Consider the following 72,089-nt stretch of genomic DNA (forward strand, 5'->3'; position numbering starts at 1 on the left):
CTGATAGAATGGGGGAACAAGCTGAAAGGGATGAATTGCCTCCTCCTGCTCCGATTCCCTGAGGCTCCGTTTCATGATTTCCTTGTCTCCAAAGAAGAGCGTAATACAATGTGCTAAAGATCTCAGATGTTGTGAAAATGGGGTGTTTATGTACAGATTCAGATGGCATTGATTCATCAGTCACAGCTATACAGTCATGAGGAGGAAGGCAATGCCCTCCATGAATAAAGGAAATCTACTGCAGAGCTCATTGTTACCCGCAGGAACATGACCCAACATATTGGCAAAAGCAGGATACACTGCGCATGCTCCAGCCAACAAAGGGACTCCGGGTGATTGATGTCAGCATCGGACCAATGAAAGGACAGTGGGCAGAGCTGGATGTCGGTCCTCCAACCAATCAAAGTGAATGAAGGGCGGAGCTATTGTGAACCATGTGATCACCCTCGCGCGCGGCGCAGAGTCGCTGTAATAAATGCTCGGGAAGTTATGGAGAGGAAGAATACGGTAAGGAAAGAAATAAACAGGGAAACTGGAGAAAAAACTGTGTTGTTATGAGTGGAGAGGTTTTACAAACAAGCTGTGCACGTCGGAAAACACAAGTTTGAATGTTCCAGCCCCGTGTTTGCTGAAAATGAGGAATGGCCTCAGCGTCAGGCCTGAGTGAGCGCCGCCATCTTTATTCGGGACGATTCACTGGACACGTGCGCGGCCGCCATCTTTGTAGGGGGCAAGGTGCAGCCAGGCGCATGTGCAGCCTGTCTCTGGTACAGAGACATTGTGATGACAGCAGCCAATCCTGCTCTGATTCACCTCTGGGCTCCCTCAGGACCACTTTGTCAATGTCCAGCTTCCTCAGTCTCCAACCATGGGGGTATGTTTGGTCTGTTTAATACTGTATTATTACTTTTATAGACCATTTGTAAATGAGTTTTTCACTGTGGCCCAGCCCCTGACCATGTGTTGCTCTATCATTAGATTACTTTTTTCTTGAATATTTTTGACAAGAATTCCTTTTTCCAATAAGCAAATGTATTTTCCTTCCATTTCTGACTATCAAATTCTGCACCATTTTCATTCCCTGTAACCCGTTTTGCATTCCCTGAAACATCATGTGTATTTCTCCTTCCACAGATCCCAGTGATTAATGCCAAAGCCCTGTTGCCTGGGGAGAGGGTGATGTTTGACTTTCTTGTACAGCTGCAGTTTGTGTGGTGAAGGTGCTCCCACAATGTGGTTGGGTAAGAGACATTACAGATTATTCATTACAGCAACAGTGATGATTTGAAGATAATGTCCAAATCAAGAATAGTTTGTAGTTTTATCATCATGCTTATAATTTCACAAAAATACGATTGAGAACTTTAGATATAAGGCCATATATAGAGATATTTGGTCAGGTGTCCAAAACAATTGCCAAAAAGCAGATTTTGAGGGATGTCTTAACGGTGGGAAGCAGACCTGTGAGGTTTTGTCTGCAAATTCCAGGTCATGGTGCTTTGGCAACTGTAGAATCAGCCACACAGTTGAAGTAATGAGTTAACAAGTTGTTGGGAGTCTCAAAGAAAATGAGTTGTCGAGGTCTCAAAGGATGTGTGGTGCAGGGAGCTAGGGATAATCACAGCCAGGAATCAAATCAAGAATGAGAATTTTAAATTGTTGCTGCTTATGAATAGGATCCTTTTGACAGATGAACATGTTTGGGAAGAAGTGAGCACATGGGCAATAGAGTTTGCAATTTTTCCTTGAGATTACAGGAAGGTTGAATTTGGGAGGCTGGCCAGGAGTGTGTTTGGATAATTAAGTCTGGAGATAACACACAATGGATGAGAGTTTGAGTATATGAGCTGAGGTGAGGGTGGAATCAGCTAGAAATAGTGGTGTTGGAGTGGAACTGAGCTGTCACTCTCACCTCGCCTCTGGGATTCAGCTGGTTGTCAGGTTGTGAATCAGGCGGTAACATATCGGGAACTGAGTTTCCCTGGTGGAGCCTAAAATGAGAGTCACTCAGCCAGCTGTTGCTGAGCAGCTGCTGCTTGGTAGCCCTGTTGATAACATCTTCCATCACTTTACTGCTGATCGAGTGTGGACTGACAGAGGGAAATTTCCTGAGTTGGATTTGCCCTGTGTTTTTGTGTTGTACATGCCTGGGCAATGTTCCACATTGTCAGTAGATGCCAGTACTGGAGCGGTACGTTGTTTGGTGGGTGGCAAGTTCTGGAGCACAAGCTATCAGTATTATTGCCAGAATATTGGCAGGACCCACAGCCTTTACACTACTTAACCATTTCTCGGTATTATTCAAACTAAATTGAACTGGCTTAAAGCTCACATCTGTGATGTTAGGAAACACTGGAGAAGGCCGAGATGAATCATCCCACTTTGCAACTGGCTGAAAATTGCTGCAAATGCTGTCATCTTATCTTTTGCATGGATGTGTGAGACCTTTCTATCAGTAAGGGTGGGGATATCTGTGGTGCTTCCTGCAATGAGTTGTTTAATTGTCCATTACCATTCACAACTGGGTGTGGCAGAACTGCAGAGCTCTGATCTGATCCATTAGTTGTGGGATCATTTAGCTCTGTTGCTTGCTGCTGATGCTGTTTGAAATGCAGATGGTCCTGTTTGGTAGCTTCACCAGTTTGGCCCTTCATTTTTAGGTATGCCTGGTGTTGCTCATGGCATGCCCTCCTTTACTGTCTATTGTGATGGGTGATAGCCGGACTTACAAACTCACGAGATTACAAATTGTGCTGGAGTACAGTTTTGCTGCTGTTGATATCCCACAGTGCCTCAGAGAGATCCAGTTTGAGATCCTACATCTCTTCAAAGTCTGTCCCATTTAGAACGGTGATAGTGCCACTCAACACAATGGAGGTTTTTCTCAACTTTAAGGCAAGACTTTGTCTGCAAAAGGAATGTGTGATGGTCGCTCTCGCAGATACTGTCATGGACAGATGTATCTGCAGTTGATCAATTCATAACAATGAGATCTAGTATGTTTTTCCCTCTTGTTGGTTCCCTCACCACCCACTGCAGACTCAGTTGAGCAGCTATATCCTTTAGGACCTGACCAGCTCAGTCAGTAATTCTGTTGCAGAGCTAGTCTCGATTGTGGACATTGAAATCCTGTACCCAGAGTACGTTTGACACCATTTCATTGCCTCAGTGCTTCCTCCAAATGTTGTTCAACATGAAGGAGAAGTGATTCATCAGCCAAGGGAGGACGGTACGTGGTAATCAGCAGGAGCCATGAGATTTCCTGGTGTCCGGAGTCAATGCTGAGCACTCCCAGGGCAAATCCTCCCTGTCTGTGCCACCACCTCTGCCTGGTCTGTCCTGCTGGTGGGACAGGACATATCCAGAGATTTCAGGAGAAAGTGAAGACTGCAGATGCTGGAGATCAGAGTCGAGAGTGTGGTGCTGGAAAAGCACAGCAGGTCAGGCTGATGAAGGGCTTAGGCTCGAAACATCGATTCTCCTTCTCCTCGGATGCTGCCTGACTGTTGTGCTTTTCCAGCAACACACTCTCGATATCTAGGGATGGTGATGGTGGTATCTGGTCATTGTCTGTAAGATTTGATTCCGTGAGTATGAGTATGTCAGGCTGTTCCTTGATTGGTCTGTGAGACAGCTCTGCATATTTTGGCACCAAATTCCAGATGTTAGTCTGGAGGACATTGCACCATCGAGCGGGCTGATTCTGTGGTTGTATTTTCTGGTGCCTTGTTAGATACCGAGTGGGCCACCCAGTTCCATTCCTTTGTTGAGACTTTGCAGTGATTAATACAGTGAGTAGCTGGCTGGGCAACTGTCAGGTTGGCAGGAGTTTTTTTTCACCATTGACAATGGTTCCATGGAGATCAGGAGATTCCTAATTCCAGTTATTTTTTCTTGAATTCAGATTCCAACATCTGCCAAGATGGGATTCGAACCAGGACTTCAGTCGTTTGTTTTAATATTTTGGATAAAAGTTAAATACATTAGGTTTGTTCACTCATTTTAAATATCACTAACCCTGGTTTTGTTACTTTGTAAAACACTGTCCATCATCCTGTCTCCTCCATCCTTCCCTCCAACAACAAGAGCAAGGAGCACATGGAGTTTCTCTGTCACTAAGGCTGAGATAATCCGATCAGCTGCCTCTGCTGCTTCCCTCCCTCCCACTAGCCCGCCGAGCCAAACTGCCTCACATGGTGTTCCTGATTTTTGTCCTAAACTTACTTCTTTCTCCAGTCTCGGGTCAAGCCTTATCAGAGCTCAACTTGACCCTTTATCCTCATCTCGCTAAACTCACTTGCCAACTCTCTTTCCTCCGCTGCCTCCTCATCACTCCCCCTCGCCAATTCATAGATACTGTTCCTTGTTCTGTTTGTTGGACATTTTTCGTTATGTCCTTCTCTCCCATTCTGTGAAAAACTAATATTTGACCTCACCGTTATTGGAAAGTCCTGCTCCATCTCCACTCTCCCTATCCTTTCTGAATTCCTTGCATTTGGTGTCCCTCAACGATTTATCCTTGGTCTCTCCTGTATCTCACCTACATAGTACCAGGAGGTGATTTCATCCAAAAACACTGTGTTAGGTTTGACATGTACACTGACAATGCCCAGCTCTCCCTCCCCATCATCCCTCTCCATTACTCCACTGTTACTCAGTTATCAAACTGCTTACCACCCTCCCACTACTCGATTAGGTGCAATTTCCTCCAATGAAACATTGACACGGTTAAACCCATTGCCTTACCTTTACCTTTCTGCTGAGCCCCTCCCTCCTACTGGGAACTCTGAGGCAGGATGACTCTCTTCACAATATTGCTGTTATATCTGACCCCAAGGTGACCTTCTGGTCAGACATCCACGCAATCACAAACACCAGGAATTCCAATCTCTTAAACGTTGCTTTTCTCCACCTCACCCCAGCTCCATTGCTACTGAAACCCCTTACCCGTGTCTGTGTCGCCTTAAACTTGAATCCAAAACAGAACCCTTGATTCCGTGACTCAGAATCTGGTTTCAGACTCCCCTCCCAGTATTTACCCTCCGACACATCCTCTCTGTATTTATCCTGTCAAACCCCTTAAGAATCCCATCTGTCTCAGTGCGATCACCTCTTTCTCCAAAATCCAGTGAGTAGAGTCCCAACCTTTTCAGCCTTTATTTAAAAGATAATCCCTCCAAACCAGGGATCATCTCATTGATTCTTCCCTGAAATGCCTCCAATAAAGTGACACATTTCCTTATCTAAAGGGACCAAAACTGCTCTCCATACTGCAGATACGGTGGTCTCACCAGCACTTCCACACGTTACTCTCAGGAATATACTCCAAACTCTAATACTGAAAACCTTTGAAACAAAACATTCCATTCCCCTTCCTGATTCCCTGTTGTAACTGTGGTAGCTTTCTGTGTTTCCTGAACAATTACCCCTGGTCCCTTTGTGGTGCAGCGTTCTACCATTTAAATAGTACTTTGTTCTTTTATTATCTCTTACAAAATGAGCAACTTCCCATTTTCACAAGTTAATCCCCATCTGGCAACTTGTTGCCCCCTTCTCCTGTGCATCTCTCTCTTTTCATAATCCTCTTCGACCTTAACAGTTATGCCTTTTCTAGGAGATATCCCCCCTTCCCATTCTTCCAAATATTTACTGGGAGCACTGCGCAGTGGGAAGCAGACAGAGTTTCTATCTTTTTCGGGATACACTTTGGAGTGATTGAGAGGATCTTCCTACCCATTGGTCAGGATGGAGACAACTTGCCCATCGTTGCCTTTCACACCCATGTCATTGATGAGGCAGAGCAGCAGCACGGAATGAAAGAAAAGAAAGAAATTCCTGTTTCCCATATCTCACTGACGCTTGGATCATTTTCTCCAATGTGCCAAAGAACTGCTGTGTTCAGTCACATGAGATCCCAGGGCGGAATCTCCTAGAAACCCACAGATTTCCCCTTGAATTGACTGCTGATGTCCTCAAGGGGTAATATGTACAGTAATCCTGGGCCACGAGGAGGGAATGGTGTGAGTTTCTCACTTGAACTGATAGTGACAGATTTTATAAACTTGTATTGCAGGGTATTACAGGTGGACATTCAGATGGTAATCTCAGTAAATATTCTGCCAAACTCTGAATTACTCAATACATCAGGATCTGGATATTTGCATTGTGTGTGTGTGTGTGAGTATTGTGTTCCAGATCAATCCCATTTGCTGCTTAAAAATTCTCCTTTGAATCATCGCATTCTCTCAAAAGGTCTCCCCAAACCCTCAATGTGTCATGTAATCCTTTTATGATGACCTGATGAGTGTAAGGTTTATTATTCGAATGTGTAATTTTTGTATAAGGATGTCTCAGAGACGGAGCAGAATATTCTTAAAGGGGAGAATAACCATTTTGAGGGGAGGCTGTTGCTGATTGGTATCAATGACATAGGGATAGAAGAGTTCACTTTATTGGATCATTGGAATCTCTTGTGGTGTAGAATTGACCTCCATCAGAAGGATGGATTGTACTGGCACTGGAAGGGAACAGTTGCTAGTGCTATTCAGGAGGCATTAAGCCAGTGAAGGAATGTGGGTAAACCCAGAGAGAGAGAGTGAGGGAAGAGCTAAGTCAGACGTCAAACAGTCAAGGTAGACCAGGGCGAGGCACAGAATGAGCAGTTACACTGCATTTATTTCAATGCAGGAGGCCCGATAGGCCGGGCAGAGGAGCTCAGGGTATGGTTTTGAACATGGCACTGGGATATTACAGCAATTACAGAGGCATGACTTAATGATGGATAGGACCAGCAGCTTCATGTTCCAGGGTATAGATGCTATAGCAAAGATAGAAAGGGGGCAACAGAGCAGGAGCAGAGGTATTTTTGATTAGGGATAACTTTACAGCTGGGCTTCAAGAGAGTATTCCTGGGAATACATCCAGGCAGGTTATACAGGTGGAACTGAGGAATAAGAAAGGGATGATCTCCTTATTGGGATGGTACTATTGCCCCCCCCCCCCCTTCCCCAATAGTCAGCAGGGAGTTGAGAAGTAAATTTGCTAAGAGATCACTTATCTGTAAGAATAGTATGGTTGTGTACAAGACTTGACCTTCTTTGTTATTCATTCACAGGATGAGGGTGTCACTGACTGGGCCCAAAGGGCAGTAAAGAGTCAACCACATTGCTGTGGGTCTGGAGTCACATGTAGGCCAGACCAGGTAAGGATGGAAGATTCCTTCCCTGAAGGATATTAGCAAATCTGATGAGGCTTTTTTTACAATAATCAACAATGGATTCATGGTCTTTAATAGAATCTTAATTCCAAATTTTTATTGAATTCACATTCAACTGCCTGCTGTGACTGGATCCAAACCCTGGACCCCAGAACGTTATCTGGATCATCCATCTAGTGATAATCTCACTAGGCCATTTGGCAGGGGTGAGTGACTGAGGTATCTGTGGGGCATCACATCAGCACCAAAGATCCCATGGTCTCTGCGGCATATAGAAAGCGCTGGGGAGGGAAATACATCCCTGGTGGTGGGGTCTGACTGTAGGTAGCAGACATAGCAGAGGTTAATGGAGATTATTGGGTGGCCGGTGAGGACCGGGGGATTATATTCTTATTCAAAGTTTGGGAGAAGATTTGTAGCTTGGGTGCTCGTTGTTGTGGTTCTGTTCGCCGAGCTGGGAGTTTTTGTTGCAAACGTTTCGTCCCCTTTCTAGGTGACATCCTCAGTGCTTGGGAGCCTCCTGTGAAGCGCTTCTGTCGTGTTTCCTTCGGCATTTATAGTGGCTTGTCTCTGCCGCTTCCGGTTGTCAGTTGCTGTCCGCTGCAGTGGCTGGTATATTGGGTCCTAAAGACAATTCCTCCAGGGAATTCCTAGAGGCATGGCACTCATCCACTGATTCTATCAACAAACACATCGACCTGGACCCAATATACCGGCCATTGCAGCAGACAGCAACTGACATCCAGAAGCAGCAGAGACACGCCACTATAAATGCCGAAGGAAACATGACAGAAGCGCTTCACAGGAGGCTCCCAAGCACTGAGGATGTCACCTAGAAAGGGGACGAAACGTTTGCAACAAAAACTCCCAGCTCGGCGAACAGAACCACAGCAACATTATATTCTTATTATGGTTGGAGGGGTGGGGGGAGGGCAGAGATACAGGAAGTGGAGGATATGCGTTGGAGTGCATTGTTGATCAAGTGGGAGGGAAATGTGGTCCTTGAAAGAGTAAACCTTTCTGGGATGTCCTGGAGTGGAATTGCTTCTCCTGGAAGCAGATATGGCAGAGGCGGAGGAATTGGGAGTACAGGATCACGTTTTTACAGGAATGTACTCGAGGGTAATCAGGAGAGCAAAGAGAGGACTTGAAATATCTCGAGGAAATAGTTGAAGGAGAATCCAAAGAGATTCTACAAATACATTAACGATAAAATAAAAACCAGACAGAGAATAGGACCCCTTAAAGTTCAACAAGGCCATCTATGGAACAACAGGAGGTGGGAGAGATACTATGCTATTCTATTCTAGAGAATTTGGAGAAATAAATAGTGATAACATGAAAAGTGTCTATATTATAGAGGAGGAAGTACTGGATGTCTTAAAAAGTAGCAAGGTGGATAAATCCCTGAGACCTGATCAGGTGTATCCCAGAAATTTGTGGAAAGCTAGGAAGGTGATGGCAGTGCCCCTCCCTGAGGTACTTATATCATTGTTTGTGACGGATGAGATGCTGGAAGATGGGTGCCACTATTTAAAAAAGGTGGTAAGGAAAGGCTAGGGAACAAGAGAACAGTCAACCTAACGTCAGTGGTAGGTAAGTTGTTGGAAGGGATTCTGAGGGACAGGATTTACATGTATTTGGAAAGACAAGGATTGATTAGGGATAGTTAACATAGCTTTGTGTGTGGGAAATTCTCTCTTTCTCTCTAACTTGATTGAGTTTTTTTGAAGATGTGACAAAGATGATTGATGAAGACAGACTGTGGACGTTGTCTATATGGACACTGAATGATGTCCACAAAGCAGACTGGTTAGCAAGGTTAGATAACATGAAATGTTGGGAGAACTAGCCATTTAGATACAAAACTAGCTTGAAGGTAGGAGGCATAGGGTGGTGATGGAGGGTTTCTTTGCGGACTGGAGGCCTGTGAGCAGCAGTTTGCTACAGGAATGGATATTGGGTCCTTAAATAATTGACTTGGATGTGAATATATGAGGTATGGTCAGTGGGTTTACAGAAGACACCAAAATTGGAGGTGTAGTGGACAGTGAAAAAGGTTAGTTCAGAATGTAACAGGATCTTGACCAGATGGGCCATTAGGGTGAAATGGCAGACTGGATTCAATTTAGACAAATGTAAGCTGTTGTATTTTGGAAAGGCAAAAGAGAGCAGGACTTGTACGCTTAATGGTAAAGTCCTTGGGAATGTTGCTGTACATAGAGACCATAGAGTGCAGGTTCATTGTTCCTTGAAAGTAGATTCGCAGATAGGCAGACTAGTGAAGGTGATGCTTGGTATGCTTATATTTATTGTTCAATGCATTGAGTACAGAAGCTGGGACATCAAATTGTGGTTGGACAGGACATTGATTACGCCATTTCAGGAACTCTGTTTTAAGTTTGAATTACCCTGTTCTGGAAAGGATGTTATGAATCCTGAAAGAGTCCCGACAAGATTTACAAAGACTTTGCTAGGGTTGGAGGATTTGGGCTACAGGGAGAGGCTGAATAGGCCAGGGTTAATTTCCCTGGAGAGTCAAAGACTGAGAGGTGACTTCATGGAGATTTATAAAATCATGAAGAACATGAACAAAGTGAACAGCCAGGGTCTTTTCCTCCCAGTTAAGTGGGTTCAAAATAAGATCAAATGGGCTTAAGTTGAGAGGGCAAAGATTTAAAACGGATCTCAGGTGCAAAGTTTTCAAGCTGTGTGTGGTGTGTGTGTGGACTGAGCTGCCAGATGATGTAGTGGAGGCTGATACAATTACAACATTTGAAAGGCATCCGATTGGGTACATGAATACGGAGAGTTTCCAATGAAACAGACCAATTGCTGGCAAATGGGGCTCCATTTGTTAAGGATTCCTAGTTGGCATGGACAAATTGGACCAAAGGTCTGTTTCTGTGCTGTACATCTCTATGACACTAATAAATGAACATAAAATGTGTTCCTCTTTTGTGGAGAGCTAGCAGAAGCACAGGTAATTGTCCTTGGAGCTGAGAAGGTTAAGCAGTGATTTTGACCAGGTGCACATTTGTTTCTAGAATATTAAATTTGCAGAGAGAGGGGAATTGTTAACAATGTCACAATTTTAGTAACTATTTTCAGGTAATTGTTTGCCAATGTGAATATGTGAACATTATTTTATTCAGTGAGTTCTGAGCATCTGGAACAGTCTGAATAGCAGCTGGACACCGACTCAGCAGTTATTCATAAACAGATTTGGAATTTTACTTTTTAAGGAAAGATTTGGGGGGCAACGGGCAAATGGGAAGGGAATTGGAGCATCTCCAGAGGGAGAGAGTACAGCCCCAATGGGCTGAATAGCCCCCAGCCCCTGTGCTCTGTGATACTGCCCCATTGACTGTGAATGATGAAGCTCATCCCATGGCAGAGAGAGGGAGGATCCCACCACTTGCCTCACCGTGTGGCCCCGGATGGTTGATGTCAGCGCAGGCCAATAGGGGGCAGAGGGCAGTACTGGAGGACCAGATCGTACCAGTTTGTCCTCCAACCAATCGGAGTGAATAAGGACATCCTCAAGGCTGGAACTAAAGAAAGGCACATATCGCAGAGATTTGAGAAACTGGAGGACATGAGATAGGGAGCGTTCTGTGGCTGGTGAGGAATTATATAAATAAGGAAGAGTTGTGAGGCTGGATGAGGTGACAGTGATCGGGAGAGTTGTGAATGGCGGAATTTGGAGTTTGTGAGAATTGGAGTCATAATGTTATCCAGCAAGGAAACAGGCCCTGTGGGCCAACCAGTCCATGCCGACCATAATTCCAAACTGAACTAATTGTACCTGCCTCCGCTTGGTCCACATCCATCCAACTATTTCCTATTTATGTACTTATCTGAATGTCTTTTCAATATTGTAACTGTATTCACAGCTACCACTTCCTCTGGAAGTTCATTCCACACGTTTTTTTTTTAAAACCTTAATGTCTTTTCTCAAATCTTTCTTATTTCTTCTCAAAATGAATGCACCCGAGTTTTGAATCCCCCTCTCCCCCGGCTATTCACCCTGTCTACACTCTTTCTAATTTTATAAACCTCTAATAAGGTCACCCCTCAGCCTCGTGCACGCCAGTGAAAAAATTCCCAGCCTATCCAGCCTCTCCTTAGAACACAATCCCTCCATTCATGGCAACATGCTGGTAAATCTCTTCTGAACCTGCTCCAATTTAATAATATCCTTCTTATAACAGCACAACCAGAACTGGACAGAGTATTCCAGAAGTGGCCTCCCCAACGTCCTGCACATCCTCAACATAACGTCCCAACTCCTGTACTCCAAGGTCTGAGCAATGAAGGTCAGTGTGCTGAGCACCTTCTTAACCACCCTGTCTACATGTAACACAAACTTCAAAGATGTGAAGCCCTTGGTCTCTTTGTTCCCATATCACTACTCAAGGCCCTATTTTTATTGAATGTAAGTCTGCCCTCATTTGTTTCGTCAGGTTGTTATATTTTGCATTTATTCCAATCCAAAAAAATTGAGTATAAAGGCAGTAGGAGTATAATTAAGAGGGAAATCAGGAGGCAAAAAAGGGACGTGAGATAGCTCTGGTGAATAGGGTTAAAGATAATCCGAAGGGCATTTGTAAATACATGAAGAGCAAAACGCTAACTAGCAAGAAAATAGAGACCCTCAAAGATCAGCAAGGCAGCCATTGTGTGGAGCTGCAGGCAATGGGCGGGATAGGCGAACAAGTATTTTGCATCAGTGTTTACTGTGAAGAAGTACATGGGAGATATAGAATGTGGGGAAATAAATGGTGACATCTTGAAAAATGTCCATATTACAGAGGAGGAGGAGATGGATGAGTGGCTAAGGAGCTGGTGCAGGGGAAAAGGATTCACATTTTTGGATCATTGTGATCTCCTCTGGAGTAGAGTTGACCTGCATAAGAAGGATGGATTGTACCTGAATTGGAAGGTATCTAATATTCAGACATGGAGATTTGCTAGTGATACTCGGGAGGCATTAAACCAGTGAGGGAGTGGGTGTGAACCCAAGAAGATGGTGAGAAAAGAGGTAAGTCTGAGGCTGGTACAGTTCAGAAGTCAAATAGTCAAGGCAGGCAAGGGCAAGGCACAGAAGGAGGTAGAACCGAGCAGTTGCCCTGCATTTAATTCAATGCAATAGGCCTGACAGGGAAGGCAGATGAACTGAGGGTATGGTTTCGAACATGATACTGGGATATTATAGCAATTACAAAGGCATCACTCAGGGATGGATATGACTGGGACCTTAATGTTCCAGGGTATAGATGCTATAGGAAGAATAGAAAGCGGGACAGGAGAGGAGGGGGACTGGCATTTTTGATTCGGGATAGCATTATGTTTTTGCTTAGGGAGGATATTCCTCGGAGTATGCCCAGTGAGGTTATTTAGGTGGAACTGGGAAATAAGAAAGGGATGATCACCTTATTGGGGTTTTCTGCATGGGTTTCATCTGGGTCCTCTGGTTTCCTCCCACAGTCCAAAGATGTGCAGGTTTGGTGAATAATCCAGAATGAATTGTCCATAATGTTCTGGGATGTGCAGGTTGGGTGGCCCTGGGAAATGCAATGTTACAGGGGGAGGTTAGGAGGCTCTCAGGGTCAGTATCAATGTGATGGGCTGAATGACCTGCTTCCAACTGTTGGGATTCTCTGATAATTCTACTAGTTTTAAAATAGTTACAGAAAATATTAGACCAGATCTACAAGTTAAGGTTCTGAATTGGACAAAGGCCAATTTTGATGGCACAAGGCAAGAACTTTCATCTGGCCCCTCCAGCCTGCTCTGCCATTCAATAAGATCAGGGCTGATCTTTTCATGGCCTCAGCTCCACATTCCTGCTCTCCCACCATAACCCTTCATTCCTTTCCTGTTCACAAATCTACATTTTGCCTTAAAGGAATTCAAGTTGATAAAGTCAAATGCTGCACTCGGCAGGGAATTCCACAGATTCACAACCCTTTAGCTGAAGAAACTCCTCCTGATCTCAGTCCTAAATCTGTTCCTCCTTATTTTGAGGTAATCCTCTGTAGTTTGACCTGCTCCCAGTGGAAATAGCCTCCCTGCTTCTGTCTTAACTACTCCCTTCATAATTTTATTTGTTTCCTCTCCAACCTCCCATTCTTCTAAATTACAATGACTGTAGAACCAGTTTTCTCAATCTCTCCACATACGCCAACCCTCTCAACTCCCAACTCCAACTAGTGACCCTCCTCTGCACTCCCTCTCGTGCCAGTCCATCCTTGCTAATGTAAGGGGATCAAACCTGTACACAGTACTCCAGGTGTGGCCTCCCCAACACCCTGTACAGCTGCAGCATAACCATCCCTCTAGCAATGAAGGACAATGTTCCCTTCACTGCCTTAATTACCTGCTGTACCTGCAAACCAGCTTCCTGTGATTCATGCACAAGGACACCCAGCTCCCTCTGTACAGCAGCCTGCTGCATGTTTTCACCATTTCATCATCCAGTTTCCTGTTAGTCCGACCAAAATGGATGACCTCACGTATCCCAACATTGAACTCCATCTGCCAGACCCTTAGCCACTCAGGTAACCTCTCTGTATCCCTGTGCAGACTTAGTGGCCTCCGCACACATTGCTCTACCTCATCTTCGTATCAAATGTGAACTCTGACACAGTACACTTGGTCCTCAACTCCAAAACATCTGTGTAAATTGCGAACAGTTGTAGTGCCAACACTAATCCAAACACCCCTTTGTCCCCAGTCTTTATTATGTTGGTGAACCGATCCTGTATCAATGATAATTACCCATAATGCTGTGCATCTTTACCTTATACAGCAGCCTTTTGTGTGGCAACTTATCGAATACCTTCTGGAAATCCAGGTACACCACATCCACCGGTTCCCCCTTGTCCAACGCGCTCATTGTATCCTCAAATAATTCCAGTAAATCCATTAAACGTGACCTGCCTTTCATGAATCCATGCTGTGTCTGCGACATGAGACAATTTCTACCCAGATACCTCACCACTACTTCCTTGAGAGATTCAAGCATTTTCTCCACGACAGAAGTTAAGCTAACGGGTCCTTTTTGAAAAATAGTGGCACCACATTAACAGCTTCCAGTCTGTCCAAACCATCCCAGAATCCAACAAATTTTAGTGAATTATCACGAGTCTATTTGTTATCACCCCCCCCCCCCCCCCCCCCCCCGCCATCTTCTTTAGTCCCTGGGATGCATTCCATCAGGGCCAGGAGACCCAGCTACCTTGAGGCTGTTATCTTTCCCAACATTGCCTCTTTACTGGGAGTGATTGTTTCTCTGTCCTCATTTGCCATTGCCTCCACAGGCCTGCCAGAATGAGAGTATATAGACAGTATGTTCCTGTTAAGGCCAAGGCTGGGAGGTGTAGGGAATGCTGCCTGTCGAATGAAATTGAGGACCTGGTCAAGAAAAGGAAGGAGGCATATGGCAGGTACAGAGAGCTGGGTTTGTGTGAATCCCGAGAGGAGTATAGGGGCAGTAGGAGTATACTCGAGGTAAACCAGGAGGAGCAAAAAGGGGACATGAGATAGCTTTAGGAAATGGGTTTAAGGAGAATCCAAAGTGATTGTACAAATACACTAAGGACAAATGAGTAACCAGGCAGAGACTAGGTACCCGCAAACATCAAGGCTGTCTGTGGAACAGCAGGAGGTGAGAGAGGTTCTGTGTGAGTGGAGAGGTTTTACAAACACAATGTGCACATCGGCAAACACAAATATGAACATCCCAGTCTCGTGTTTTCAGGTAAACGGGGAATTGCCTCAGTGTGGCTGCAGGCATGGGTGCACGCCGCCATCTTTATTCGGGGCAAGAATTCACTGGCCACGTGTGGAGCCGCCAACTTTGTAGGGGGTAAGGTGCAGCCAGGCGCATGTGCAGCCTTTCTCTGGTACAGAGTCATTGGGCAGGATTTGCACAGAGCACATTCAAACTCAGAGAAATGGATGTTTATTTCTGGATTTGTTTCACTATTCATTTAAATGATTTGATATCATAAATGAGTTTGCAGGTCATACAAAATTGGAGGTATTGTGGATAATGAAGAAGGTTACCTCAGATTACAATGAGATATTGATCAGATGGGGTATAATTTAGATAAATGTGAGGTGCTGCATTTTGGAAAAGCAAATCAGGGCAGGACTTATACACTGGCAAGGCCCTGGAGATGTTTGTGGAACAAAGAGACCTTGGACTGCGGGTTCATAGTCCTTGCAAGTCAAGTTACAGGTAGATAGGATGATGAAGGTGTTCAGTACATTTTCCTTTATTGGTTCGAGCATTGAGTATAGGATGTGGGAGGTCATGTTGCTGTACAGGGCATGCGTTAGGCCACTTTTGGAATATTGTGTGCAGTTCTGGCCTGCCTCCGACCAGAAGGGTGCTGTGAAACTTGAAAGGTTTCAAAAAAGACTTACAAGGATGTTGTTAGGGTTGAAGGATTTGAGCTGTAGTGTGAGGCATAAAAGGCTGGGGCTGTTTTCCCTGGAGTACCATAGGCTGAGCGGTGATGTTATGGGGGTTTATACAATCATGAGGGGCATGAATAGAGTAAATGAACAAGGTGTTTTCCTGGAGTGGTGGTGTCCAGAAGTAGAGGGCGTTGCTTTAGGGTGAACGGATAAAATTTCAAAGAGGCCTAAAGGACAACTCTTTCATGCAGTGGGTGGAATGAGCTGCCAGAGGAAGTGGTGGAGACTCGTACAACTAAAACATGTCAAAGGCATCTAAATAGACACATGATATGATTAGGAAGCATTTACAGGGATATGGGCCAAGTGCTGGCAAATGGGAATAGATTAGGTTCAGATACCTGGTTGGCATGGGTGAGTTAGACCGAAGGGTCTGTGTCGGTGCTATACATCTCTATGACTGTGGGATCATAACAACTTATACTGTTCTGCTTCATCTCTGGGCTCCCTCATGACCACTTTGTTAATATCTAGCTGCCTCAGTCTCGAACAATGGGTGTATTTTTGGTCTGTTTAGTATTTTACTATTATTTTTACAGACATTTTAGTAAGTTAACTTTTCACTGCCGCCCAGCCCCTGACCATATGCTGCTTATTAATATTTTACTGGAGAATCTTTGACAGTCAAGAATTCTTTTTTTCCAATAAGCAAGTGTATTTTCCTTCTATTTCTGACTATCAAATTCTGCACCATTGTCATTCCCTGAAACACCGACTGCGTTTCTCCTTCCACAGACCCCAGTGATTAATGCCAAAGCCCTGTTGCCTGGGGAGAGGGTGATGTTTGACTTTCTTGTACAGCTGCAGTTTGTGTGGTGAAGGTGCTCCCACAATGTGGTTGGGTAAGAGACATTCATTACAGCAACAGTGATGATTTGAAGATAATGTCCAAATCAAGAACAGTTTGTAGTTTCATTATCCTGCTTATAATTTCACAGAAATATTATTGGGAACTTTAGACATAAGGGCAGAGACTGATGCTCTTAGGTCAGGTGACCAAAAGCATTGCCAAATCAGCAGGTTTTGAGGAATGTCTTAAAGGAGGAAAGCAGACCTGTGAGGCTTTGGCTGCGAATTTCTGACCTTGTTGCTTTGGCAACTGTAAAAGCAGCCACACAGGTGAGGTAATGAATTAACAGATCATTGGGAGTCTCGAACAGAATGGGTTGTCAAGGTCTCAAAGGGTGTGAGATACAGCGAGCTAGGGATGGTCACACCCAGGAATTACATCAAGGGTGGGAATTTTAAATTGAGGGATGTGGGCCGGATGCTGGCAGAAGAGACTAGATTGGGTTGGGATATCTGGTCGGCATGGACGGGTTGGATTGAAGGGTCTGTTTCCATGCTGTACATCTCTGTGCCTCTATGTTGTTGATTATGAATAGGAGCTTTTTGAAGGTTCAACAAGTTTTGGTACAAAGGAGTACTAGGGTAGCAGACATTTAGTTTTTCTTGAGATGACAGGGAGGTCGAATGTGGGAAGCTGGCCAGGAGTGTGTTTAGCTACTGAAGCCTGGAGATAACACAAGGTGGATGAGAGTATATGAGCTGAGATGAGGGTAGAATCAGCTAGAAATAGTGGTGTTGGAGTGGGACTGGGCTGTCCCCCTCACCTCCCCTCTGGCATTCAGCTGGTTGTCAGTTTGTGAATCAGGCGGTAACACAATCGGGAGCTGAGTGGCCCTGGTGGAGCCTAAAATGAGTGTCGCTGAGCAGCTGCTGCTTGGTAGCCCTGTTGATAACATCTTCAATCACTTTACTGCTGATCGAGTGTGGACTCATAGAGGGAAATTTCCTGGATTGGATTGCCCTGAGTTTTTGTGTTGAACATGCCTGTTCTACATTGTTGTTCGATGCCAGTGCTGGAGCGGTACTTGGCTTGGTGTGTGGCAAGTTCTGGAGCAAATGCTGTTGTCGTATCTGGTGCTTGTATATGTGAGGCCCGTCCATCAGTAAGGGTGGGGATATCTGTGATGCTTCCTCCAGTGAGTTGTTTAATTGTCCATCACCGTTCACAACTGGGTGTGGCAGAACTGCAGAGCTCTGATCTGATCCATTGGATGTAGAATCACTTAACTCTATTGCTTGCTGCTGATGCTGTTTGATATGCAGATGGTCCTGTTTGGTAGCTTCACCAGGTTGGCACTTCATTTTTAGGTATGCCTGGTGCTGCTCTTGGCATGCCGTCCTTTCCTGTCCATTGTGATGGGTGAGAGCGGGATGTACAAACCCATGAGATTACAGATTGTGCTGGAGTACAGTTCTGCTGCTGTTGATGTCCCACAGTGCCTCAGAGGTACCCGGTTTAAGATCTAACATCTCTTCAAATTCTATCCCATTTAGAATAGTGATGGTGCCACTCAACACAATGGAGATTTTTCTTAACTTTAAGGCAAGACTTTGTCTCCAAAAGGAGTGTGTGATGGCCGCTCTTACCGATACTGTCATGGACAGATGTATCTGCAGCTGGTCAATTCATAACAATGAGATCAAGTATGTTTTTCCCTGTTGTTGGTTCCCTCACCACCTGATGCAGACTCAGTTGAGCAGCTATATCCTTTAGGACCAGACCAGCTCAGTCAGTAATTGTTGCAGAGCTCTCCCTCCCCATCATCCCTCTCCATTACTCCACTGTTACTCAGTTATCAAACTGCTTACCACATTCCCACTACTCAATTAGCTGCAGTTTCCTCCAATGAAACATTATAATGGTTAAACCCGTTGCCTTACAAATTCCTTTCCCTTACTGCTGAGCCTCTCCCTCTCCCTGGGAACTCTGAGGCAGAATTACACTCTTCGTAATATTGCTCTCATATCTGTAACCGCAAGGTGACCTTCTGATCAGGCATCTACACAATCACTAACACCAGGAATTCCAATCTCTGAAACGTTGTTTGTCTCCTCCTCACCCCAGCTCCATTGCTACTGAAGCCCCTTACCCGCGTCTGTGTCACCTTTAAACTTGATGAATCTGAAGCGGAACTCTTGATTCCGTGACTGACCCAGAATCTGGTTTCAGACTCCCCCATGATGGGAAACATCCTCTCACAATTTATCCTGTCAAACTCCTTAAAATTCTGGTGGTGGGGTCCGATTGTAAGTGGTGGAAATGGCAGAGGATGATGTGTTGTATCTGGGTGGAAGGTAAGGACTTAGGGAGGGTTCTATCCTTGCAGTTGGATGTGTGGGTTTCAAAGGCAAAGATGCCGGAAGTGGAGGAGACACTTTCAATGATATTGACAACGTGGGAGAGAAAATTGCAGTCCTTGAAATACGGGGCCATTTGTTATGTTCAGGCTTTACTGGAACACTGCAGTAAGCACGAGACAGGGATGTTGGCCAGGGAACAGGCTCGTGTGTTAAAGTGACAGGCAGCTGGAAGCTCGGGGTCTGTTTTTGCAGCAGAACGTAGATCATCGATCGCCATTTCCGCCACCTCCACTGAGACGCTGCCAGACACAGGTTCCTGTCCCCTCCATTAACAGCTATGCACCCTCCCAGCCAGATCGTAATCCACTCCTTTCTTTCCAAATGTTCCGGTCTCTCTTTGGGTTCTGTCCTTGCCTATTATTTACTCTTTAACCCCTATCTCCTGCAGTACAAAGATCTGCAGGTTAGTTGAATTGGCCAAGCTAAATTTCCCATAATGCTCAGGGATGTGTAGGTGAGGTGCATTAGTCAGGAGAAATATACAGTAATAGGGTAGGGGAATGGGTCTGGGTGGGATACCATTCGGAGGGACGCTGTGGACTTTTTGGGCCGAATGGCCTGTTTCCACACTGTCAGGATTCTAATGTTCCCAGCTCCCATCGGTCCTGAGGAAGGGCCACTGGACAGATTCCTGTTCCCAGATGCTGCCAGACCTGCTGAGCTTTCCCAGCACCTCCTTCTTGTTGTTCCTGATTGACACCATCCATCCACCTTCCGGGTTTGATTCAGGCAGGGGGAGGATCCCACCACTGACCTCACAATGGGGTCCAGCTGATTGGTGGCAGCTTCGGACCAATAGGAAAAGGGGGTGGGACTGGTGGACGAAGTGGAACCAGCTGGTCATCCAAACAATGGGAGTGAATGAGGGGCGTGGCCAGTGGGATGACACGTCACCAGTAACTCCGCCTGTGCAGTGTCATGTGACTCGGCCGTTAGTGAATGTGGGGGATGCAAACAGGGAAGGGGAGAGTGGCCTCGGAGACAGGGAGATAATGAGTCACTTTAGACTGGGAAGTTTTAATTACACTCTGTGCGGTTCATAGGTCTGAATTAGAAACTCTTAATCCCGCGTTTGCATCAGATGGGAAAATGGCTGCGGCTCTCAGGTAGTGATAGGTCCTGGGATATGGCCGCCATCTTTATTGGGGGTAAGGTACAGTGAGGCACATGGACATGTCCCCTTCCTAGTATTGGGGGGGGGTGTGAATGGTGTGCAACTTGAAGAGAGGCATTTACACATCAAGCACATACCAAGAAAAAAGTATGCCTTTATATTCTTCCTGCACTGGCTCTGTGTTTTGTTTTGTGAATTCATTTTATAGGATATTAAATCAGAATAATTGAAGTTGAGATCTCAAAAGCAAGTTTTTACAGTCAATGGAGTCATCAGGATCTGAATATCATTGGCAATTAACTGTGGAAGGAGAAAGGTTTGTTCTGTTTGTGGGAAAATATCTCCAATGCTTTTGTAAAGCGGAAAGATGTACAAAATCGTGGTTGGATCACCCTTTGGGTGTGTGCTCTGTTCTGGGCCCTGCAGCTGAGGAAGGAGATATTGCCCTGAGAGGGAGTCCAGATTTATCCAAATTACACCTCGTCTCTTTGTAAGAACTCAGATTAGACCCAATCACCCACTTCATGATGTTAACCTGTAAACTTCATATTTTCAATTTCCTGCAAAGTTCCCATTAAAAGTCCTTTTGGACTCAAATTCCAGTACCTTTTCAGGTGGAATGTTCCAGATTCTGACAACTGTCTGTTCATTCAGAAACTGCTGAGGTCCATGTTGACTCTGGGGTTACAAAGGGCTGAATTGAAAGATGAGGTCCTGTCCCTGAGCTCCCATTGAGATACACTGGAACAGTACAGGAGGCTGAGGGCAGTGTAGGTGTGAGCAGACAATGACAGGGCTACACTGTGAGGGCTGCTTGGCTCAATGAGAGTCTTTTGGAGTTAGATGAAAACAGAGCGAGGGGAGACAGGGAGAAGGTGAACCTGAAACTCAGTTTTAGTTCAGGCCGTTCAGAAATTCCCATGGTCCCAATGGGAACAGCCAGTTTTTAAGTGATACCTGTGGGGTATTTGTTAACAGTTTTTAATGTATTTTTCCTGAGGGCAGTTGAGAGCTAACCACATTGCTGTGGGTCTGGGGTCACATGTAGGCCAGACCAGGTGAGGATGACCGTTTCTTTCCCTACAGACCATGAGTGAACCAGATGGGTTTTCTAACAATCGACAATAGTTTCATGGTCATCATTCGCCTTTTCACTCTAGATTGTATTGAATTCCGATGCCGCCATCAGCCATGTTGGGATTCTAACCCTAATCCTCGGAACATTGCACATATCACTCGTCTGGCAGGAATACCATTAAGCCATTGCCTCCCTCTTTGGCAATGTTTAAAAGAATGTTCTGTCATTCTACGTGTACAATGTGAGATAAAATACTGCAACGTCCATGTGTCAGCCTCTCCAAAAGGTCAATCAACAGAAATTTGTTTGGGGGCGAAATATTTCACTTTTTTTTGGTGGGGGGGTGGGAGTTTATTAAACAAAAATGAATCCAAATAAAAATCGTATGCCACGGACATGTAATTTCTGAAGGTGGAATACTGGTCTGGGCAGCAAAGGCAACCCCGAGTGAATAAAACCAAGCAGTGACCTCTCTGAGCTGACTTGCTGTGAAGTTAAAAACCTCTCTGGAAATGGAGTGGGCAGAGAAGAGAAACAGTGACATTTCACAGCTGCCCTCAGAGAGACCTCACCCTTGGAAGTACTCAGAGCCAGGGATCAGCTCAGTGAGTTTCAGTCTCTTCAAACATCAATCTTAGTCAGTTTTATTTTATTAAATCTACAATCGTGAGTAAGGTGAGGATTTCTTTTTAATGTCTTATGGTCTCTTGATTAAATGTTTAAGATATGAAATGTAAGCATTAAGTTATTCTCGGGCAGTATTTATCGAGCAGTAAGACTGTGCCTTTGTCTTGGTCTGTAGGTTGTTAAGGCAGAGAGATGGCCTGTTGTAGAGTGGCGTGCTGTTCCTGTTGGATGTGGGAGATTAGGGAGAGTTTCGATGATCCTGATGATTATGTCTGCAGGAAGTGTGATTGCAAATCCTATTGGATCGCATGGATTGGTGGAGGAGTGATTAAAGGCAGTGAGGAATTGACAGGAGACGGGATGTGTGATAGGCGGCAGTCTCAGGATTGCAAGATACTGCAGATACAGTCAGGTGGATGGGTTACCTCCAGTAAAGCTAGGAGGGGTAGGTAGGTACTGCAGGAGTCTCCTGTGGTTATCCCCATCTCAGACAAGTATACTGTTTTGGCAAATGTAAGTGGTAATAGACTTTCAGGGGAAAGTAGCACTGACAGCCAAGTTACTGGGACTGAGACTGGCTTCTAACATAATGTGAGGTATATCCAGTTCCACACGATCGATGGTGATAGAGGACTCTTTCGTCAGGGGCACAGTCTGCCGTTTCTGCAGCTGACAGTGAGACATCAGAATGGGGTGGTGCTGTCCTGGTGCCAGTGTCTCACAGAGGGAGCAGAATATTCTCAAAAGGGAAAATAACCAGTGGGAGGACATTGTACATTGGTACCAATTGCATAGGAAGGGGAAAGCATGGGGTCCTGACGAGCAGGGAGATTTGCTAGTGCCACTCGGGAGGCATTAAACCAGTGAGGGAGTCGGGGTAAACCTAAAGAGATAGTGAGAAAAGAGGTGAGTCTGAGGCTGGTACTGTTCACCGGTCAGACTGTCAAGGCAGGCAAGAGCAAGTCACAGAATGAGGTGAGACGGACCAGTTGCACTGCATTTATTTCGGTGCAAGAGACCTGACAGGTCAGGCAGGTGGGCTCAGGGTATGGTTTTGAACATGGCACTGGGATATTACAGCAATTACAGAGGCATCACTCAGGGATGGATAGGACTAGCAGCTTAATGTTCCAGGGTATAGATGCTATAGTAAGGATAGAAAGAGAGAAACAGAGCGGGGGAGGGGCATCTTTGATTAGGGATAACATTATGGCTGGATTCGGGAGGATATTCCTGGGAATACCTCCAGGCAAGTTATTTAGTTGGTACTGAGAAATAAGAAAGGGATGCCATCTTACTGGGATTGTGTTATAGACTCTCTCCCAATAGTCAGCGGGGAATTGAGACACAATTTTACCAGGAGACCTCAGTTATCTGTAAGAATAATATGGATGCAATGATAAGGGGTTTTAACTTTCCCAACATGGCCTCGGAGTGCTGTAGTGTTAAGGGCTTGGATGGAAAGGTATTTGTTCAGTGTGTACGAGAACATTTCAGAATCAGTTTGTAGGATGTACCTACGAGAGAAGGAACAAAACCTGACCTGTTTTCTTTATTCATTCACAGGATGAGGCTGTCACTGGCTCGGCCAGCATTTATTGCTGCATTTACCCAGAGGGCAGTTAAGAGTCAACCACGTTGCTCTAGGTCTGGAGTCCCATGCAGACCAGACCAGGTAAGGATGGCATTTTCCTTCCCTAAAGGTCATGAGTGAACCACATGGTTTTTCCAACAATTGACAATGGATTCCTTGTCGTCACTAGATTATTTTTTCCAGATATTTATTGAATACACGTTCCAAAATCTGCCGTGATGGGATTCAAACCCGGGTCCCCAGAACGTTATTTGGGTCTCTGGATTAACTGTCTAGCGATAATTTCACTCCATCATCACTGCCTCTTAGGAAATGAGGCAGGGTGAGTGACTGAGGTATCAGTGGGGCAGCGCATCAGCACCAAAGATCCCACAGTATTGTGGCTCAGTGGTTAGCGCTGCTTCCTCAGCACCAGGGAGCTGGGTTTGATTCCAGCCTCGGGCAACTATCTGTGTTCAAGGTGGTACATTCTGCCCAGTGTCTGTGAGGGTTTCCTTCGGGTGTTCTAGATTGCTCCCACAGTCCAAAGATGTGTAGGTTAGTTGGATGAACCATGTTGAATTTTCCATAGTGTCTAGATGCAGTAGATGAGGTTTTGGGATGTGCAGGCAAATCTCTGCCTGATGTGAAAAGATCCTTATGGGGTCTTGGTCAGAGGGAGATGTGGCCGCATGTTTTACATCTCCCATGGCAGCAAGGGAGGGTCAAGGGTGTGGAGCGTGCGTTGGTGGGAGGGTGTGGACCGAACATGGCAGGTGCAGAGGGAATGGTCTCTGTGGAACACCGATAGGGTTGGGGAGGGAAATATGTCTCTGGTGGTGGGGTCTGACTTTAGGTCGCAGAAATAACAGAGATTAATGTGCTGTATCTGGAGATTAGTGGGGTGGAAGGTGAAGATCGCAGGGTTATGTTATTTATTGTGGCTGGAGGGGTGGGGTAAAGGCGGAGGTGCGGGAAGTGGAGGGTATGTGTTGGAGGGCATTGTTGATCTAGTCAGGGGAAAATTACGGTCTGTGAAGTAGGCCTTTCTGGGATGTCCTGGAATAGAATCCAAAGAGATTAAACAAATATATCACAGACAAAAGATTAACTGGACCAGACAACGTGACCCCTTTAAGGTCAACAAGGCTGCCTATGGACCCACAGGGGGTGTGAAATATATGCAAATATTTCACGTCATTTTTACTGGAGAAGTATATGGAAGCTCGAGAGTTTGGAGAAATAAACAGTGATAACTTGAAAAGTGTCCATGTTACAGAGGAGGTGGGACTGGATGTCTTAAATCGCATCAAGGTGGATAAAGCCCTGGAACCTGATCAGGTATATCCTGGAACTTTCTGGAAATCTAGCGAACTGATTGTTGGGCCTCTCCTGTGATATTTGTATCGTTCATAACGACAGGTGAGGTACCATTATTTTAAAAAGGTGGTAAGGAGAGGCCATGGAACAAGAGAACAGTGAGCCTGAAGTCAGTGGCAGGCAAATTGTTGGAAGGGATTCTGAGGGACAGGATATCCATCTATTTGGAAAGGTAAGGAATGATCATGGAGAGTCACTGTGGCTTTGTACATGCACAATTGTGTCTCACTAACTTGAGTGAGTGTTTTGAAGTGACAAAGAAAATTGATTAAGCCAGGCGGTGAATGTTGTTTATATGGACATTCAACAAGGTTCCACAAAGCAGACTGGTTAGCAGGGTTAGATAACATGGGATGCAGGGAGAGCAAGTCATTACAAAACTGCCTTGAAAGTAGGAGACAGAGGATGATGATGGAAGGTTGCTTTGTGGACTGGAGGCCTGTGAGCAGCAGTGTGCTGCAGGGATGGATATTGGGCCTTAAATCACTTGGATGTGGATATGAGGTGTGGTCAGTAGGTTTACAGAAGACACCAAAATTGGAGGTGTCGTGGACAGTGAAGAAGGTTAGTTCAGAATACAACAGGATCTTGATCAGATGGGCCATTGGAGCAAGGAATGGCAGACTGAGCTCAATTTAGATAAATGTGAACTGTTATATTTTGGAAAGGCAAATCAGGGCAGGACTTATGCACTTAATGTTAAAGTCCTGGGGAACATTGCTGAACAATGGGACCTTGGAGTGCAGGTTCATAGTTCCCTGAAAGTAGAGTCCCAGGTAGGCAGGGGAGTGAATGCAGCATTTGGTACGCTCCCCGTTATTGGTCAATGCATTGAATGCAGCTGTTGTGATGTCATATTGTGGCTGGACAGGGCACTGATGAAGGCCCTTCGGGAATTCTGTTGTCAGTTCCAATCTCCCGGTTCTTGGAATAATGTTGAGAAACTTGAAAGGGTTCAGAAAACGTTTTCAAGGACTTTCCTGTGGTTGGACGATTTGAGCTACTGGGAAAGGCTGAATAGGCTGGGACTATTTTCCCTGGAAAGTTGGAGACTGAGAGGTGATCTTATAAAATCATGAAGGGACCGGATAAGGTGAGCGGTCAGGGACTTCTTCCCAAGTTCGGTGGGTCCAGAACTAGAGGGTGCAGGCTTAAGGTGAGAGGGAAAAGGTTTAAAGGGGATTTAAGGGGCATCTTATTCATGTTGAGGGCATTGCAAGTATGGAATGAACTGCCAGAGGAAGGGGTGGAGGCTAGTACAATTACAGCATTTAAAAGGCGTCTGACTGGGTACATGAAGAGGAAGGTTTTAGAGGGATAAGGGTGAACCGCTGGCAAATGGGACTCCATTAACGGTCTCCGTTAATGGTCAATGCATTGAATACAGAAGCTGGGATGTCATATTGTGGCCGGACAGGATGTTGATTAAGCCACTTCTGGAATTCTGTTTTCAGTTTGAATTTCCCTGTTCTGGGAAGGATGTTGTGAAACTTGAAAAGGTTTGGACAAGATTTACAAAAACGTTGTCAGGATTGGAGGATTTGGGCTACAGGGAGGGGCTGAATAGGCTGGGGCTATTTTCTCTGGAGAGTCAAAGACTGAGAGGTGACTTCATGGAGATTTATATAATCACGAGGGGCGTGGATAAGGTGAGCAGCCGGGGTCCTATTTCCTCAGATTAGGTGGGTCCAAAACTAGAGCACATGGGTTTAAGTTGAGAGGGCAAAGATTTAAAAGGGATCTAAGTGGCAATGTTTTCAAGCTGAGTGTGGTGTGTGTATGGGAGGGGCTACCAGATGAAGTAGTGGAGGCTGATAAAATCACAACATTTAAAAGGCTTCCAATTGGGTACGTGAATAGGAAGAGATTTGATGGATACAGACCAATAGATGGTAAATGGGAATCATTAGTTTAGGATTCCTCGTTAGCACGGACGAATTGGACCGAAGGTCTGTTTCTTTCATGTTAATAAATTAAGATGCATTCCTCTATTTTGTGCAGAGCTAGCTGAAGCACAGATAATTATCCTTGGAGCTGAGAAGGTGAAGCAGTGATTTCGACCTGGTGCAGATTTGGTTTCAAGGTCTTGAATTTGCTAAGAGAGACAGAGGAATTTTTAACCCTGTCACAATTTTTAGTAACTACTTTCAAGTAATTGGCAAATAATACAAGGTGAAAATGTGAACACTATTTTACTCAGTAAGTTCTGAGCATCTGGAACAGTCTGATCGACACAGATTCAGCAGGTATTCTGAAACAGACTTGGAATTTTACTTTTTAAGGAAAGATTTGGGAGGCTGTGGGCTCATGGGAGGGGACTTGGGACAGATTTGCAGCATCTCCAGAGGGAGAGATTACAGCCCCAATGGGCTGAATAGCCCCCAGCCCCTGTGCTCTGTGATACTGCCCCATTCACTGCGAATGATGAAGCTCATCCCAGGGCAGAGAGAGGGCTTAGCCCTCCACTATTGTGACAATGGTGCCCGGCTTCACGGCAGCTCCAGACCAATGGGAGGAGAGTCTGTGTGGTCCTGCAGCCAATGGGAGTGAATGAGGGGTGTGGCCAGCAAGACAACACCTGTCCATGAGCTGTGCAGGTGCAGTGTCACTGGGTGGGGGTGGGAGAGAGACAGCAGGGACTGGGACAGAGGCTGTTGGACATGAATTACAAACTCCCGGTAAATTAAAACCAAAAGAACTGCGGAAGATGTAAATCAGAAACAACAACCAGGAGGTTCTGGAAAAGCTCAGCAGGTCTGGCAGCATCTGTGAAGAGAAATCAGAGTTAAAGTTTAAGATCTGGTGTCCCTTCCTCAGAACAGGTGTTACTGAGGAAAAAAAGTCAGTTTATTTGCAAAAGATAGTGTGGGGGGAGGATAAAATGTGTAAAGGATAGGTGTGGATAGAGTGAGAAGAACAGTTGGATAAAGGATAACGATCTGGCTGGGGGAGGGTGACTCGCTGTTAATGGAGACTGTTAGTGGCTAACCATAGGTAGTGTGTAATGACAGGCTGTGAGAACAAGGCCTAGTGTGTCGGGTAGGGGGCTAGGACATGGGGTTGTTAACCTATGGTTAGCCACTAACTGTCTCCATTATAAGCTGTTGCCCACCTATATCACTGCACGATTGTGTCCTCGGCAGCTCCAGACATTTGGAATATCCTCCCTCACCCCCACTCTGTCCGCCTTGAAGATGTATCTAAAAATTGTTCTTTAATCAACGTTTCCATCATTCGTGAAGCATTTTAGGAGATTTGTCAATGTGAAAGGCTCCATACAATGCAGGTGGTTGTTGTTATTGTCTGACATCAGGAGAAACAGGGATGAGCCCTCTCTCTCTCATACCTGATGAACAGCAGCAAAAGCAGGAAGCACTGAGCATGCTCCAGCCCACAATGGGCTTCAGATTATTGATGGGGTGGGGGAACGGGGGCTAGAGGTGCTAGTTGGTCCTTCAACCAATCGGAGTGAATGAGGGGCGGGACAATACCCAACCACGTGATAAACTTCACTGACAGCACAGTGTTGTTGTGACCAAGGCATTGGAAATGTGTGAAGGTGCAGGGCAGGGGAAGGAAAGACATATTGACCAGGAAGAGGAAATTTTTACGGTATGGAATGAGAGGTTTTACAGAACTTAGTGTACATTGTACAACACAAATTTGAAAATCCAAATTCTGCCCCATTTTCCCTCCATTATAATGCATTTTACACTCCCTGAAATATCAACTGTGTGTTTCTCTCTCCACAGATTCCAGTGATTAATGCCAAAGCCCCATTGCCTGTGGAGAAGGTGATGTTTGACTTCCTGTCCAGCTGCAGTTCATGTGGTGAAGGTGCTCCCACAATGTGGTTGGGTAACTGCTGTTATAGATTATTCACTCAGCGACAGTGAAGAGTTGACAATGTATGTGTAAATCAACAACAGTTTGTTTTTTTATCACGTTTACAATTCCACAAAAATACTATTGAGAGCTTCTGACATAAGGCCACAGATGGGGATATAAGGTCAGGTGATCAAAAGAATTGCCAAATAAACAGGTTTTCAGGAATACCTTAAAGGAGGAAAGCAGGTCTGAGAGGGTTAGGGTGGGAATTCCAGACAGTGTTGCCTTGGCAACAGTAGAAACAGCCAGACAGGTGAAGCAATGAATAAACACATCGTTGGGAGTCTGAAAGAAATTGAGTTGTCGGGGCCTCACAGGTTGTGTGGTGCAGGGAGACAGGGATGTTCACAGCCAGGAATTACATCAAGGGTGAGTATTTTAAATTGTTGCTTGTTGGTGGATCAACAAGTTTTGGTGCAAGTGAGCACTTGGACAGTAGGGTTTTAGATACTCTTGAGATTGCATGTACGTTGAATGTGGGAGGCTGGCCAAGAGTGTGTTTTCTAACGAAGTCTGGAGATAACACAGGGATGGACGAGTATTTCAGTAAATGAGCTGAGACTAGGGTGAGTTGGGTGATGTCACTGATGTAGAAAGTGTTTTTGGAGTTGGGCTGCACTGCCTCCTCACCACTCCCCCTCACCAATTCACAAATATTGTTCCTTGTTCTATCTGTCTGTCTTTTCTCTTTATGTCCTTCTCTCCCATTCTGCTACCAAAAAAATTTGACCCACCATTGGTGCAAACACATACTCCATCCCGACTCTCCCTTTCCTTTCTGAATTCCTTGTATGTGGTGTCCGTTAAGGATCTCTCCTTGGTCCCTCCTGTTTCTCACCTACATACAGCCAGGAGGTGACATCGTCCAAAAGCACCGTGTTCGGTTTCACATGTACACTGACAATGCCCAGCTCTCCCTCCCCATCATCCCTCTCCATTACTCAGTTATCAAACTGCTCATCACATTCCCACTAGGCGATTGGCTGCAGTTTCCTCCAATGAAACATTGTAGTGGTTAAACTCATTGCCTTCAGTTGCTATTACAAATTCCTTTCCCTGATTGCTGAGCCCCTCCCTCTCCCTGGAAACTGTCTGAGACAGAACCACACTCTTCACAATATTGCTGTCATATCTGTAACCCCAAGGTGACCTTCTGATCAGTCGTCTACACAATCACAAACACCAGGAATTCCAATCTCTAAAACGTTGCTTGTCTCCACTTCACCCCAGCTCCATTGCTACTGAAACCCCTTACCCGTGTCGGTGTTGCCTTAATCTTGACGAATCTAAAACAGAACCCGTGATTCCGTGACTGACCCAGAATCTGGTTCCAGACTCCCTCATGATGGGAAACATCCTCTCAGTATTTACCCTGTCAAACTCCTTAAGAATCCTTCATGTTACAATGAGATCCCTTCTCATTCTTCCCAAATCCAGTGAGTGGAGTCCCAACCACTTCAGCCTTTTCTTAAAAGATAATCCCTGCAAACGATGGATCATCCCAGTCAGGTTTCTGTGAAATGCCTCTGATGAAATGATGTATTTCCTTAACTAAAGGGACCAAAACTTCTGTCATTACTCCCCGATGTGGTCTCACTTCAATTTATAAACTCCATAAAGTTCCTCTCGGGTATATACTCCAAACAACTCCCTTTAAACTTGCACAGATGTTGAAATGCTCAGCAGGTCATGCAGCATCTGTGAAGAAAACTCAGTTAATATTTCGGGTCTGGTCACCCTTCCTCAGATACGTTAACTCTAATTTCTTTTCACACCTGCTGCTAGACCTGCTGAGCTGTTCCAGAAACTTCTGATTCTCTTCCTGGTTTACAGCATCTGCAGTTGGTTCGGTTTTCATATCCTTTAAACTTGCCATCTCTCCTCTAGAATATGTCATTCTCACCTTGGGAAAAAGATTTACATTATTCGTTTGTTCTCCACTACCCTGGGAAAAAAGAAACCATGACTAGTCACCATATCATAGCTCCTCATAATTTTATAAAGTTCGATAAAGCCACCTAAAGTGTCCAGTGCTGAAGGGAAATAGCCTCAGCCTATTCAGCCGCTCCCTATGGTTCAAATGTTCCAATACTGGCAACACCCTTGTAAATCTTTTCTGAACTCTTGCAAATTTCCCAACATCTTTCCTGTAAGAGGGAGGCTGGAATTGAAAGCAGTCTGGGGATTCCAAAGGTGGCCAAGCCAATAAACTGTACAACCGAAACCTGATCTCCCAACTCCTATCCTCACTGCACTGCCCAATAACAGCTAGCATACCGCACAGCACCTTCACCGACCTGTCTACCTTCAACCACATTTTCAAGGAACTATCAACCCACACTGCACGGTCTGTTTGTTTGTCAACACTTCCCAGGAACTTGCCATTAAGAGGTTGAGTCCTTTTCTGGTAACATCTTTCTGAAATCAGGGAGACTACAATTGAATGCAGTATTCTAACACTGGCCTGACCAATGCCCTACTCAGCCACAACGTGACCTCCTAACCCCTATACTCAGTGACAGAATCCCCACAGTGTGGAAGAAGGCCTTTCGGCCCATGAGACCATACCAAACATCGGGACAGCATTCCACCCTAACTCTGTAACCTATCATTACCCAAAGCTAATCCAGCTAACCTGCGTGTCTTTGGATTTGTGGGAGGAAATTAAGAGCACCCAGAGGAAGCCCACCCAGACACACAGGGAGAATGTGCAAACACCACACAGACAGTGGAGTCGAACCAGAGTCCATTTATTGACCAGCGCATTCCATTAAATGTCACTCTCCCAAATGCCACATTCAGCACCTGATCTCAGTGAAACTCCACTTTCCAGGAACTATGCAGTTGTTCTGAGCACTTCAGAGGGAAGTAAGGTGAGGAGGAGAAAACACGAACAGGGTTGAGTTGTAGATCTATAAAATAACTCTCCATCTTCCCCCTCTCTGTTTCCCCCGTCTCCCCCCACTCTGTCTGGTTCCCCCCGGCTCTCTGTCGGTCAGTCCTTTGTCGCCCCCCCCACCTCGTCGTTCGCACCCCCCCCCCCCGTTGGTCTATCCCACAATCTGTTGGCCTGTCCCCCCCTGTCGGTCGCACACCTGTCTCTTTCTCCCCTCCGTCGGTCGCCCCCGCTGTACACCCCCCGTCTGTTCCCCTCCTCTCTCATCCTGCTTTCTGTCCCCATCCATTTCTGTGCCTCCCCTCTCGATCCACCCACCCTCTGACCCTCCGCCCACCCCCTCTCTGTCTACCCTCCCCTCCCAGTCCCCTAGTTCTGTACTCCCCCCTCCGCAGGGAAAATATCTTCTCTATTTACCCTATCCATGCCCCGCCTGATTTTAAAAATCTCTTTCAGGTCACCGTACAGCCTCTGACGGTCCAGGGAAAACAGCCTATCCAACCCTGGCAACATCCTGGACTTCTTTTCGGACCCCTTTCAAGTTTGAGAACATCCATCTGACAGGAAGGAGACCAGAATTGCATGGAATATTACAAAAGTTGCCGAATCAATGTCCAGTACAGCCGCAATATGACCTCCCAACCCCTACACTCAATGCTCTTACCAATAAAGACAAGCAGACCAACTGCCGCCTTCACTAATCTATCTGCTTGCTTCTCTACCTTCAAGGAACTAGGAAACCTGCACTCCAAGGACTCTTTCTTTAGCAGCACTCCCTAGGAACTTATTATAAACTAAGTCCTGCTAAAGTTTGCTTTTCCAAAATGCAGCAGCTCGCATTCTTCTAACCTGAACTCCTCAGCCCATCACCCATCTGATCCAGATCCTCTTGTACTCTGAGGTAATCTTTTTCCCTGTCTACCACACCTCCCATTTTGGTGTCAGCTGCCTACTTATTTACAATACCTCTTATGTTCACATCCAATTCATGAATGTAAATGGCGAAAAGTAGTGGATCCAGCACCGATCCTTGTGACACTCCACTAGTCACAGGCCTCCAGCCTGAAAAGCACCCTCTGCCTTCTACCTTCGGGCCAGTTCTGTACTCCATGCGATCTAACCTTGCTGACCAGTCTCCCGTGAGGAACCTTGTCAAACACATTACTGAAGTCCATGTAGATCATGTCCATGCTCTGACCTCAGCAATCCTCTTTGTTACTTCTTCAAAAAAACTGAGTCAGATTCATGAGACATGATTTCCCATGCACAAATCTGTTATTAATATCCAGGATTTAACTCTGTATATCGGGTTTTGCGTTACCCAGTTATAGGTGTTAATGTTCTGGATGAAGTTCAAGTACACCAGCATTTTGTCAGTGACTGTGTATTGAGTCTTGTTAATGTCACCAACACAGGCGAGTTCCTTTTTGAAAGGCAGTCCCCGTATCCCTTGCCCACCAGAAAATAGTGGCAGTGTCCTTACCTCTGGACCAGGAGGATCGGGCTCAGAGTTGAGGAACAGCATCTTTGAAGAGGCTGATTAGAAAACCTGCCCAAGCCACCAGGCCATACTGTCTCCCAGCTGTTCCTGCCTCAGCCTCCAAACAGAACCTTCCTGTAGTTTCTCTCCTGTCAGACTCTCCCATTGCTCAGTTTGTCCAGGATCCCCTCCTGCTGCTACACTGCTCCTGTCCCTCACTGACCTGTCCATCCCCCAGTGTCCTCCTCATTCATTCATTGTTTACAATCTCATTACCCCAGTTCTCCAGCCTCGCCCCTTCCCGTCCATAGAGACGGCTCAATGATTAGCACTGCTGCCTCACAGCACCAGGTACCCGGTTTTGATTCCAGCCAAAAATGGAATTTGTGCATTCTCCCTGTGTCTGAGTGGGTTTCCTCCGGGTGCTCCGGTTTCTGCCCACAATCCCAAAGATGTGCAGGACAGGTGAATTGGCCATTTTAAATTGCCCATAATATTAGTTAAATATAGGGTAAATATAGGGTAGGGGAATGGGTCTGTGTAAGTTACTGTTTGGAGGGTCAGTATGGACTTGTTTGGCCGAAGGGCCAGTTTCCATACTGTCGGGATTCTGATATATTGGGGAGCAGCTGCTGTCAATCTCCCGGACTCCTGTATGATCGGGAGCACGTACTGTAGGAGGGGAGGCCAGTGTATGGGCACAGTGCTGGTCAATTGTGGGAATATGCACAGTGCCTGGGAAGGAGGCTGTGTTTGTGAAGGATTAATCTGTCATTGGCATCTTCCTCTCCCTTGGAGCAGGACCCAGGGGAATGGCCCGTTTCCTGGCGCCCCTGAGATGTGATCAGGCTATCAGTGGGGCAGCATTTTGTAGAAAGTTATCAGAACTCTTTTGAGAAGATTCAGGGTTTTAATGGAAAGTGACAAAGATGGGCCTGCATATCGAGTTCTAATTTGGTTCATTTTAGTAAGACAGGTTTTGGCCAGAGTGTGCAGGAAGCAGTGCATGCAGGATGGTTGTCATCAGAGGATTCACCAACAACGCCCCCCACCCCCCGCCCCACCCTGCTGGACTCAGAGTCAGACTCATTGATTTGGTTCTTAGTCCGCAGACAAGAGCTAGGAAACTGAATTCAAAGTGAGGAGAGAGAGTGTGAGAACTGGGTGTGGAGGGAAGGGAGTGAGGGGATTGGTTTGGATTTCAGTTCACAGAAGAAAGAGAAATTGTTAGACTGAGAGTTAAAACTTTGGGAAACATGAAACTACAATTTCATACTATAATTGTCTTATAAAGATCCATCTTGTATTAATATGGTGAGTTGTTTTCTCAGTTGTAGGGTACCGAAAGGGTAGATTTGTGGATGAGAAATTCAAATTGAACCTCATTTTCAGTTTTGATAGTTACTTGATCCGTGCCGATCTGAATATTCATTGGACTCTTCATGTGGAAGGAAAGGTGTGTATTCTGTCCATGGGCGAATATTCCAAATAAGAGTGTCACCGGAAAAACTACTGAGACACAGCCAAGTCCATGTTAGGGTGGTGACTGTGGAGGGAGAGTTTGTTTGTTTTTGAAAGTCTGAAAAATCATGGCATGTTTCCCAGGAACAATTAAGCCACAGCTTTGCTTTGTAGAAGGACAAGTCTTTAATTAACCATACAACCAGAAAGACACAAGGATACCTGCACCATGGGAAATACTATGAAAGCGGGATTATTGTAAAGGAGTTCATTCTCGATCATGGATTGTAATCCATTGGCGTCGTCACGTCGGTTCCAGCGCCGTGGGGAAACACTGGAAATATGATGAATGCAGTGTAGGTTTCAGTTATTAAACCGAAAAAAGTGCACAACAATTTAAAAGAATGTTGTCAGGGCTCAGGGGCCTGAGTTATAGGGAGAGGTTGGACGAGCGAGGATATTTTTGTTTAGAGCAGAGGAAACTGAGTGGGTACTGTTCTAGAAGTGTATAAGACCATGAGGGGCATGGATAAGGTGAATGCATTCAGTCTTTTCCCCAGGGAATCAAGGACTGGAGGGCATCAGTTGAAGGTTAGAGGGGAAAGAATAAAAGGGAAGCTGAGGGGCAACTGTTTTACACAGAGGGTGGTATGTATATGGAATGAGCTGCCAGTGGAAGTGGTTGAGGTGGGTACACTCTCACAACAGGTAAAAGACATTTGGATAAATACATGGATAGGAAAGGGTCAGAAGCAGATGGGCCAAGTGCAGGGAAATGGGGTTAGTGTGGATGGACATTCTGGTCGGCATGGACCAGTTTGGGCCAAAGGCCCTGTCTCTGCTGCAGGGATGCAATGACTCTAAGTGCATCTGCTATTTCTCCCACTAACTCTTGGTATCCTGGGACGTATCCCATCAGGGCAAGGAGACTTGTCTACCTTTAGCTCCATTAGCTTGCCCAGCTCTAATGCTTTCGTGATAATGGTTGTTTCTTGGTCCTCACCTTCCTCAGTCTCCTTATCAATTACTGGCATGTCTTTCGTATCCTCCACTGTGAAGACTGACTGCGGTGTACTCATATTCCTGAACCCTGCTGGATAGGAATAACTAGGCACAGAGCTCTGAGAGGTCCTCTTAGAGTCTTTATTGATGGGACATGGCAGTTACCTGGATAGTGTACATGCAAAACACCTCCAGGCAGCATCAGGTAACTCCCCGCCTGTCCGATGTAAAGCTCCCCTTCTTATACCTTTGTGGTTTGGGACTTTCAACAGAGACTATCTCTCAGTATTATCTCCATGGCAACGGTCAGTTAGAAAGTCTAGTTCAGTTTAGCACTTTGTGGTTAAACCATATACCCCTACCCCACATCCCTGTGGCTCAATCAGGTATCTGACAGGCGCTTCAGTTTCAGTGGAGCTGTCTGTCAGGATTCTGATGTAGAAGAGCCGGTGTTAGGGTGGGGTGGACAAATTTACAAATCACACAATGCCAGGTTATAATCCAACAGAGTATAACCACAAGTTTTTGGAGTGTGCTGTGATTTGTAACTTGATCAGGATTATCTCTATGGTCACAATTAATTGCTTCAACAATTACAGAGGCCATATGTTCCCCACACAATAGGTTCCCCTCTAGCAGTGTAAGCTGCTATTCTGGCCCTGAGGACAGTTACTCATCACTTTTCGCCCCCAATCCCATCTAGCTTTCTGTTGATCTTTAAAGTTTTTCTAATCTCCTAGTTTCTCCTTGGTCTTTGCCAATTTGTATGCTTTCTATTTCAATTTGATAGACTCCCCTTATTTCCTGAGCCATTCGTGCCTTTTTCTACTGTCCTTCCTTTTCCCTGATATATATTTTTGCTGAGCATTTCGAAAAATTGCTTTGGTATTCCCACACAGTCCGTCAGCTTTCCCACGGTAAAGTCTTTGCTTCCAGTCTACATTAGCCAATTTCTGCCTCATCCTATTGTAGTCTCCTTTGTTTAAGCACTGGATCTTGGGATTGGATCTAATCTTCCAGCTTTCCAGCTGTGTTCTAAGTTCAACCAGATTTATCAGAAGTCTTTTATCAGATTACGAGGTGAGGCGAAGTTTCCTGGGTGCTTTGCGTTTCATTGTCAAAGACCTTGGCTTTGTAGTAAAGTATAGGATAGATATTCACAACAGAGTATTCTGGACGGTGTGAATGTACGACACAGTCTAAACCCATAAATCACTGTCTCCCCTCAGTTTAAAGTTGCAAAATCATTATCTCCCACATGCTTCCTCACTATCTAAGTTTGGAACGCGAATCCACCTGACTATCCTGCTTTTTCCAAAATCTCCTTTGGTGAATGTGGTGAGTTTTGGATGCAGCTTTCCAGTTATTACCGTAAGAAGATGAGCACTGGGCACAGGAGAGGCAATGCAGCCCTTCGAACCAGCCCCACCATTTAATACGGTGATGATTGAGCTCACCTTGGTCTCAGCTGGATTTTCCCACCTGCTCTCTCTCACGCTTCAACTCATTGCAAATTCAACATCTGTATCTCTTCATTAAATCTGCTCATTGTCCTGGCATCCACCGCATTTTGAATAGGGAATTCCACAGATTTGCAACACATTGAGCCAATTCATTCTTCTTCATGAGAGTAGAATAGAGACACTATATTGCAGAAACAAGGTACTTATCCATCGAGTCCACACCAGCCCTATGATGAGCATCCCATTCAGACCCACCCTGTCCCTGTAACCCTGCATTTCCCATGGTTAATGGCCTAACCAGCACATACACGGACACTGTGGGTAATTTAGCATAGGCAATCTTCCTAACCTATACATCTTTGCACTGTGGGAGGAAGCTCGAGCACCCTAGGAAACCCATGCAGACATGGTGAGAAAATGTAAACTCCACACAGTCGCCTAAGGCTGAAATCAAACCCGGGTCCCTGACGCTGTGTGGCAGCAGTGCTAACCACTGAGCTACATCTGCTTAAAATCTGCTACCCCTTATTAACCTCCCCACCCAGCAATTGGCTGAATCTATGTTCCTTACGTCAGAAATCAGGTTGTGGAAGCTGATGTCTCAGTAAAACCCAGTAACAGCCCACAAGTCCTGTGTGTCTGAATGGGGATCCTATACACAACACCCTCCAGCCCACTTTTCATTCACTATCCAGAAACTTGTCTCCAGTGGCTTCATGGGGACTAAAACTCCCACAATCCCTGAGGCAGGGAGCACGCGTGTGAGGGGAAGCCCAGAACTGCACATGTACAGAATATGGGCGGATTTTGGAGCATGTGCTTTGGAGGAATTAGCGGAAAGCATTTGACACTGTGATTGGCTGGAGGAGGAACCAATCAGCTTGTAGTATTGATGGGTTGGGGGTTCAAAGTGTCACCACACCCACATGGGCCCAAATTCATCCCCAACTTGTCATAGTGCTGGGAATTCACCAATGGGAAACAAAGAAGGATCTGACCCATTCTCCCAGACTGAAGGTTCCTCTTCTGTCCAGGATCTGCCACCTCCCTTTCTGTTTCATTCTGCTGTTACATTATTGACTTGCAGCAACTGAAGGGAAAGGAAGTGAACCCAGAAAGGGTGCAGAGTCTAACCAGGGACGGGAAGTGGTGGCATGGATCTGTTTACCAGTAACTCCATGAGAATGGGGAGGGTGTACATTAGGGACAGCAGAGTCAGAATGGTGGGAGAGAGTAAGTGGGCTGGAGGGTAACAGCTTTGGGGGAAGAAAAGGGGAAAAAAGATATTATAGAGAAACTAGAATTGTTCTGCTCTGAATTTCTAATCTGTACATATTCCTTTATACAGGGTGCTAGATGGTGAAGGTTTGCAGACTGAAATCTCAAAGCCATGTGCAGATTGTGATTAAGTTAACCAGCATTTGAAGAACCAAACATGGGGAATCACTTGGCCAAAATCCTGCAACCCTCTCCTCACAGCATTGTCAGTCTCTCTGCGCCAAATGGACTGTGAATGGTTTAAAACAGCAGCTCACAACCATCTTCTCAAGGGTAACTAGAGATGGGGAATAAATGCTGGCTGAGCCAGTGATGCCCATATCCTGGAAACGGTTTCTATCTCTAGTTGCTGAAACCCCGTTGATGTTACTGCAGGATGGTGAGGGACGCTGAGTGCATCCTCCAGGAGGCAGCACCATCACATCACCCCTGCCTACACCCACACAGTAACACCGCAACATCACTGGAACAAAAGGCAGTGAAGCTCAAGGAGGACTCAGATATAGTTCTTCGAGGTAGAGTCATAAAACGGGATTAGAACACAGCAGGAACAGGAGACAGCTGGATGGTCAGCTGTTACCCATTGAACGGTGGAGCAGGATTGAAAGGCCGAATAGCCTCCTGCTGCTATCTCCCAGGTATATATACAGCCATGGAGCCTGGGTAGTGAGAAGTGGGCAGGGCAGGGATTCTGCAGGCGAATGCACTTCCACATCAGTTTTCAGTGAGGGACGGTTTGATGGATTTTATTTAACATTTATCTTTAACACAAGGTTTGTGAATTTGTTTTTAAAATGTTGTAGCTGTTTATTCCACAATAAATAAAACTAAAAGAAATGAATTGAAACTATCTGAATGTAACAGTTTTTTAAAATTTCAATAGCCCTGTAAGATAAATCCTGTCTATCCCCGGACACCATCATTTTCCAGTTACTCAAACTCCAGGGAAATATTGCCTCCCTGTCTGAACCTTTGGTTTGTTTGAGCTGATTTTTAGTTCTCATTCTGTGAGCTGTGAAGCTTTCTTTTTTTTCTCCATTTCTCCTACCCAGAAATGTTATCACACATGGCTGAGCAACCTTCCCACCATCAACATCATCATTACGCCATTTGGGTTTTGGTTAACATATAATCACCAGCAGTAAACCACCCGTGTAACCAATTGAATATTTATAATCAACGCTCCTTACAGGCAAAGCAAACCATTACAAATGACAAAATGGGAAGGGACCAAATCAAAGTAGAGTTGGGGGTGAGGAGGCAGCGATGGTGATAAAGCCCCTGCGGTGCCCACCTCTATCTGAAGGCATCGAGAGCTTTGATGCACACCACATTCACCTCCAAGGGCACCCAGCTGTGTAGCCTTTATCCTCAATCATAGAATAGGATCCCTACAGTGTGGAAGGAGAGCATTGGCCCATCCAACCCCACCAACTATCCAAAGAGCATCCCACCTGGAGCCACTCCATCCCTGTAACACTGCATTTCCCATGGCTGATCCACCGAGTCTGCACAATCCTGGACACTGTGGACAATTTAGCACGACTGATCCACCTAACCCACAAATCTTTGGAGGAAACCAGACCACCTGGAGTGGACCCACACTATGCTGGGAAGAATGTGCAAACACCACACAGACTGTTGACAAAGGCTGGACTTCAACCTTGTACCTGGTGCTGTGAAGCAGCAGTGCTATAGAGCAATTTAAATCAAAATAGATGACCCCTGTTCATTGCTGTTTGTGGAGACTCCTTGCCCAGAGAGACATCCTGAGATTCAGAAAGAGACAATATGAATTCAGTCAACTCCTGCTGAGTTAATGTGATTAACAACAACATCAATACTCCAGCAGTGTCATCAGAACTCGTACCTACTCTAACATTTACGATTTTTACCCCATGGGAAGTTTGTTACCAGCTTCGCTGACAGCCATAATGCTCTGACCACTTTGACAGAGCCAGTGCTAGTCAGTTCTAATAGTTATCAATAGATTGTATCTAAACAGGATGCCACACAACAGGAAGTGCTCTGACACTCAATGCCCGTAAGGCAAGGTCATTTTCCTAAAACCACTCACATCTGGCAATTCCATTGAAGGTATTTCATACAGTAACCTTTCAGTCTCAATTGCCATTTCTAGTCCATGAAGCAGCCAGTTACATGCCCCAGTGAATTGAATTCTAGTAGCAGCATTGCCCTGGTAGGAGAGATTGAGGAGCTTGAAGCTGTCTTCTCTGGAGTATCTAAACATGAAACCCTTCAAATGAACATAAATCTTCAAGAGCTCGATAGGACAGATACAGGAAGGATGTGCTCCTAGGCTGGTGTGCCTGGAATAAAATAAGCACTAACTACAGTATCTTTACCCAGCATCCTCTTTAGCTGCATCAATGTTGAAGATTTATTTGCTGCTCTAATGCCACTCTCTCGATCACTCCCATTTTTCACTGCTGTAATGTTGATGACTGGGCAAATGTATAAAATTTAATTTAATCCATCCCAAAGCCTCTCTGTACCTGTGTCTCACTTGTGTTCACCGAGACACTCGTTCAATCTGACCTCTTTGCAAACCCTGCCCTGATGTTTCCTTAGAGGGCTCAGAATTAATTATTCACAGAATTGTTACTGTACAAAAGGAGGCTGATTTGGCTCATCAGCTCTCCAAAGGATCACCTCACTGAATGCCATTCTTCTCCCTTTACCCCATAAACCTTTCCATTCATCCTCTTCCAATAACACCATGGGATCACAGCATCACTTGCTGGGGCAGCATTTGTCATCCATTCTAACTGCCCAGGAGATGGTTCAGAGTCAACCCCATTATTCAGGGTCTGGATTGACATGTCGGCTGGACCAGGTCAGAATTAACACAGTTTCCCAGGCCCAATGACATGAAGAGTTGATTTCTGGCCTACTAGCTTATTTCTGAAATGATAATGAATAATGTTTGCCTTTGATTAAAAGTGCAAGACCAAAATGGGTTTTATTCTGATTGAGCACATCCTCCTGTTTCTCTCAGTTGTTATTGACAGTCTCATCCCCCTCACACCAGAACCTGTTCCAGAGAGTATTACAGAAAAGGCAGAATGGTCAGCTGCAGCTGGTCACCTGACCGGTCACTGGACCCAAAGGTTCACTCTCCACATGCTGCCTGGTCTGCTGACTTTTTCCAGCAATTTCTGTTTTACTTCCTGATTTCCCAGCATTTGCAGATGTTTCATTTTTGAATATTGATCTTGTCTGTTGCAGAGGAGTTTATTGATGAGTTTGGAGAGTTTCGAACATTGCAACTTAGGCCACAAATTAGCCATTATCTATTGAATGGCAGAGCAAAGTAAAGGGGCTGAATGGCCTCCTCCTGTTCCAATGAAAGTTATCCATCTGCAGCTTGTGGTAACATTTCCCCTCACTGCTCACTTCACCTCCATGTCTAACACACTGTTACTGACTGAACACACCTCCTGTGTTTGAATTAAACCTGCTAATGTTCTGTGGCTCGCTCTACTGCCACCCGGATTTAACTCTGATCATGGAATGCTGTCTCATTTAACTGCGGGAATGCCCACAAGGAATAATCTTGGAGTCTGTATCCCCGGGATCCAAAAATCCCGTTTATTTTCTTCTTCCTATTTCATTCTGGCATTGAACTCTCGGTTTCAATCCATTCTCCTGTCATGCTCTTCAACATGCCCGTGTGGGTGGACTCGAGGCAGCTGGCACCTGAGATTGTGGGGAGAGGCAGATTCAATCAGGGATTCGGGAAAACACTCAGACAATGACATATCCGTCTGATTGTTGACTCAGACAGATAGGCAGAAGGAAAGATGCACATTTAGATAGCAGCTTTGTTGACCTTGGGCAATGAAACATGCTTCCAACCCAATGATTTCAAACTCAAATCACTGAAAATACAGACACAACGCTTCCTACTTGTACCAGGTTGTCTCTGAGCCTCCTCTTTTCTTAAGAAAAGAGGTTTAAGCTGTTAAGCCTTTCCTGGTGATTATAATCTCTGTTTCTGTCAGATTTGTGAGTGAACCTTTATTGTTCTGTTCCTTGTGAGTGATGCTAGTAGCAGAAACAGTTCCTAACTTGTGAGGGGTTTCGGTTGGAGTATTTATATTTACACGTTCATTCCCACCCTCACATACAGTGTGAAATTGATGGAAAACTGAAGTAAAGGATTGAGTGAGCACCCACAGAAACACAAAAGGCAGCATGTGTACTTAAGCTGAATCAACCTGGCCTTAGGAAAATGTGACAACAATCACAACTAGTTAGAATTACAGAATCCCTTAGGCACACAAAGAGACTATTCAGTCCATCGAGTCTGCAATGACCTGCTGTCCCATCCTACCTCCATAACCCCACATTTAGCATGGCTAAACCAACCCACCTAACCTACACACTACAGGCCATGTTAGCACGGCCAATCCATCAAACCTGCACATCTGTGGGAGGGTCACAGATTATGTCTAAATGCTCAGGATTGTGGATGAAGGCTCACAAACACTTGACTCTGACGGAAATCCTCTTTTTTTTCAAAATAAAATCTGGGGGCAACTGCAGCCAGAAAGATTTCCGATTGTCTCATGAGGAAGAGAATTCAAAACTCATGCCACCGACCCAGGGGGTGCAGTGAAGTCTCAGAGGTCTGGGAACCATCAGAAATATAACAAGTTGTGTGAGCAAGGTTGGGGTGAGACAAGGACAAAAAGGCAGTCTGTCACACAGGGGAAGGCAGGAGAGATTAAATTGCAGAAATCGTAGTCCCTCAAGGCCACGAGGAATGGAGTTATGGCTGGGAAAGAAACCAGGAAACAAGGTGAGCAGCTGTCAAAGAAATACATTGAAAAAACATTATAGTAACATAGAGGGCAGAGTACGCAGTCTGAAATTGTTGCTCTCATTGGTGAGTACAGAACGCTGTAAAGCCTGGGTCATTCTATTACAGCCAAGACATGCAGGATAGGCCAAGTGGCCTCGATCTGTGCTGTAACTTTCTGATAAATTTATTCTAACATTTGGAATTCAGGTCAGATGATGTTCATAAATTCTCAAATTGGACTTGTGTTTAATATTCTGGAGAAATGTTAAATAAATCACAATGATCCCATTCTGCAGACTTTAGTCCACAGCCCTGCATGTTCCAGCATCTCAGTTACATCCATGTCCTTTTATTCTAATGTGATGCTGGTTACTGCCTCTGCCACCCCATCAGTGAGTTCCTGTTCCTCACCATCTCCGAGTGAAATGAATTCTCCCCTCCCCTTATTTCTGAGAATTAGTTTCAATCTAAATCCTCCAGTTTCTGACCTCTCTGTTAATGAATAGCTTCTTCCTATCCACTCAATCTCGATTCCTCAGCATTTTATCACTTCAATTAAATCTCAGCTCATCCTCCTCGGAATCATCCCCAACCTATCCAACCTTTCCTCACAGCAGAAATTCTCCAATTGTAGAAACATTCTGATCAATCTCCTCTGTACCCTCTCTGGTGTGAGGGATCCTAGAATGTGGGGATCAGAAGTGTGTGCAGTACTTTAACGAGTGTTCCTGACATTTCCCGTGTCACCTCTGTGTTCTTGCGGTTGTCGCTCAGACAAGAAGTGTCCTGGTTTTCCCACATGGAACTGGATGTGCACTCCATGGGGCTGGGATTCCTTACTATGTGTTTATTTGTTAACAAATCCTAAATTAACTTCAGATTAAAACACGATTATCAGCTACCCACCAACCAATTTCTTCCATTATACTCGTCACCTTACTTTTTTAAAAATCTCTTTAAAATTATTAGTTTCTAAACACAACAGACTTAAATTTGCTGATCAAGTATTCAGATGTCTCCACTGTTACAATCACTTGAAGATTGTCTTTACCTTCAGCTACATTGGTGAATTCAACATTGATTGTAAATATATGAATATCAAACGGACTTGAGTTTTATGATAATTAATCCAGTCTGATGTTCTTGTTGGTTAATATCTTGAAGAGAACTGTCCTCAGAACTTCAGCTGTGCTCTGACTTCATTCACAACAGGGTGTGGCTGGACTGCAGATCTTAGATCTGTTCCGTTGTTTACCAGATTGCTTCGCTGTATCTATCACTTGCCTCTTATGCTGTTTGGCACACAAGCAGTCCTCTTTGGTAACTTCATCAGGTTAACACCTTATTTTTAAGTGTTCATGCTGCTGTTGCTGACATGCCCTCCTGAATTCTCTCAGTTGAACAAGGATTGATCCTCTGATTCGATGGTAAGAGGTAAATTGGGGGATATGCTGGGCTATGATTCTGTAAGTTTTGTTGGAGTACAATTCTACTGCTGTTGTTGGAAGGAAAGAGCTAAACTCTTACACTGTTGGCCCCATATACTACATGCAGTATCATGAACACTGATAGGCCAAGACATGAAATACGAGCAACACTGTACAATGATGCAGGGTCACAACTGCAACAAGGGGAGTTTGAGATCCAACTTGACATAGGAGTAGGGAAAGAAGCAACTGATCAAATTGTCTCATTCATTGTCATAAAGAGGCTCTATGAGATGATTGCACTCTTGGGGGTAAGGATGGACGAGGTTGGGGAGACCGAGAGCCCTTCTAAAGAAACTAATCTGCCTGAGAGTTGTGAAATAGAATTGATTGCCATGCATTTAACAGAAAGCTAATTGAAACTCTTTTTATCCCCAAAAGATAACAAGACTGATGATGCTTCCAATCATCACCAGAAACAAACCCCAGAATACATGGTTTGGAGATGGATGTCAATTGCCAATCAACATCCAACTCCTGCAATCATTGAGCAAACTTACATGTGATTAACCTGTTCTGATGAACCAGAAAACCACTGTTCACTCTGTGCAGATGGACAGCGATGTGGGGAAGTGTTGGCCTAGTGGTATTGTCGCGAGACAGTTAATCTAAAACCCCAGATCGTGTTCTGGAGGCCTGGGTTCAAAGCCTGTTGCAGCAGATGGGGGAATTTGAATTCAATAAAAAAAAACTTGTGAATTGAGAGTCTAATGCTGACCATTAATTGATTGTCAGAAAAGCCCATCTAGTTCACTAATGCCCTTTCAGGAAGGAAGCTGCCATCCTTACCTGGTCTGGCCTACATTGTGACCTTAGACCCACAGCAATGTGGTTGGCTCTTACCTGCCCTCTGGGCAATTAGGGATGGCCAGGAAATGCTGCCAGGCCAGCGACACCCTCATCCTGTGCATGAATAAAGGAAAATAAAAGTCTGTACCTAGTGTGAATCTGTACATGTTCAACACTGCTGTGAACATTTCCAAAGCTAAGTTCTCTGTGTGCAAATCTTTATGAGCTGCCAAAACCATTGTTCATTACTTGGCGTGAGAAAGAGAAAAAAACATCCTCAAACTGTGGCTATCAGTAAATTGACTGGTGTTTCAGCAGGATGGATGCCTGAGTGACTCCCTTCCCCCCACACACGCACAGAGCAGGTGAACAGCTTCTCCCCAGTCTGACTGGTTTGGCCAGTTTCCAGGTGGGAATGGGTAAAGAATTCCCTTCTGGCATTCCTCACATTTCCAGAGTCGGTCCCTAGTGTGGCTGCACTGGTGTTTTGCCATTTCAGATAAATGCTAACAGACTGTTACACACACCGTTAGCCCCCCACCCCCCACCACAACCCCTCCACCCCCCCCTCCCAGAACCCAGTATAAAGCAGTAAATATTATCTCCTGCTGTGGAGGGACAGTCTGTATTGGACTGAGTAGGATCACTGAGCAGATTTCCCTAAATGACAACTTAATCGGTGACCAGAGCAATTTAAGCAAGTCCAAATAAAATGCATTACAGCACAGAGAGAGGCCCATCAAATCCAAGCTGGCTCTCTGTAGCCGAATCCAATATTCTCACTCCCCATACGTCCCCCAAACTCTGCAAGTTTATTTCCCTCTGATCTGATCTAATTGTTTTTATCAATCATTCATCTTCTCTGCTTGCACCACCATAATAGGCAGCATGTTCTGCATATTTCCAGCCAATACAGACAGCAGAAACACTTGCTCATCTCCGGCTGTCTCAAAACCTTACATCTGACCTTAATTCTTGTGCCATCACCTATCGAATACAGATACTTTTGTCTGCTATATCTAGGTCTGTTATAATCTTATACAGCTCTATCAAAAATATATTCAACTTGTTTACTTCAAAGAAAATCACAATTTCTTCAAATCAATCCAGTGACTGCATTGTCTTCATCAGTGAACCACTCCAGTAAGTCTGTACTCCACACCCTGAAGATCACTCATATCCTTCATTGTTGGTGCCTATTTTGTTCCACAAATCCAGACGATGCAAGTTTTCTGCACAACAGCAGTAGCTTTATTATTGGACAGCCGGCGAGAGTTTCAAAGTGTCTCTAAAGTAGCCGAGTGTCTACTTGCAGAGACTGTTCTTCACGAATCTCTGCCTTACCCACAGAGACAGTATATTTAATAGGAATTAGACAAAGGCATATCAGTCACATGGGCGGTTGCCATTACATAGTTTAAAGTAGGTAATTATGACCTTACAAAGCTTGATGAATGACGATGTCCTGTGATAACGTGTGATGGATTACAGAAACTGATTATCACATTGTTCATGATTATGTGTTGATGGGAAGAGATTAAGGCAGAAGGGTTCTTCCTTCAGTAAATGGGGGATTCACTTACCTATGCTAATATGGAGGGGAGGTAAGACAATGGGAGCGGGAGGCAGTTTAACAGGGTTTTGCCCAGGGCACTCAGTCTTGTCTGGAAAGGGCAAATTCCTCTTTCTGGGGTTACGGGGGAATCCACATGTATGGCTGCAAGAGGTTCTATTTTGAGATACTGTCAGCCTCCCCCCTTCTGAGGTGTCCTGTCTGTATTATAAGAGTACAGGCCTTCAGTTGATGCAATAAGGCCTTTGGCAAGGGAATGTTTAACCCTTGAGACCCCACGGTGTCCTGAAAGAGAAGCAAAAGGTATGGAAGTGGCCCCTCTATGGTATTTTAACTTCCCATTCTGACCCGGAATCTGTTGACCAGAATTGGATGCAATGATTGACTGTGACCTAACTAGAGCTTTGTCAAGGGTCAGCATCTTTTCCGTGAGTTTGTTATCATTCTCCCATTAATGAAGCCCAGCATCCCATTTCTTTTACTCAAGACACTATATGTTGCCTCTGTTTTAACGATTGGTGCACATTGTCCCCACTCCCGCTGTCCTGCTCTCTGTGTCTGTGCCATTCAAATATATATTCCCTTTCTGCATTGTTTCTCTCAAAATGCATCAACTTACTGTGTGTTCTAAAGAAGAGACATATTCCACTCAAAATATTATCTCTCGCTCCACATATTGTACCCCCTGGAAAACAGAACAGGACAGCACCGGAATAATCGGCCCACCGTGTCTGTGCAGACCATGATGCCATTCTAAACTACTTCCACCTGCCTGGACATGATCCATATCCCTGCCAACCCCTTGCATGCTTATGTGCCTGCCCAAATTTCTCTTAAGCATGGTGATTGTTTCTGCTTTTACCACCTCCCAGGAGAGTACATTCTAGTCATCTACCACCTTTTGCATTAGAAACTTGCCTGACATAACTCCCTTTAAACTTTCACATGTTGTTGGAAAGGTTCAGCCGGTCTTGCAGCATCTGAGAAAATAAAAATCCGTTAATGTTTCTGGTTCTTCATCTGAAACGTGAACTCTTATTTCTCTTTACAGATGCTTCCAGACTTGTTGAGCATTTCCAGAAGCTTCTGTTTTTATTTCTGATTTACAGCATCTGTTGTTCTCTCGGTTTTTATTTTCTTTAAATTTCCCCCTATCCCCTGAAATCTATGGCCTCTGGAATTTCTCATTTCTGCCTTGGAAAAAGATTCAGATTATAGAACATAGAATATAGAACAATACAGTGCAGAACAGGTCCTTCGGCCCTCAATGTTGCGCCGACCTGTGGAATTTTCTCAACTCGTCCCCCTATATATCCCAAAGTCATCCATGAATTTATCTCAGGATTATGTAAATCACCCTAATGTGGCTGAGTTGACTACCTTAGCTGATAGAGCATTCCACACAGTTCACACTCTCTGTGTGTAAAGAATTTGCCTCTGACATCTGTCTTATATCTATCACCCTTCAATTTGTAGTTGTACCCTCTTGTACAAGCTATCGTCATCATCCTAAGAAAAAGACTTTCACTGTCTACCATATCTAATCCTCTGATCATCTTGCAAGTTTCTTTCAAATCCCCCCTTAGCCGCCTTCTTTCCAATGAGAACAGATCCAAGTCTCTCAGCCTTTCCTTATAAGACCTTCCCTCCAGACCAGGCACCATCCTGATAAATCTCCTCTGCACCTTTTCCAATGTTCCACATGTTTTTTTGTAATGGGGCGACCAGAACTGTACACAATATTAAACTGTGGCTGCACCAGCATTTTGTATGGTTGCAGCATGATATTGCGGTTCCAGAACTCAATCCCTCTACCAATGAAACCTAACACACCGTATGCCGCCTTAACAGCACTATCCACCTGGGTGGCAACTTTCAGGGATCTATGTACGTGGACTCCAAGATCGCTCTTCACATCCATACTACCAAGAATCTTTCCATTGACCCAGTACTCTGCCTTCCTGTTATTCTTCCCAAAGTGCATCACTTCACATTTAGCTACATTGGACTCCACTTGCACCTCTCAGCCCAATTCTGCAGGTTATCGAAATCCCCCTGCAACTTGTAACATCCTTCCAAACTGTCTACTACTCCACAGACTTTAGTGTCGTCTGCAAATTTCCTAATCCATCCACCTATGCCTGCGTCTAAGTCATTTATAAAAATGACAAACAGCAGTGGTCCCAAAACAGATCCTTGTGGAACACCACTAGTAACTGGGTTCCAGACTGAATATTTTCCATCAACCACCACTCGCTGCCTTCTTTCAGAAAGCCAGGTTCTAATCCAAACTGCTAAATCACCCTCAACTCCATGCCTCTGCATTTTCTCCATCAACCTACCATGTGGAACCTTATTGAAGGCTTTACTGAAGTCCATGTATACCATGTCAACTGCCCTAGTCTCATCTAAATGCTTCGTCACCTTCTCAAAAAACTCAATGAAGTTTATGAGACACGACCTGCCCTTGACCAAACTATATTGACTATCTGAAATCAAATTGTTGCTTGTTAGATGATTATAACTGTTATCTCTTATAATCCTTTCCAAAACCTTTCCTACAATGGAAGGAAGGCTCACTGGTCTATAGTTACCTGGGTCATCTCTGCCGCCCTTCTTGAACAAGGCCACAACATTTGCAATCCTCCAGTCCTCGGGTACTAAACCCATAGACAATGTGACTCAAATATCAAAGCCAAAGGCTCTGCTATCTCCTCCCGAGCTTCCCTGAGAATCCTCGGATAAACCCCATGGGGACTTGTCTACTTTCACTCCTTCTAGAATTGATAACACCTGTGCGTAACTAACCTCAATCCTTTCTCGTCTAATATCTCGTACCAAGTTTTGTCCTCTACAGTATTCCCCTTTTCCTGTGTAAACACCATTGAGAAATGTTCATTTAGCACTTCTCCGATCTCTGCAGGGTGCACACTCGACTTCCCACTTCTGTCTTTGATTAGCCCTATTCCTACCCTAATCATCCTTTTATTCTTCACATACCTATAGAAAATTTCAGGGTTACCCTTTATTCTGTTTGCTAAAGACTGCTCGTGTCCTCCCTTTGTTTATTTTTAACTCTCTCTTTAAATCCTTCCTAGCTGATCTGTAAGTCTCTATTGCTTCATCTGTACCATTTTGCCTCATCAACACATAAGCCTCTTTCTTCTTCTTAACAAGAGATGCAATTTCTGTAGTAAACCATGGTTTACAAACTCTGTCTATGCCAGTTGGGTCACCCCACAGCCATTGATTTTCCAAAGACAACAATCCAAGATTTTCCAACCTATCCCAATCCAGGCAACATTCTGGTAAACCTGTTTCCACCTTCCCAAAAGCCTTCACATTCTACCTATAATGTGGTGATCAAAACGGCACACAATACCCCAAAGGTGGCCTGATTCTAGGTTTATATTCACTCCCCTGACAGAAGAAGGCAAGCCCTGCCATTCACCTCCTTCACCACTTTCAGGGATCTTTCAGCTTGCAACTGAAGATCCATCTGTATACCAATGCTGCTCAGGGCCCTTCCGTTTAGTGTATACATTCCTCTTGCTATGTGTCTTCCAAAACTCATCACCTCACACTTGTCTGAATTAAAATATATCTGCAATTTCTCCACAAAACTTTCTGACTCATCTCTTTCTTGCTGTATCCTTTGACATCATTCTTCATGATTCACAACTTCAACAGTTTGTGCCATCTACAAACTTGCTAATTAAATCATTTACGTTTTCAAACTTTTCATTTATATACATTACAAGCAACAGATGGCCCAGGTCTGATCCTTGTGGAACAGCACTAGCCATAGACCTCCAGCCAGCAACATGCCCCTGCACAATTGTTGCTGGGAGAAATATCAAAGAGGAGCCTTGAGTTCTGTGATGAGCAGCATGACCAACGTTTATTCAGAGCTCCTTACTAATACAAGATGGGAGAGGTCCCTCTCTGGCTCCCCCAGATAACTCCAGCATTTTGATGTGTTTACTTCATATGTTCCAGTAATATTTTCCCCCTGACCTGAACTCCAGGATTTGGAATGTCACTCGGATATTTCCGTGTTCCCTTCCACAGTCTCTGATTCTCTCAGCTCATGCAGCTGCTTTGCCAGTTCTTTCACAAATGGTTTAACCCTATCGTTGTCATTGCACATCTCCAGCCCTCCCACTACCACACATCTCCGGCCCTCCCACTACCACACATCTCCGGCCCTCCCACCACCACACATCTCCGGCCCTCCCACCACCACACATCTCCGGCTCTCCCACTACCACACACCTCCGGCTCTCCCACTACCACACATCTCCGGCCCTCCCACTACCACACACCTCCGGCCCTCCCACTACCACACATCTCCGGCCCTCCCACTACCACACATCTCCGGCCCTCCCACTACCACACACCTCCGGCTGTCCCACTACCACACATCTCCGGCCCTCCCACTACCACACATCTCCGGCCCTCCCACTACCATACCCTGTGGCATCTGCATAGTCCATCCAGTCACTAATTCAAGAGGGGACAGTCCCGTCCCCTTTTGCTGGGGTTGTCCTCAGTTTCATTAGGCTGGTGTGGAGTACTCTAACCCATCGCTGCCTGTCTCTGAGAGAGCCTTAGTCAGATTAGCTTTCAGTGTCTGCGTCATTCCTTCTACTGTCCCAGAGCTCTGGGGGTGGTATGGGGGATGGGATTTCTGTTCAGTACCAAACAGGGCACATAGCTAAAGAGCTATGTTCCCTGTAACATTTGACCCTTGGTCATAATCTGCAGGGGAATGCTTCCACCCACTGAGTAAACCTATTTATTAAAACCCAGTAGGACGTCCTTTCCTGGGATTGGGATGGGTGTGTGTGTGTAAAATCCGTCTGTAATTGTTCCCATGGGCCCCTGGGCTGCCTCCATTTTATCCTGATTGCTTTCCCTGGCTCACACTGTGAACACATTACACACCTTCGACAAAACCTTGCTGTATTTCTCCCTGTTCCAGGCAAGGATTGTAGTGGATCATCTGATATTGCATTTTATCCTGCCCAATATGGACCAGTCCATGATATGATTTTAATACTGTTTGTCTTATACAGTGTGGTGACACTGCTGGATCATCCAGACTTTGTCTTGTCCTATTATTGTCCCACCCTTTTCCCATTCCTGTTTCTCCTGTTGTGGGACTGTTTCTGGGAATATCTTTAAACCTTCCTCTCTCACTTCTGTAGCTACACCCATTGCCATCTCCTCAAATGTCTTCACTGTTTCAGTCAGTATTTCACGTGTAAGATTATTAAAGGATTGGACATTCTAGAGACAGGAAGCATGTTTCCGCTGATGGGTGAGTCCCGAACTAGAGGACACAGTTTAAAAATAAGGAGTAGGCCACTTAGAACAGAGTTGAGGAGAAACTACTTCACCCAGAGAGTAGTGGATGTATGGAATGCTCTGCCCCAGAGGGCTGTGGAGGCCAAATCTCTGGATACTTTCAAGAAAGAGTTGGATAGAGCTGTTAAGGATAGTGGGATAAAGGGTTAAGGGGATGAGGCAGGAGCAGGATACTGATTGAGGATGATCATCCATCATCATAATGAAAGATGGTGCTATCTCGAAGGGCAGAACAGCCTACTCCTGCACCTATTGTCTATTCACCTGCCTTCCCCACATACTCACTGCCCTGTTGGTGTGGGGTTTCTACTTCCCTGTGAGCTCTATTCTTCATTATTGCTGCTTCTCTGGGAAAGGTAGCTGCTTCCACAAACTCTCTGATCTGTCCTTCATGCTCTATATGCCCCCAGACAGGGTGATGTACCCTCACCGAGCCCAGGCCAACACTTGGTCATGAACTATACCAAAGGAATGCTGTCTGTCTGTGTATATGCTGACTCCCTGACCCCTGGCTAATGTCCGTGCTTCTGTCAGGGCTCGTGATGGTTCTGCCATTTCTGGGTAATTCTCCACAAAAGTCCTCCAATAATTAAACAATCCTAAAGTTTGCCTTATCCCCTTCACGGTGTGTGGGTGTATAGTTTTGAAATCATGATCTTTCGTTACACTGGGATTGTCCCCCTCCCTTCCTGATTTGATCTCCCTGATGTGATGTCCCAGGTACATCTCCCCCTACCTTCCCACGTTCTGTGGGTTAATTTTAAGCTCGGCCTGCCTGACCTGACACAATACTCTTGTGATATCTGGATATGTTCTTTCTCTTCAACTGAGGTGATGAGATGTTGGTAAGATTAAATTGACTAACTCCATCAGCCATATATCAGTGGGATATACTGGAATATTACGGGATCCCTGAGGTAACTGGATCCAGGTCTACTGCTTTCCTCAGACAGTAAATATTAGCTTATTCTGCCATTCCAGGTCCACAGGAACCCATTCACAATATCAAGGGCTGAGACTGTATCCTGTTGCAATTTTAATCCATTAACTGAAGTGGTGTGGTTCGCTACTGTAGGATACTGTTTAGTGGCGGATTTACTGAGGGAGGTATAATCAATAGTGAGGTGGGATGAGCCGTTCGGCTTCTGTGAGTTCGTCTGTGATACTGTTGGTCTGACTATTTCCTGCTTCTCTCAATCTGTTACTGTCTCAATTACTGCCTCCTCAGCCCCGGCTTTAATGGGATCCTGTTTATGTGGGGAGTGAGAGGACCCTCGATCTTTACAGGATCTGCAGATAATAACCCACATTCCTGTTTGAGTTCCCCACACTGCTGTTTGGGTCCTAGCTATAACTCCCCAGATTCTCTGACTGCTCCAGTCTCCCTGCAAGGTAACTACTCTGGAGATGTCGCCTCTCCTTTGCTTCCTGTCCCGGGCCTAGCCAGGTTGTTCCCATATTACAGTTTGTGTCTCTACGTCAATAGTTCTTCGGAACTGTTCTAAAATGGCAACTCCCAGAATGGTCCTTTCCTCAGTTTCACACTCCCATATCTGAATATATTTTTCCATATCCATGATCTGCATTGGGACAGGTTTATTTCATCCAGTTTCCTCGATTCCCTCTCCAACTGCTCTCATTTTAGTAATTGAGGGGTAAGGGGCAAATCCGTATCAGTAATTGATACAGGTGTTCCTGTATTAATAATATGTTCTACTAGTTCCCAAACACAGCATCAATGAATATTCATGTGCCTACGTGAACTCATGCACACACACAATGTGAACATCTATCTCCCTCTCTCTGCCTACGTTCCTTGGCTGTGTGCCCTTTCCTGCTTCACTTGTAACATTGTGGGTCTGGTTACCCTCCCTGCACTTCAGCTATTCCCCTTTGTTTCGGAGTTTGCCTCAGCTGTCATGGCCCAATTCAGAATGTGGTTAAAATTATCTCCCACTGGGAGTCCCATATTTATGATTACAGTTAAATGGGGTCCCATGTCATCTTTAAAATACATCAAACCTATTTCATCATCACAGGTTGGGGTTTGGTAAACCCCCATGGTCCTTACACACCTCAGGCTTCCTTTAGGCCTCACGTCTGAGAGGCACCACCTTCACTTGTTCCTGTTTCCCACAATAATGTAACTCATCCTGTCATTCCTGGAATAAAACAGAACAAAATGTAAATTTGGTTTGACTTGAAATATTAGTAATTCGACATTCACTTTACATATCTATAGAGGTGAAAATTCTCCTGTGTTTATTTAAGTAAATTTAATGTGATCATCCAGTGAAAATAACCCTGATAATCAACGACAGTGAATGAACTGAATAATATGTGAATCTTTGCACAAGTTCTTGCAATGAAAATTCAATTTTATTTAATGCTTGTCACCCATTACACCATGGGCATTGTTATTAGGGAATAAAGTAATGGAAGGATATCAGAGAAAATCAATAGACTTTATGTTTAGCTTCACTGCAATAATGAACCAAAACAATATTTGGAAATATGGTTAAACTACATAACAATGTTTCCAGTGTCATTATTAACATGAAAACTATTTTAGTTTGCAAGTTGTTTTATACTAAGAATAATTGGAAATGAATTGAGATTATTAATTGACCATTTAAAATATATTGTGAAGAGAATAATCATATATATTTTTTGGAGGAAATTAGGAAAGTAAATAAATACATATACATTGGTATTAATAGTTTTAAAATGTTTGGAAGTCGACTAGGATTATTTGATTGAGAGATGCTGCATGATTATAAAGACTATTTCACCTTTTTCATTGCATTGTTGGTTTCACTAGAATCTGTTGTGGTCTAAGCTCTTGTTGTGTGCAATGGGCTGTCACTAATAGCTTCATTAACCTGCGAGTCTCAGATCAGGTTTCCTTTGTCTGTAAGTCAGTCTGTAAGTGCGCGACACACCTGCTTTTCTGAGGGGAAACATATTCTTTTCACTGAGAATGGTTTTTACCGCACACCATAAGCAGGGAAGTGTTTTTCCAAAGAATTCCAATCTTTATCTATAAATCTGATGGTATCTGTGTTTGTCAGTTTGTGGAGGATTCAGCCCCTTTGTTCCAAGCTGTTTTTATACAAGCAGTTGGTTCATTAAGTCTTTGCCAAGAATGTTGTTTACTTTCCCCTTTTACTGTGATTCTGCAGATTAGAATATTCTGAGAGTCAGTAATGGTCAATAACTGAACATTGAATGATTTTGACTCTAACAGAGCAGTTGCCTTGTTTTCAGCTAATTATTCGTTTTTTTATTTCCTGGTTGTGTAGAATGTTACAGAAACAGGCTCTGAGCAATGTTTCCATTCACTTGTGTTGGAGTCACTGACAGCCACGTGGTCAGTCAGTTTGAGGCTGATGGATCAATTTCTCTGACCTTTTACATGACGACACTGTTGGAGTATTGATGTTGTTAACCACATTAACTGGGCTGGAGTTGACTGATCTTACATTGCCACTTTCTGAACCTCAGGCTGTCTCTCTGGGCAGTAAGTCTCTAAAAACAGTAATGTGACAATGCGCAAGGATCATCTGTTTTGATTTAAATTGTGATTGTAGCACTGCTGCTTCACAGCATCAGGTACAAGGTTGGAGTCCAGCCTTGGTCAACGGCCTGTGTGGAGTCCCCACATTCTCCCCATGATAGTGTGGGTCCCCTCCAGGTGCTCTGGTTTCCTCCCACAGTCCAAAGATGTGCAAGTGGATCAGTCATGCTAAATTGTCCACAGTATCCAGGATTGTGCAGACTAGGTGGATCAGCCATGGGTCATGCAGTGTTACAGTGATAGCGTGCTCTGGGTGTGATGTTCTTTGGATGGTCGGCGCGATTTGATGGGCCAGTGCACTACTTCCACACTGTAGGGACTCTATTCTATGATTGAGGATAAAGGCTACACAGCCGGGTGTCCTTGGAGAAGGACCATGTGGTGTGTATCAATTCTCTCGATGCCTTTAGATAGAGGTGGGCACCGCAGGGGATACAGTGCTTTATCCCCACTGCTGCCCCCTCCCCACAACTCTACTTTGATTTAGTCCCTTCTCACTCTGTCACTTGTAATGGTTTGCTTGGCCCGTAATGGGCTTTGTTTGGAAATATTCAATTGGGGTTTACTGTTGGTGATGATATGTCTAGATTAGAGTGGTGCTGGAAAAGCACAGCAGGTCAGGCAGGATCCAGGGAGCCGGAAAATCAACGTTTTGGCAAAAGCCCTTTTCCAGCACCACTCTAATCTCGGCTCTGGTTTCCAGCATCTGCAGTCCTCACTTTTGCACTGCTGGTGATTATATGTTAACCAAAAGCAAAATGGCATAATGATGATGTTGATGGTGGGAAGGTTGCTGTGATAACATTTCTGTGTCAGGGAAATGGGGAAAAAGAACGCTTCGCAGCTCACAGAAGGAGACCTGAAAAGCAATTACATCAAACCAAAGGTTCAGACAGGGAGGGAATATTTCCCTGGAGCTTGAGTAACTGGAAAGTGATGGTGTCCGTGACAAAAGGGATTTTGTTTTACAGTGGTTGAGAGTTTTAAAACTGTTATATTCAGACAGTTTAATTTATTTTCTTTAATTTTATTTGCTTTGCAAAAAACTTTTACAACATTTTAAAACCAAAATTTACAAACTTTGTGTTAAAGATAAATGTTAAATAAAATCCATCAAACCTTCCCTCACTGAAACCTGTTGTGGAAGTGCAATCTCCTGGAGAATCCCTGCCCACTCCTTCCTACCCGGGCTCCATGGCTATATACATACCTGGGAGATAGCAGCAGGAGGAGACCATTCAGCCTTTCAATCCTGCTCCACCATTCAATGGGAAACAGCTGACCATCCAGCTCAGTCTCCTGTTCCTGCTGTGCTCCAATCCCCTTTCATGACTTTACCCCGAAGAACTATATCTAAGTCCTCCTTTGGCTTCACTACCTTTTGTTCCAGTGACGTGGCGGTGTTACTGTGTGGGTGTAGGCAGGGGTAATGTGATGGTGCTGCCTCCTGGAGGATGCACTCAGCATCCCTCATCATCCTGCAGTAACATCAACTGGGGTTCAGCAACTAGAGATAGAAACCATTTCCAGGATATGGGCATCACTGGCTCAGCCAGCATTTATTCCCCATCTCTAGTTACCCTTGAGAAGATGGTAGTGAGCTGCTGTCTTGAACCATTCACAGTCCATTTGGTGCAGATAGACCAACAATGCTGTGTGTGAGTGTTGCAGGATTTTGGCCGAGTGATTCTCTATCTTTGGTTCTTCAAATGCTGGTTAACATAATCACAATCTGCACATGATTTTGAGATTTCAGTCTGCAAATCTTCACCATGTAGCACCCTGTATAAAGGAATATGTACAGATTAGAAATTCAGAGCAGACAATTCTAGCTTCTTGGAATATCTTTTTCCCCTTTCTTCCCCCGAAGCTGTTACCCTCCAGCCCACTTACTCTCTCCCACCATTCTGACTCTGCTACCCCCTAGTGTACACCCTGCCCATTCTCATGGAGTTACTGATAAACAGATCCATTCCACCACTTCCCGTCCCTGGTTAGACTCTGCACCCTTTCTGGGTTCACTTCCTTTCCCTTCAGTTGCTGCAAGTCAATAATGTAACAGCAGAATGAAACAAAAGGAAACAGAAAGGGAGGTGGCAGATCCTGGACAGAAGAGGAACCTTCAGTCTGGGAGAATGGGTCAGATCCTTCTTTGTTTCCCATTTGTTGATTCCCAGCATTACAATGAATTGGGGATGGAGAGTGGTCCCACATGGGTGTGGTGACCCCCTAACAGATCAATACCAGAAGCAGATGCATCCCTTCCCCAGCCAATCACAGTGTGAAATACTTTCTGCAAAGTATACTTACCTAAAGCACATGCTCCAAAACCCGCCCACATTCTGTACATGTACAGTGCGGGGTTTCCCCACACACGTGTGGTCCCTGCCACAGGGATTGTGGGTGTTGTAGTCCCCAAGAAGCCACTGGAGCCCTGTCTCTGGAAAGTGTATGAAAAATGTGGACTGGAGGGTGTTGTGTATAGGATCCCCATTCAGACACACAGGACATATGGGCTGTCACTGGGTTTTACTGAGACACCTGCTTCCACAACCTGATTTTCTGATGTAAGGAATATAGATTCAGCCAACTGGGGCGTGGGAAGTGAATAGGAGGAGCAGATTTTAAGCAGAGGTGGCTCAATGGTTAGCACTGCTGACTCACAGTGTCAGGGACCTGGATTTGATTTTAGCCTTAGGTGACTGTGTGGAGTTTACACGTTCTCCCCGTGTCTGAGCGGGTTTCCTCTGGGTGCTCCCGTTTCATCCCACAGTCCAAAGATGTGCAGGTTAGGAGGATTGGATATGCTAAATTGCCCACAGTGTCCATGCCTGTGCAGGTTAAGCCATTAACCATGGGAAATACAGGGAATGGGTGAGTCTGAATGGGATGCTCATTATAGGGTTGGTGTGGACTCCATGGACGAATACCCTGTTTCTGCACTGTAGGGATTCTATTCTAATTTCATGAAGAAGAATGTACCTACCTCAATGTGTTGTGAATCTGTGGAATTCCCTCTTCAAAATGCAGTGGATGCCAGGACAATGAGCAGATTTAATGAAGAGATACAGATGTTGAATTTGCAATGAGATGAAGGGTGAGAGAGAGCAGGCAGGAAAACCCAGCTGAGACCGAGGTGAGCTCAATCATCACCGTATTAAATGGTGGGGCTGGTTCGAAGGGCTGCATTCCCTCTCCTGTACCCAGTGCTCATCTTCTTATGGTAATAACTGGAAAGCTGAATCCAAAACTCACCACCCTCCCCAAAGGAGTCATGATTTGGAGATGCTGGTGTTGGACTGGGGTGTACAAAGTTAAAAATCACACAACACCAGGCTGTAGTCCAACAGGTTTAATTGGAAGCACACTAGCTTTTGGAGCGACGCTCCTTCATCAGGTGATTGTGGAGGGCTCGATCATAACCCAGAGTTTATAGCAAAAATTTGCAGTGTGATGTAACTGAAATTATACATTGAAAAATTAATTGTCTGTTAAGCCTTTCATCTGTGAGAATACAGTGATAGTTTGACTTCTTTCATGTGTAAATCACAAAACCCTTCTTTTTAAAGTTGCATTCTCAGGTTAGCTGCTAACAATGGTTTATAGTGAGACAATATGTTGAAGGTGTTAGTTCCCTTTGTTCTCTGCCTATGACCTGATGTTTAGATTGATCCTCTCTCCACAGTCACCACGCTAACATGGACTTGGCTGTACCTCAGTAATTTTCCCAGTCACACTGACATTTGAAATATTCACCCACGGACAGAATACACACCTTCCCTTCCACATGAAAAAGGCCAATGATATTCAGATCGGCACGGATCAAGTAACTATCAAAACTGAAAATGAAGTTCAATTTAAATTTCTCATCTGCAAATCTGCCCTTTCAGTTCTCTACAACAGAGAAAACAAGTCACCACCGTTAACACAGGATGGAAATTCATAAGACAATTATAGTATTAAATTGCAGTTTCTTTGTTCCCCCAAAGCTTTAAATCTCAGTCTCACAATTTCTCTCTTCTGTGAACTGAAATCCAAAATAATCTCCTCACTCCTTCCCTCCACACCTAGTTCTAACACTCTCCTCTCTTTGAATTCAGCTTCCTAGCTCCTGCCTACAGACTAAAAACCAAAAAAAGGGGTGGCACGATGGCACGGCAGCCCCACAGCACTAGGGTCACAGGTTCGATTCCAGCAATCCAAAGATGCGCAGGTCAGGTGAATCGGCCAGGCTAAATTGCCCATAATATTAGATGCATTAATCAGAGGGAAATGGGTCTGGGTGGGTAACCCGAGGGTCGGTGTAGACTGTTTGGGCCGAAGGGCCTGTTTCCACACTGTAGGAAATCTAATCTAATCAAATCAATGAGTCTGACTCGGAGCCTCCTGGGTGTTGGTGAATCCTCCCCACACCTCCCAGGGCTTCCTTCTGGGACAGAACGGACTGACTTTTTCCCCCCCAATCTGGAACCTCTTATTTATTCCCCTACTCCGATCCTCTGATGAGAACCATCCTGCACACACTGGCCAAATCATATCTGGTTGAATAAAAATGAACTAAAATGAATGTTCCTCTCCGTAACATCCCTGAATCTTCACCCGAGTTCTGATAACTTTCTGCAAAATACTCCCCCACTGATACGCCGACCACTTGTCCCGATACCAGGGGAGGGGCCATTCCCCTGGGACCTGTTCCCAGAGGGAGGAAGGGAGTGAGCTGCCAATGAAAGATCAATCCCACACACCCACAGCCGCTCTCCCTGGCACTGACCCACCTTGCACATACACCAACAATTGCCCAGCACTGCGCCCATGCACCCATGCACTGGTCTCCCCTCCTGCTGAGCATGCTCCAGATCACACAGGAGCCTGAGTGATTGACAGCAGCCACTGCCCAATAGGGTGGAGGGGGCGGGGCTGGAGGACTGGGACAATGGGATTGTAAACAATGAATGAATGTGGAGGACACTGGGGGATGGACAGGTCAGTGAGGGACATGAGCAGTGCAGCAGCAGGAGGGGATCCTGGACAAACTGAGCAATGGGAGAGTCTAACAGGAGAGAAACTACAGGAAGGTTTTGTTTAGAGGCTCAGGCAGGGACAGCTGGGAGACAGTATGGCCTGGTGGCTTGGGCAGGTTTTCCAATCAGCCACTTCAAAGATGCTGTCACTCAACTTTGAACCTGATCCTCCTGGTCCAGAGGTAAGGACACTACCACCATTTCTTAGTGGACTAGAGGAAAGAAGGGAAGATGTTCTCCGTCTCACTCACATGGAAACTCCATGAGCTCCTACCACTTACTGTCTCTGGTGGGGATGGAGGAGACAGAGCAGATGGGAGCAGGGTTAGGGATATAGGGACTGCCTTTGAAAAGGAACTCACTGTGTTGGTGATATTAATAAGACTCGATACACAGTCACTAACACAAAGCTGGTGTACGTGAACTTTATCCAGAATATGAACACCCATAACTGGGTGACGCAGACTCCAATGTACAGAGTTAAGTCCTGTATACTATTAACAGCTTGTGTGTGAGAAATCACGTCTCATGAACTTAAGTCAGGGCAAAAGGGTGGAAATCATCTACATGGTCTTCAGTAAGGCGTTCAAGAAGGTTCCCCATGGGAGATTAGTTAGCAAGGTTAGATCTCACGGAATACAGAGAGAGAACGAGCCGTTTGGATACAAAACTGGCTCAGAGGTAGAAGACAGAGGGTGGTGCCAGAAGGTTACTTTTCAGATTGGAGACCTGTGACCAGTGGGGTGTCACAAAGGATCGGTGCTGGATCCACTAATTTTCATAATTTATATAAATGATTTGGAAGTGAATATAGAAAGTATTGTTAGTAAGATGACATCAAAATTGGAGGTGTAGTGGACAGTGAATAAGATTATCTCAGATTACAACGGGATCTTGGTCAGATGGTTGAGGATTGGCAAATGGAGTTTAATTCAGATAAATGTGAGGTGCTACATTTTGGAAAAGCAAATATTAGCAGGATGTATACACTTAATGGTAAGGTCCTCGGGAGCGCTGCTGAACAAAGAGACCTTGGAGTGCAGGTTCACAGCTCATTGAAAGCAGAATCGTAGGTAGATAGGATAGTGAAGAAGGTGTTTAATATGCTTTCCTTTATTGGTCAGAGCACTGAGTATAGGAGTTGGGAGGTCATGTTGCGGCTATACAGACATTGGTTAGGTCATGCTTGGAATATTGCGTGCAATTCGGGTCTCCTTCCTCTCAAAACAATATTGTGAAACATGAAAGGGGTCAGAAAAGTATTACAAGCATGTTGCCAGGGTTGGAGGATTTGAGCTATAGGGAGAGGATGAATACACCGTTTTCCCTGGAGCGTCAGAGGCTGATGGGTGACCTTATAGAGGTTTATAAAATCAGTAGGGGCATGGATAGGGTAAATACACAAGGTCTTTTCCCTGCGGTGGGGAGGAGGTACGATGGGGGTGGGAGACAGAGGGGGGAGACCGAGAGGGGAGGGTGACGGTTAGTTTGTAGATCTACAGCACAATCCTGTTCCTGTCTTCTCCCCATCCCCTTCAATCCCTCTGAAGGGCTCAGAGTAAGTGCACAGACCCTGGAAAATAGAGCTTTAGGGTGACCAAGTGCTGAAGGTTGCATTTGGGACGTTGACCTTTATTAGTCTGTGCACTTTATCAATAAATGGACCTGGGTTCAATTCCACTGTTCTGGATTCATGTCAGTGGCCACAGACACGCCTGTCTCTGACCCTGACGACTGGATCCCCTGTCACTATAGCTCTGCCATTCTCCTTCCTCCCGTTCTGTGCAGCAGAGCTCTCTATGGGGTCATGAACCTGGCTGTTGCTGATTTCCCCTGAGAGGCAACCCCATCTGTTCCCTCCCTTATAGAATCCCAAGCGGTGCACAATATCTGTATGAGAAGCGAAATGATCATGGGGAGTCCTGCACTCCCTTCCTGAGCCTTTTGCTTGATCTGATGGTCACCCATTCCCTTTCTGCCTGTGTAACCCTCACCTGCAGTGTGACTAACTCACTAAACGTGCCGTCCATAGCATTCTCAGTATTGCTCCACAGTGAGTCCACTCTCAGCTCCAGGTCTGAAAAGCAGTTTCCCAGTAGCTGCAGATGGACACCCTTCCTGCACACACAGCCGTCAGGGACACTGGAAGTGTCCCTTATTTCCCACATTGTACAAGAGGAGCGCCCCACGGGTCTGAGGGCTCCTGTAACAATGTGTCTCTAGTTTCAGCTAGTTACTCCCATTAGGAGAATTTAAATGAGCAAAAACCTTCCTTCTCTTCCAACATTTCCATTATCATCAAAAGCCCCGATCTTTACTTAAGCTGACATTTTACACTTTAAAAACTGTTTTAAAAAGAAAACACTCAGCAGGTATCGCTTACAACTTGGCTGTTCCCTTTGGGAACATGTGAATTGCTGAATGGCCTGGACTAAAACTGAAGCTGTGGTTCACCTTCTCCCTGTCTCCCCTCGCTCTATTTACACCCAACTCCAAAACACTCTCATTGAACCAAGCAGCCCTCACGGTGCAGCCCTGTCATTTTCATTGTCTGCTCACACCTACACTGCCCTCAGCCTCCTGTACTGTTCCAATGCATCTCAATGGGAGCTGAAGAACTGCATCTCATCTTTCAATTCAGCCCTTTGTAACCCCAGAGTCAATACGGACCTCAGCAGTTTCTGAATGAACAGACAGTTGTCAAAACCTGGAACATTCCACCCGAAATGGTGCTGGAATTTGAGTCCATAAGGAATTTTAATCAGAAGCTTGCAGGGAATTGAAAATGAGGAGTTTACAGGTTAACATCAGAAAGTGGGTGATTGGGTCTAAATCTGACAGTTCCTATGTAGAGACGAGGTGTAATTTGGACAAATCTGCGTTCCCTCTCAGGGCCCAGAATTGAGCACAAACCCAAAGGGTGATCCCTTGGAACATCTTTCTGCTTTTTGCTTGAAAAAAAGAGATATTTTCCCACAGACAGAACAGACACACCTTTCTCCTTCCCCAGTTAAATGTCAATGGTATTCCGATCCTGATGACCCTGCTGACGATAGAAAGTTGATTTTGAGATCCCTGTCTCAATTATTAAATAAAATCCTATAAAATGAATTCACAAAATAAAACTCACAGTCAGTGCAGGCTGAACAGTAAAGACAAATACTTCTCTTGGTATGTGTTTGATGTGTAAATGCTCCTCTTCAAATCACCCCGACCCCACCCAGGAAGAGGATATGCCCATGCGCCTCGCTGTACCTTGTCCCCAATAAAGATGGTGGCCATAACCCAGAACCATCACCGCCTGAGGCCCACAGCCGTTTTCCCATTTGCTGTAAACGTGGGACCAAGAGTTTCTAATTCAGGCCTAACTACCTGTACAGAGTGTAATTAAACCCTTCCAGTCTAAACTGATCCAACTCCCCTTTCCTCCTCCTGCACACACTAAGGGTCACTCTAGGTCCAGTGACCCTCACTCAGAACTGACTGCAGCTGGGAAAATTAGAATCCCTACAGTGTGGAAACAGGCCATTCGCCCAACAAGTCCACACTCACCCTCTGAAGAGTTTCTCAACCAAACCCATTCCCCGACCCTATTATTTTACATTTACCCTGACTAATGTACCTAACCTATACATCCCTGAACACTACGGGAAATTTAGCTTGGCCAATTCACCTTACTGCACATCTTTGGACTGCAGGAGATAGGGGGTAAAGAGTAAATAATAGGTGGGGACAGAGCCCAAAAGAAAAAATAACATTTGGAAAGAAAGGAGTAGATAACAATCTGCTGGGAGGGTGAATAGCTGTGAATGGAGGGGACAGGAACCTGTGTCTGGCAGCAGCTCAGTGGAGGTGCTGGAAATGGCAGTTGATGATCTACGTTCTGCTGCAAAACTGACCCTGAGCTTCCAGCTGCCTGCTACTTTAACACACGAACCTGTTCCCTGGCCAACATCTCTGTCTCATGCTTACTGCAGTGTTCCAGTGAAGCTTGATGCAAGCTGGCAGAACATTCCAGAACATTCCAAAACACACCATATTTCAAGGACTGCAATTTCCCCTCCTACGTGGTCAACAATACTCTCCTGTGTATCTCCACCACTTCCCGCACCTCTGCCATTGAACCACACCTCTCCAACTGCAATAAGGATAGAACCCCCCAGTCCTCACCTTCCACCCAGATACAACGCATCATCCTCCGCCATTTTCACCACCTACAATCAGATCCCACCGGAGATATATTTCCCTCTCCATTCCTTTCAGCATTCCACAGAGACCATTCCCTGTGAATCCTAGTCAGATCCATGCTCCCCAACAACCCACCTTCCACTCACAGCACCTTCACTTGTCAATACAAGAGGTGCAAAACCTGTGCCCACACCTCCCCCTCACCTCCAACGGACCATTCCCCATCCAGCAGAGATTTTCCTGCACATCCAAACACCTCACCTATTATGGCCTTTGCTTTCGATGTTGTCTCCTGGGACACCAACTTGCGGAATGTTTCAGGGAGCATTTCTGGGACACATGCACCAACCAACCCCACCATCCTGTGGCTGACCACTTCAACTTCCTTACCCACTCCTCCAAGGACATGCAAGTCATGGGCCACCTCCACCACCAAATCCCAGCTACCCGACGCCTGGAGGAAGAAATTGGGACCCTTTAACCACAGAATCAAGGTTTCCTCATCTCCCCTCCCCTGCCTTATCCCAGATCCAACCCTCCAACTCGACACCACGCCCTTAAACTGTCCCACCTGTCCACTTTCCTTTCCAATTATCCACTCCACCCTATCTCCATTACCCTCTAACTACATCTACCCATTGCCTTCCTAGCCCACTTCCCACCAACACCACACATCCCTCTTATTTATCTCTCAGCCCTCTTACTTCCCACCCCACTCCCAATCCCGGCATTCCTGATGAATGGAATATGCCCAAAACGTCGATTATCCTTCTCCTGGGATGCTGCCTGACCTGCTGTGCTTTTCCAGCGCCACATGTTAACGCAAGTTGGAAGAACAACACCTTATCTTCTACTTGGGGACCCTGCACCCCTCTAGCCCCAGTATCAAAATCAATAATTTAGGTCCTGAACTCTCCAATGTCCTAGCGCCATAGCCTCTTAACCCACACACCAGGCCTTCTTAGTACATAACCTACCATTACACATTAGCTATAGTTAGCCACCAACAGTCCCCATAAACGGCTATTCACCCTGCCCCAGCCAGATCGTTATCCACTCCTTTGTCCAACTGCTCCCATCTCTTTGGACTCTATCACCACCTATCATTTACTCCTTAACCCCGATCTTCTGCATATATACCAACATTTTTTTTCAGTAGCATCAGTTCTGAGGAAGGGTCAGCAGATCCAAAATGTTAACTCCGATTTCTCTTCACAGATGCTGCCAGACCTGCTGAGCTTTTCCAGTATCTTTTGGCTGTTGAGTGAGATTTACAGCATCCGCAGTTCTTTTGTTCTAATTTACCAGGAATTTCTAATTTAAGTCTAGCAGCCTAAAACTGTGCGTTTATAAACCCTCCCAGTCCACAATAACTCAATTTCTTCCCAGACTTTGCAGTCTCTCCCACTCCCTTCACACTCATGAGGACCTCTCTCACAGTGACACTGCGCCTGCACAGCTCATGGCCATGTGTTGGCCTGCTGGACCCACCCCAATTCACTCCCATTGGCCGAAGGATCACGCCAATTCTCCTATTGGTCTGAAGCTGCTGTCAATCACCTGGGCCCCATTGTGACATGAGTGGGCTCCTCCCAAGAGCATCGGATGATGAGGGGTGACCTCATAGAGCTTTCTAAAATCATGAGGAGTATGGATGGGAAAAATAGACAAGGGCTTTTCCCTGGGTGGGGGAGTCTAGAACGAGAGGGTGTAGGTTTAAGGTGAGAGGGGAAAGATTTAAAAGGGACCCAAGAGGCAACTTTTTTCACACTGAGATGGGTGCCTGTATGGAATCTTCTGTTTGGGGAAGTGGTGGAGGCTGGTACAGTTACACCATTCGGCATCTGGATGGGCATGTGAATAGGAAGGGTGTAGAGGGATATGTGCCAAATGTTGGGATATCTGGTCGGCATGGACCAGTTCAACCAAAGGGTCTAATTCCATGCTGTATGTCTCTTGGACTCTGCCCTGGGATGAGCTTCATCATTCACAGTGAATGGGGCAGTAACGCAGAGCACAGGGGTTTGGGGCTATTCAGCTGTACTGGCCCCTCTGGAGATGGTGCCAGTCTATCCCAACTCACCTCCCATTTGTCTATAGCCTTCCAAATCCTTCCTTAAAAAAAAGTTAAATTCCAAATTTGTTTTCTCAATAACTACTGAATCTGCGTCCAAACTGTTCTGAGCATCTGGAACTTAGTGAGTACAATAATCTTCACATTTTTAACCTGTTTTATTTGCCATTTACCTGAAGGTAGTTACTCAAAAATGTGACGTTAATAATTTCTCCGTCTGTCTCTCTGTAAATTAAATATCCTGGAAACAAATCTGCTCCTGGTCGAAATCCCTGCCTAACCTTCTCAGCTCCAAGGAGAATTAGTTGATCTTCTGCTAACTCTCCATAAAAGAGAAACCCATCTTAATTTTAGTAGTGCCATAAAGATGTACAGCAGAGAAACAGACCCTTCGATCCAACTTGTCCATGCCGACCAGATATCCTAAATTAATATCATCCCATATGCCAGCTCTTGGCCTGTATCCTTCTAAACTTTTGCTAATCACATACAACATCTCAAAGGCATAACTGGGTACTTGTACCTGCCTCCACACTTCCTCTGGCAGCTCCTTCCACACACGTACTATGTTCAGCTGGAAACATTGCCCCTTAGATCCCTTTTAAATCTTTTCCCTCACACCTGAAGCCTGTGCCCCCAAGCTTTGGACTCACATATCCTGGGAATAAGACTCTGGGATTTCATCCTATCCATGCTCCTCACAACTGTATCCGATGCTCCAGGGGAAACAGCCCCAGCCTATTCACCCTCTATCTATATAGCTCAAACCCTCAACCCTAGCAACATCTTTGCAGATCTTTTCCGAACCCTTTCAAATTTCATAATATCATTCCGATAGCGGGGAGACCAGGACTGAAAGCAGAATTCCAGAAGTGGCTGAATCAATGTGCTGTGCAGCCGCAGAATGACATCCCAACTCCACTACTCAATGTACTGACCAGTAAAGGCAAGTACACCAAACACCTTGTTCACTACCCTGCCTATGATTCCACTTTCAAGGAACTATGAACCTGCACTGAAAGATCTCTTTGTTCAGCAACACCCCCCAGGACCTTCCCATTAAGTGTATAATTCCTGCCCTCATTTGCTTTTCCAAAATGGAGCACCTCACATTTATCTGAAATAAACTCGATCTGACAATCCTCAGCCCATTTGATTGAAGTCCCATTGTACTCTGAGGTAACCTTCTTTACTGTCCAGTGCACCTCCAATTTTGATGTCTACTGTAAGCCTACTAACTATACCTCATATATTCACACACAAATCATTGATATAAATGATGAAAATCAGTGGACCCAGCACTGATCCTTACACCATATTGCTCATCACAGGCCTCCAGTCCGAAAAGCACTACTCTCCGTCCCCAACCTTCCCGCCAATTTGTATATAATAGCTGGCTCTCTCTGCATCCCATGGTGTCTAACTTGCTAACCAGTCTGTTATGTGGAACCTTTTTGAATGTCTTTCTGAAGTCCAAGTTAGTGATGTATGTACAAAGCCATGCTGACTATTCCTAATCACTTCTTGCCTTTCCAATTACATATAAACCTGTCCTTCAGAATTCCTTCCAACACCTTGTCTGCCACTACCCTCAGGCTCACCAGTGTATTGTTCCCTGGCCTTTCCTCATCACCTTTCTCAAATAATGGCTCCTGTCTTGCAGCACCTCACCTCCGGCTATCGGTGATACAAATATCTCAGCGAGGGGCCCGAAAATCACTTCCCTAACTTCCCACAAAGATTTGGCATACACCTGATCAGGTCCCACAGATTTACTCAGCTTTCTGTATAAGACATCCCGTACAACCTCCTCTGTAATATGGACAGTTGTCAAATCATCACTATTTATTTCTCCAAACTCTCTAGCTTCCATATCCTCTTTCAGTAAAAGCTGACATGAAATCCTTGGGTAGTATCTCTCCCACCTTCTGTGGTTCCACAGACAGCCTTGTTGATCTTTGAGGGTCCCTATTCTCTGCCTGGTTACTCTTTTGTCCTTAGTGTTTTGTAGAATCTCTTTGGATTGTCCTTAAACCTCTTTCCCCCCAAAGCTCTCTCATGTATCCTTTTTGCCCTCCTGTTTTCCCTCACGTTACTCCTACTGCCCCATACTCCGAGGGATTCACTCAAACCCAGCTGTCCGTAGCTGCCATATCCCTCCTTCATCTTTTTGACCAGACCCTCAATTTCTCTAGACACACAGCATTCTCTACACCTACCAGACTTGGCTTTAACAGGAACATACTGTCTATGTACTCTTGTTGTCTCATTTTCACAGGCCTATGGAGGCAATGGCAGATGAGGACATGGAAACAGTCACTCTCAGTAAAGAGGTAGTTGTGGAAAAGATAACAGCCCAAAAGAACATGGGTCTCCTGGCCGTGATGGAATGCATCCCAGGGGACTAAAAGAGATGGTGAAGGGTTTATTGTCCTTCCTTGCTAGAGGGATGGTTATGCTGCAGTTGTACAGGGTGCTGTGAGGCCACACCTGGAGTACTGTGTACAGGTTTGATCTCCTTACTTCAACAAGGATGTACTGACACTGGAGGGGGTGCAGAGGAGGATCACTAGTTTGAGTCGGGGGTTGAGAGGATTGGTGTATGTGGAGAGACTGAATAGACTGGGATTATACTTGTTGGAATTTAGAAGAATGGGAGGCTGTATTGGAAAAAATAAAATTAAGAAGGGAATAGATAAGATAGAAGCAGGGAGGTTATTTCCATTGGGGGCGGGTCAGTCTAGAGAGCACAGCGTCAAAATAAGGGGGTCTCTGATTTAGGACAGAGTTGAGGAGGAACTTCTTCAGCTAAAGGGTTATGATTCTGTGGAATTCCCTGCTGAGTGTAGCAGTTGATGTTATCAACTTGAATGTCTTTAAGGCAAAATGTAGATTTGCAAACAGGAATCGAATTAAGGGTTATGGTGAGAGAGCAGGAAAGTGGAGCCGAGCCATGAAAAGATCAGCCCTGATCTTATTGAATGGCAGTGCAGGCTTGAGGGGCAGATGGCCTACCCTGCTCCTATTCCTTCTGTTCTTATGTTCCCACTTTCCAGCCGTCCCTTTACCTGGGGGTTGCAAAGAAATATTGAAAGTTCTTGCCTTGTACCATCAAAATTCACCTTTGTCCAATTTTGAACACCAACTTTTAGATCTGATCTATTATTTTCTGCAACTATTTTAAAACCAGTAGAATTGTCGTCAAAGAATCCCAAGTGTGGAAGCAGGCCATTCGGCCCATCACATCCACACTGACCCTCAGAGCCTCCTATCTTACCCCTGTAACGCTGCATTTCCCATGACCAATCCACCTAGCCTGCACATCCCTGAACATTTCCCCATGGCCAATCCACCCACCTGCCCATCCTGAACAATACGGCAATCCAGCCTGGATTCTCCACCCAACCTGCACACCTTTGGACTGTGGAGGAAACCAGAACACCTGGATGAAACCCACACAGACAACCTCAATAAGGTGATCGTCCTGTTCTTATTTCCCAGTTCCACCCAAGTAATTTCAACGGGCGAACCCCCATGAATATCCTCCCTAAGCACAACAATAATGTTATCCCTACTCAAAAACACCATTCCACCTTCTCTCTTATCCCCCTTTCTACCCTTCCTCATATCTATTCCCTGGAACATTAAGCTACCTGGCCTGTCCAACCTAAGCCACGTTTCTGTCATACCCACTATATCCCAGTCCCATGTTCAAAACCATATCTTAAGCTCATCTGCTTTCCCTGTAAAACCTCTTGCATTGAAATAAATGCAGTGCAGTGCTATCAAAAGGACAGACTGATGGGCAGAGGGGGTGGGATGGCCCTGTTGATGAGGAATGACGTTCAGTCCCTTGCGAAGGGGAGATACAGAATCAGGAGATGTAGAGTCAGATTGGAGGTGGCTAATGTTATCCCACTTTTCAAAAAAGTTGGGAGAGATAAAACAAGGAATTATAGACCGGTTAGTCTGATGTCAGTGGTGAGAATGACGCTGAGTCAATTACAAAAGATGAAATTATGGCTCATTTGGATAGCAGTAATAGGATTCGTCAGAGTCAGCATGGATTTACAAAGGGGAATATACTGACTTGGATTGAAAATTGGCTGGCTGACAGGAAGCAAAGAGTAGTGATAAACGCTTCCTTTCGGAATGGCAGGCAGTGACTAGTGGGGTACCACAAGGTTCGGTGCTGGGACCAGCAGCTGTTGACAATATACATTAATAATATAGATGAACATCTTAAAAGTAATATTAGCAAATTTGCTGATGACACAAAGCTGGGTGGCAGGGTGAAATGTGAGGAGGATGTTATGAGAATACAGGTTAACTTGGACAGGCTAGGTGAGTGGGCGGATGCATAGCAGATGCAGTTTAATGTGGATAAATGTGTGGTTATCCACTTTGGAGGCAAGAACAGGAAGGCAGATTACTATCTAAAAGGAGTCAAGTTTGGTAAAGGGGAAGTACAACGAGATCTCGTATGTGTACATCAGTCAATGAAAGCAAGCATGCAGGTACAGCAGGTAGTGAAGAAAGCTCACTGCATGCTGGCCCTCATAACAAGAGGAATTGAGTATAGGAGCAAAGAGGTCCTTCTGCAGCTGTACAGGGCCCTGGTAAGACCGCACCTGGAGTATTGTGTGCAGTTTTGGTCTCCACATTTGAGGAAGAGCATTGTGGCTATTGAGGGAGTGTTGGGTAGGTTCACGAGGACAATTCCCGGAATTGGCGGAATGATCATATGTTGAAAGATTGGAGCGACTGAGCTTGTATACACTGGAGTTTAGAAGAATGAGGGGGATCTGATTGAGACCTACAAGATTATTAAAGGGTTGGACACTCTGGAGGCAGGAAGCATGTTTCCACGGATGGGTGAGTCCAGAACCAGAGGACACAGGTTAAAAATAAGGGAGAGGCCATTTAGAACAGAGTTGAGGAGAAACGTCTTCACCCAGAGAGTAGTGGACACATGGAATGCACTGCCCCAGAAGGCAGTGGAGGCCAAGTCTCTGGATACTTTCAA

At 45.2% G+C, this 72,089-nt stretch overlaps 1 long non-coding RNA gene across 4 annotated transcripts; it reads left to right on the forward strand.

Moving 5' to 3' along the window:
* The first annotated feature begins 436 nt into the window (after positions 1–436).
* LOC132809370 (uncharacterized) lies at positions 437–39,003 on the forward strand. Of its 4 annotated transcripts, XR_009642275.1 has the most exons (10): positions 523–874; positions 1,135–1,241; positions 3,905–3,987; positions 6,084–6,177; positions 7,115–7,201; positions 11,431–11,535; positions 23,302–23,410; positions 28,441–28,596; positions 31,929–32,373; positions 38,227–39,003. It is a non-coding gene; the product is annotated as an uncharacterized LOC132809370 (long non-coding RNA). The 4 variants fall into 4 exon arrangements; XR_009642274.1 differs by lacking the exons at positions 523–874; positions 38,227–39,003 and adding an exon at positions 437–507 and having other exon boundaries at positions 31,929–32,834; XR_009642277.1 differs by lacking the exon at positions 38,227–39,003 and having other exon boundaries at positions 6,074–6,177; positions 31,929–32,834.
* The last annotated feature ends 33,086 nt before the right edge of the window (positions 39,004–72,089 follow it).

The sequence above is a fragment of the Hemiscyllium ocellatum genome, unplaced genomic scaffold (genome assembly GCF_020745735.1).
Source record: "Hemiscyllium ocellatum isolate sHemOce1 unplaced genomic scaffold, sHemOce1.pat.X.cur. scaffold_1158_pat_ctg1, whole genome shotgun sequence".
In the NCBI taxonomy this organism is placed as follows: Eukaryota; Metazoa; Chordata; class Chondrichthyes; order Orectolobiformes; family Hemiscylliidae; genus Hemiscyllium; species Hemiscyllium ocellatum.